This window comes from Bidens hawaiensis, unplaced genomic scaffold, assembly GCF_021521415.1.
Source record: "Bidens hawaiensis isolate Kalapana, Puna unplaced genomic scaffold, B.hawaiensis_p1.1 tig00003356_1, whole genome shotgun sequence".
NCBI lineage: Eukaryota > Viridiplantae > Streptophyta > Magnoliopsida > Asterales > Asteraceae > Bidens > Bidens hawaiensis.
The window spans coordinates 1834860-1906948 of NW_027491185.1; the positions used below are offsets into that span (position 1 = coordinate 1834860).

The 72089-nt window shown below is 37.5% G+C and overlaps 2 protein-coding genes and 3 non-coding genes across 5 annotated transcripts; 3 read left to right on the forward strand and 2 right to left on the reverse strand.

The window, feature by feature from the left end:
• The first annotated feature begins 7783 nt into the window (after window positions 1–7783).
• On the forward strand, window positions 7784–7886 carry LOC143623287 (small nucleolar RNA Z103). The gene has a single exon (XR_013151864.1). It is a non-coding gene; the product is annotated as a small nucleolar RNA Z103 (small nucleolar RNA).
• Window positions 7887–7915: 29 nt separating this feature from the next.
• On the forward strand, window positions 7916–8018 carry LOC143623290 (small nucleolar RNA Z103). The gene has a single exon (XR_013151867.1). It is a non-coding gene; the product is annotated as a small nucleolar RNA Z103 (small nucleolar RNA).
• A 34-nt stretch (window positions 8019–8052) lies between these two features.
• On the forward strand, window positions 8053–8145 carry LOC143623288 (small nucleolar RNA Z159/U59). The gene has a single exon (XR_013151865.1). It is a non-coding gene; the product is annotated as a small nucleolar RNA Z159/U59 (small nucleolar RNA).
• A 2427-nt stretch (window positions 8146–10572) lies between these two features.
• Window positions 10573–12375, reverse strand: LOC143623175 (TMV resistance protein N-like). Its single transcript, XM_077094139.1, has 4 exons — window positions 12324–12375; window positions 11754–12250; window positions 11378–11671; window positions 10573–11273 (listed from the first exon to the last, which is right to left on the reverse strand). Exons 1-4 carry the CDS (start codon window positions 12373–12375, stop codon window positions 10593–10595), a joined length of 1524 nt encoding a protein of 507 aa, XP_076950254.1. The 3' UTR covers window positions 10573–10592.
• Window positions 12376–20597: 8222 nt separating this feature from the next.
• LOC143623176 (disease resistance protein Roq1-like) lies at window positions 20598–22801 on the reverse strand. Its single transcript, XM_077094140.1, has 3 exons — window positions 22380–22801; window positions 21644–22196; window positions 20598–20606 (listed from the first exon to the last, which is right to left on the reverse strand). The coding sequence occupies exons 1-3, from the start codon at window positions 22574–22576 to the stop codon at window positions 20598–20600; spliced, it is 759 nt and encodes a 252-aa protein (XP_076950255.1). The 5' UTR covers window positions 22577–22801.
• Between the last annotated feature and the right edge of the window lie 49288 nt (window positions 22802–72089).

Genomic DNA, 72089 nt, shown 5'->3' on the forward strand with positions numbered 1-72089 from the left:
TATGTCAGGGAATGTTCTGACATTCCCTGACCTAACCCTAGTTCTCTAACGGGAATTTAGCGAATTAAGGGTGATTCGTTAAGTAGATTCGCTGAGGAAAGATAACGAACTAGCCTTAGTTCGTGTCCTGATTCGTTAAGGAAAAGATAACGAATTAACCCCCCCCATTTCGTTATAGCCATTCGTTAAAGGAGATAACGAATTATAAGGTCCAGTTCGTTACTTGAACTGATTCGCTATGTGGACTGGTTCGTACAAGGACGGATTCGTCAGAGGTCCAGTTCGCTAGAGGGTTCAGTTCGTTACAAATGACCAGTTCGCTAAGATAAGTCAATTCGTTAAAGACTGAATAACGAACTAGAAAGTTTAATAAAATGACAGAACAGTCCCTGGACTTAGAAAAAGAATGAATTAATTACAATTCACCCCTTGAACTTTTGAGTTAGTAAATTAATTAATGATTCGAAATTATAATGGAAAATGTGTTACGACGGTTAATGGAAATAAAATTTTTCCAAGCTGACCTGGCAGCTCGACCCCAGCCAAGGGCTCTGCCCCTTGGACCCTGCTAGGAGCTGCCACCCCTAGACCCTGCTGCCAGGGGCGCTGCCCCCGGACCCCCGTTCGTTGTGGGTTATATAAAGATAGAAATACAACATGAGTAGTAGTAGTTAATTGATACATGTAAATATTATACAGTTAGCCGTGCACAGCTCAAGAGGTGAATAACGATTAACGGAGAGCGTAACAGGATTCAGGTGAGTTTCTAGCCCCATTATGTGTTATGTTTTCGGAGCTGTGTGCATACTCAATATGTTTGTTAATACGCTTATCCTAAGAGATAAGTGTATGCCTTATGTGAATAATGTGAATGTATGAATGATTGCTTGATGGTACGTGAACGATCTTCGGATATTGCACGTACTGTCAGGTTGTAACGCTATGTATAAGGTAAGTATGATACGTATGCTTATGTGTATGAACGTGATAAAGTTAATAAAAGAAGGAAAGGATGGTTGTATGGTTGTATGGTTACGAAAAGGGTACCGAGCCCTAATAATACTCGAGGTATGATGTATGGTTGTATGGTAACGAAGAGGGAATCGAACCCTACTAATATTCGAGAAGGAGGGAACCGAACCCTAATAATATTCGAGGAAGGAGGGTACCGAGCCCTAATAATACTCGAGGAAGGAGGGTACCGAGCCCTAATAATACTCGAGGAAGGAGGGTACCGAGCCCTAATAATATTCGAGGAAGGAGGGTACCGAGCCCTAATAATACTCGAGGAATGTAGGGCGTAATGCTCTTTATAACATAAGATATGAAAGCAAGTTCGTACAAAAGAAAGTATGAAAGTATGAAAGTATGATTGAAAGGATATAAGTTTATGTGTATTGTATAATGTATGATTAACTAGAACTCACTAAGCGTAGCTGACTTTTAGTATGCACGCAGGTGAGTAGGATGAGGCAGCTCGCTTGAGGAGACACGTGGCACTGAATAAGAGGCTGGCATCGGAAGACTCAAGACGTTTAAGTTTAATGTTTTGTTTATTTTGAAAGACAAGTTGTTGCTTTAAGACAAGATGTGTTTTGCTATGAAATATTTTACGAAAGCTTTTATATTCCGCGAATGTTTTAATTAACTCTGATATTTAGAACTGTGTTTATGAGTAAATCCAACACGAAAGTAGGGCTACCGGGAACGGGGCCTTACAACTACAGGATATTTGTTATAATGTAACCCGTATTCTCTAGTGTATCTTAGGTACCGAAGCAACCGAATCACACAGTTCCAATGACTTGAACTTGGGTTACTTGCGTATCTACTTAGTTTGCTCACAACATATGCTAGGTCGGGTCTCGTACAACTCATAAGATACATCAAGCTGCCAATAATTCTTGAGTATTCCAACTGGTTAACGGGTTCACCTCTATTCTTATCTAGATGTTGACTTGTGTCAATGGGAGTTCTAGCTACATTAGAGTCATTCGCATTAAAATTCTCAAGAATTTTGCTCACGTAATGGGATTGACTTAAAACAAGTCCATTTTAGGTTCGTGTCACATCTTGCTTTTAGAATGTTCTTTGTGGACGTTATGATTTTGTCATCACTTCCAGCAATGAGCATATCATCTACGTATAGACACAAAATGACATATCCATGAGATGTGTCCTTCACGTATACACATTTGTCACATTCATTGATTTTGAACCCATCATCAAGCATGACATGATCAAACTTTTGGTGCCATTGTTTAGGAGCTTGTTTCAATCCATACATGGATTTCACAAGTTTACATAATTTATTTTCTTGCCCAACAGCTATGAAGCCTTCGGGTTGTTCCATGTAAATCTCTTCCTCTAGATTTCCATTCAAGAAAGCCGTTTTTACATCCATTTGGTGAACTTCCAAGTTTCTAATGGCGGCAATGGCAAGCACCAACCTTATAGATGTTATTCGTGTAACCGGCGAATACGTATCAAAGTAATCTAAACCTTCTCGTTGTTTATATCCTTTGATCACCAACCTTGCCTTATACTTATCGATGGTGCCATCAGGTTTCATCTTCTTCTTAAAGATCCGTCGATATCCTAGTGGTTTACACCCTTGAGGAAGATCAACTAATTCCCACGTATGATTTTGTAAGATAGAATCTATCTCACATTTGATGGCCTCCCTCCACTGAGGTCCTTCAGCAGAGTTCACCGCTTGTTGATACGTTTGAGGTTCCTCTTTTACCATGTAGGTAAGGAAATCAGGGCCGAAGGATTTTCCAGTCCTTTGCCATTTACTTTTTCTGATTTCAACCTCCTCTGTCTCAGATTGTTCCCGAGGTTCATCTCCAGTACTCTCGTTTTGAATACTTTCCTCAACCGGTATAGAATAGCTCGGTTTTCCTTTATCCAAACGTGGGAACATATATTCAAACCATGATGCATCCTTTGATTCTATTATGGTACCATTGTTCATTCCGGGATTCTTGGAATCATACACAAGAAATCGATATGCCCCACCGGAAAGGGTATATCCTATACATACACATTCCACGGTTTTGGGTCCTATTAGTAGGCATTTTGGTGGAGTCACCACTACCTTGGCTAGGCACCCCCACACTCGCAAGTATTTATATGGTGGTTTAATTCTCGTCCATAACTCATATGGAGTTAGATCTTTCTTCTTATTCGGTATCATTTATAAGACATAATTAGCCGATAAGATTGCTTCCATCCACATGTCCGGGCTTACCCCAGAACTTATCATCATGGCATTCATCATTTCTTTCAAGGTTCGGTTCTTACGTTCCTCTATGTCATTTGATTGAGGGGAGTAAGGAGGCGTGACTTCATGTATGATTCCTTCTTTTTCACACAAGTCAATAAAAGGTGAAACATATTCACCTCCTCGGTCACTCCTCACTCTTTTGATTTTTCGATTTAGTTGATTCTCAACTTCGGCTTTAAATACGATAAACTTATCAATAGCCTCGTCCTTACTCTTAAGTAAGTAAACATAGCAATACCTTGTACTATCATCAATGAACGTGATGAAGTACTTGTTCCCACCACGAGTAGGAATTGCTTTTAGATTACACACATCGGTGTGAATCATCTCGAGGGTTGGGTAAATCGTTCAATCTTTTTGAATGACGATCTCGTTTGTTTTGCTTCGACGCAAGTTTCACATTTATTATTTGAGTCGATATCGAATGTTAGTATGCAATTAAGTTTAATCAAACGTCGAATGAAATTAAAATTAACATGACCTAGTCTACCATGCCAAACATTAGAAGACTCGAGCATATAAGCAGAACTAGTAGCATTCTCATTCATTTTATTAAACACGGTTACATTCAACTTGAACATACCATTAAGGGCATAGCCCTTACCAACATACGCACCATTTTTGGTCAACACGACCTTATCAGACTCAATCACCATTTTTAACCCAAACTTGTTCAACTGCCACCCCGACACAAGATTCCTACGTATTTCGGGAACATACAACACATTTGACAAAGTGAGTTCCTTTCCCGAAGTCATCTTCAAAACCACATTTCCCTCACCTTTGACTTCGGCCGTAGCGGAGTTTCCCATAAACACCTTTTCTCCATTAGTCACCTCTTTGAAATTGCTAAAGAGACTTTTGTCAAAAAAGCACACATGACGGGTAGCCCCCGTATCGACCCACCAATATTTGTTATTTTGCCCAACCAAGTTAACTTCGGTGACCATAATCGAGAGATCCGTGACCACCGCAACAAGGTTCTCAACCTCACGAACCATTTTAACTTGTCGAGAATTTTCTTTCTTTGGAAGCTTGCACTCATTGGCCCTATGGCCTTGCTTTCCACAATTATAGCAAGTTTCTTGGAACTTCTTTTTCTTCCCAACTCCCCCCTTAGGACCAAGGTTGAAGGCTTTCCCATGATTTTTCTTTCCACCATTTTTACCATTTGAAGATTGGCCATGTTCAACAACATTGGTCTTTGTTGTTCCGGGACCGTCAATTCTTTTTAGTGCAATTTTGTTATCTTCTTCAATACGAAGATGAACAACAAGATCTTCAATGGTCATCTCCTTTCGCTTATGCTTGAGATAGTTCTTGAAATCGACCCAACTTGGTGGTAGCTTTTCAATAATACAAGCAACTTGGAATGTCTCACTAAGCGACATCCCTTCCACATGAATATCATGAAGAATAACTTGCAAATCTTGGACTTGACTCATAACAGTTTTTGAGTCTATCATTTTAAAGTCCAAGAACTTAGCCACCACGAATTTCTTAGTACCGGCATCTTCGGTTTTGTATTTGCGGTCCAACGACTCCCATAATTCTTTGGCAGTCTTGGCCTTACAACACACGTTATAAAGTGCATCCACCATGCCATTCAAGACATAGTTCCGGCACAAGAAATCCGAATGATTCCAAGCGTGAACCGCACTTACCGACAGCGCATCTGTTGCCCCTTCATCAACTTGGGGAACAGTTTCAGTCAAGAACCTCGCAAGGTTCAAAGTGGTCAAATAAAAGAACATCTTTTGTTGCCACTGTTTGAAATTAACACCGGTGAACTTTTCCGGTTTCTCAGCATGAGACGTGACTGCAGCAGGCAGCGGAGCAACCAAACCGGTTGTGACAGCAACATCGGTAGTCACGATGGCAGAAATGACAGTACTCATGGCTTGGGATTCCATTCTGAAAACGAAAATACAAGACTAATAATAAGTAATCTGTTTAAGTTTGCTGGAAATTTTGTATTAATAATAACCAGAAATAAAGAAACAATCGACACAGTAAACCGGGCTTGTGTTTAACACAATTCCCTTAAACAAATTCGCGGTCTGTTCCCAGGGTACTCCGGTTCGAAACGGAATCGGTGCTCTGCCGGACTCGATCACTTGCCTGAAATCGAAAACGAAATAATATTGCTGTAGTAGAAAGGAAGAAGATGAAGTGTGTTGGTGTGTCTAAACTGAATGGTATTGGTATTTATACTCAAGAATCATAATCACACCTGTTAATGACTATTAAATTGAAATAATATCACTTTAATGATCATTAGTGCAGATTATAAAACAGAAAATAATAATCATTATTATCATAATGATTATTAATAACTGTCTAATGCGAGCTCGGGTTTTTGGAGTTGCATTCGTGTTCGCGGGACGTGCGGGCACACATGAGTTCGATGGATTTCTAGTCTAGAAACCCAAATTTGCACCCCCCTGCGCGCGCGTAGAACTTGTGGTAAAACATGTCATAAAGATTCAAATGAGTGGTAAGGGCTCTACCTTATAAACCACTCATATTTTGTTCCCAATCCGATATGGGACAAACATTTACCACTTCCTTCATTCACACACTTAAAACTTCCAACACCCATTTGGATTTCGGGTTAATAGGGTCGGGCTAGTCGTTTTAAAAAAAAAACTCACCCGTAACCCGACCCTATTAAGGTTCGGGCTTGTCATGTTCATGGTAGTATGGTTTCGGGTTGATAAGATTAGTCGGGTTCCAAAATTCATGATTCACAATTCATCATCAAATAATTATTTTACTTTCTATGATTCTAATATCGGTTGTTTGCTTGCACAAATTATTTTCTACAATAACTAATTACATACAATTTTTAATTAACTTTATATTTACTTTAAGATTTAGTATGCAACATATTATGAATCATCACACCGAGTATTCAAAATTCTTTCAGGTAAATAGAAAACAAACGAAAGACTACAAAGACAGCTCCAAGTATTTGCAATATATTTTTATAACTAAATAAATGAATATCTTATGCTATTTTATACTTTTTACTTTTAAGTATAAACATATACGTAAAATGATTGGTTAATTACATTTGGATAATGAAATCTTTGCTATCCCCTCCCACCCCCTACCCAGTCTAAGGTCTTAGCCTAGATAAATTTACTAAAGCAATAACGGTTGCCTTAACATTGAAAGAGAGCCATATGGCTGGGTTAACTTCGGATGATTGGGTAGAACCTTCGGTTAAGCAAATGCCATGACTCTAGGATTCTTAGTGAAAAGCAACGTTCAGAAGCGGGGAACACAAGTATCAAGAAAGAATCATCGGAAAACAAATGAAGATTACAACTCCTCGTGCCAGCTATTTACAAGTTGTCATCGAGACTCGTAGCAAATTGTTATGCTAAACAATAACGGGCCTTAATGGGTCGTTAGGGTTTCCAACAACAGTGGAGTACCCACTATCGATTAATTAACGCTTAGACGGAATTGTTACAACCTTGCTTAAAAATATTATTAAAATACAAAAATGGGTTTTCTTTTTACACACATTATATATTGCAAGGTGTATATATGGGCACAAAACCAAACAAAGTAAGTTTTGTGGCACAAAACAAACTTATGCTAAGATCATCACATCAACAAACCGACACATTAACGCCACATCAGATTCCAAACATTTTACAAAAACCCCAACTTTCTACCACAACAACAAACCTTTACAAACCTTATTAAAATATTATTATGTATATGTATGTATATGTCCATGTGAGAGGGTGGAAAAATGGACCCACCACCCCTTGTTTGTTGCAAGTTTGCATAAACAAACTTCACAAACAAATTAAGTTCATACTTGTTTGCATAAACAAACTTCACCAATCAAACTATTGTATTCCTACACAAACAAATTAAGTTCATACTTGTTTATCTTTCTTGCCACATCATTTTGAATATTACACCCAATTGTGGATGCTCTAAGTTGTTGGAAAGGGTATTTCAGTAATTAACCCATAACAAATTAAGGGTTTACGTTTACCTGCGCCTACAAATACCACCAACCTCTCTCAAACCGTCACTATCTCTCTTTCATCGCCGCTGCCGTAGGAAATAGGTGTTTTCGATAGCCGGATTTTCAATATTATTATTATTATTATTATTATAATTATAATTGTTATTATAATTAATGTATCTCCAGTATTAAACAGCTCGATGTGTGTATACAATAGCTTCGATGTTACCTGTCTCCTGGCATATTTATTTCTTCCAATTAGGTTTTAATTTGCTGTTTTTGCATCGAAATACTGATTACCGGCACTCTTTAATATCAATAGGTGTTGTGTATGAGCCGATGCAATATTCATTATCCGATTCCTGAATACTTCACTGCAGCTCACATCCATAGAGCTACATTTATTTCAGACCCGGAGAAATATTTTAGTATGTTACTTTTTATGATGTAATTTTTCAGTATACATATTTATATATATCAAATGTTATATATAACCATGGATGGATATGATGATTATTTCCCCAGATGATCGAATCTGAAATAGCTGAGCGATCATTTTATGTTTCTTATTTTTTAGAAACTCAAGCCAGAAATCTGATCCGTCTTTGTAATTTGTTATTTGTGTTTGATAATTGGAGATGATGATTATTTCCCCAGATGATCGAAGTTGATTATACTGAGCGCGATTAATTATATTCTCTATTGTTGAGAATCCAAGCCAGAAATCTGATCCTGTCTCTTTTTATTTAAAAAAATGTATTTGATTAATTTCTCTGATGATGATTCAAATAATACTTTCGTTCTTCTGAGGATGATTTACGTCCATGCGGAAACGATTATTGGAGACCTGAACTGAAGAGGCTAGACTACATTTTGTTCAATAATGATTTGTTGATTGAACTATATTTTGTTGAATTTGTTCATAGTTGTAGAAGACAATGCTGCACAAGAATTCGAAAAAAATGTATATATTCATGATTCTTTTGTTTTAAATTGTGTGCATCTGGAGCGTGTGAGGCGAGATGTGCTGATGAAATCTTATCAGCTGTAATGTATGACTGCGGTTTGCTTACATTTGTGACAAGAAATTGGTTGATTTGGAGTTAATTTTGGCTTTGCTTGGTTTGTTTGGTGGCTCGTTGCAACATTTGCCCATAGAGCTGGTTATGCATATTTTGGCTTCTTTGGTTATGGATGGAGAGTTTCATTATGATCCATTCCATCGACATTGCTTTGCGTAGCTCTGCTTCTGCAGGGACCTATAAGATTTTATGATGTCTTTTCATTACAATAGGTTAGTCTAGCTGCATGCATTCTCTGTTGCTTTTGATAGGCGTTACGTTTGCTAGCTCCCAGCGGACGTGTCAACAAAAGCACAAATCAAATTTTCAAAACCAACGGATTTATCTGTGTTTATTAGCGTCAGCAATGTTTACTTGTGGATTGTTTTTTTCTGGTTCCGAAACATTTTTTACATGTTCGGTTTTGTTGCTACGTAATAGTGAAATCTCTTAAAATTACTTAGAGAAATTAAGTTTTCGCTGCGCAGATTCAATATTTTAAACTTAGGTATTAACTCGTTGATTTTGCATCGAAGTACTGATTACCAGCACTCTTTAATTTTTATAGATATTGCGTATGAGACGATGCAATAGTAATTCGTGTTGATAATAGCTGACATTTTTTACATAACTTATACCACTACGCGGGCAATCAACTGGAGCATACTGACAAGTGCGATTTCTCTCCTTTCACTTTCTCCCCCCTACAAACAACATCGTAATGATCCATTACAAGATTTTTGAATTTACAAATACTATAAATACATTAACCAGTGTGTGTTCTACATAAAAATGCATTGAAGTTGATATTTTCCATTAAAAGCTGATTCAAAATGAAGATATTTTTGTTGGGCTTAGAAAATCTCCAAATCCAATGCAAGGGAAAAAAAGAGGCACTTAGTTGTCCTTGATGATGCGGTTTATGACATGAATGAGAGAGAGATGAGAGAGAGTGGAAAAAGCCTTTTAAAAATAGAGAAGAAAAAGATAGCTTTGTGAGGGGAGATATGAGACCCACATGATAATGGTCTCGAGGAGTTTTGATATTGGTTAGCTTATGTGGCATTGGATAGATGGAAAGAGCACATGGTAAGGGCCACCTTGCATTGTGGATGGTCTTAGAGATGTTTGGCACCCAACAGATATGGGGGCCGGGCTTTGTAAACTAAACCACGAAACCATAAAAAGCAATACCAGTGGTCGCCTTATATAATGGTAGCCACCCGGATTTTAGAAAAATAAGCCCGAGCGCCTGGTTAGTAAAGGTGGACATTTTGATTTAAAGAAAATCACATTCAATGTATAAAAAAAGACAAGCTCACTTTACATATCAACATCTATACATAGAAACACTGGAATAATAGCGTTGGCATCAATTTCCAAAAACTAAATTTGATAAATATGGCTATAGGTCGTACAATCTTCTGACCATGATGTACTATATAGCGTTGTCACAGAAATATACTTAATTTGTATTCTATAGATACAAAATACTAATTTTACGTAATTATATATATATACTAATAGGCAAACTTCATCTTACTCAAACTGCAATTGTTCATGGCATGTACAAGTTTATATGCCCGTGGAACAAATATGCTCAGCTCCTATTGCCCCTGATTTCAATGGTGTTCAGTTTTTTGTCCTCATATGATAATACGTGTAAGTGCTCATGAGGGCGCCTTTGTGTAAGTGCTCATGAGGGCGCGTTGCTATATTCTGTAATTCTCACCCATTATACACAAAAGTAAAATTATCAAATATGAGTTTTATTCATATTCAACCGAAGGCAACATCCACATTCAAATCAAGTTATTTAACATAAAGAACTTTCAGAAAAAAAAAGAGGTTCTTATCTCCTAATTGAAGGAATAAATGACATAAATATTTGCCTATGTGTTGAAAGTGGCATTCATGAACAAAATTTTAAATGTTTTCTAAAGCAAACATGACAAACACAAAATATAAGAAGTTAATTGTTGTGATTGATTCGCGTTACTTTGCATCAAACGTTTCCATGCGATGTCAGTCAAAACTATGTGACATCTACTATGAATTAACAACTTTCGCTCGCCCTTCAAATTAAAAACTTACGCCCCGCCGCGAAGCGCGGGTGATAATACTAGTTATGACTATACATTATTAAATTAGTTTCAAAATTTAAGCCTAAAGTAAAAGAACAAACAGAAAATAAATTACCTTCAATAATGCATTCTTTGGTGTTGAGATAAAAGTGTCTTGAGTAGCATTAATCAATATCTAATTCAAATCCAACAATTTCTAGGCCTTTTAACGAAAAAAGACTCTGTGGAAGATGACTTATGCTTGTGCCACATAAGTCTAACATTTTTAACGATTCTAAATCTCCTAGGTTCTCAGGTAATTTCTCAAGTTCCGAGCATGCACAAAGGTCAAGCTCTTTGAGATAATTTAACTTACAAATGGTGACCGGAATCTCTTTTATCTTGCAACCTCTTAAACTTAGCTTCTTCAAAGATTTTAGTTGGTCGAGAATGCTTTCTGGAAGATTTTTGAGTCTTTTGCAACCACTGAGTTTCAGAGAAACAAGCATGTGAAAGTTCCCAATTGAAGAGGGTAGTTCCGCTACATTATTTGATGAAAAATCAAGCTCTATCAAGCTAGTATTATTGTGTTGTGGAATTATATCTGGGAACTCCCCCAGTGACAAATAACCTAGATTAAGAAACTCAAGCGATTCCAAGTGATTGATAAATGAAAATGATTTTAATCTTCTGCACCAACGCAGGTTTAAGTAGACGAGCCTTTTAAGACATCCAATGGGTACATGTAGTACCGATAGATGATAACATCCTGACAGATCTAACCTCTCAAGATTTGGAATCAAACCAAGGTCCAAGTTCTTCAACTTTGAACGTTGAAGTTCAAGGAATTTGAGCTTCTTCAAAACCTGTCATACGCACAAAAGAAGTAAATAATTTTATAAGAACTAACAAATTGATGCATGTATAAGATTATAAATGTTCATACATATCAATGAAACAATCATCTAACCTTTCCTCCTTCCCAAAGCTGTTCGATTCTACTGTCATGCATTTCAAGTGCAACAAGATTATATCCTTGGAATGTTTTTGGCAAACACCAATGAGGGTAACGAAACCAATTTAGATATCGTAATACATTTGGTAAGTATTGGTTACCCTCATCAATCTTCACCTGGCGTACATAACCATTATTGTAGTTTCTGTGATCTATGATAAGGCATCTAAGTTTCTTCATGTATCCAAAACCTTCTACAACAATCTCAAGGGTGAGTTTCACATCTATACATCTTGTTGATTCAGTACCCTGACATCAATTCAAGAATAGCGAGAATAAAACTTTGTTTCATAACTAGTGAAAAAATGTTTTAGCATCAACAAATTCTTACCAAGTTATTAGCCAACACATCTTCAATTTCCTCTTGAATCCACAAGCGGCTATGTCTATATGGCTCATCCGGATGTAGGCGACACACAATATTCTTACCCATTTCTTCTATATGATGATGCATATCTATGAACTCCGCATGAAATACCTTAGTAGTTACGATTAGATATTTTTGCTCAAGAACTCTTAATCCATTTCTAGCATGGAATCCACAACTTTCAAGTAGTCTAATTGCTTTGTCTTTTTCCCACCCCTTCAAGAAGCATGCAACATCTAGGAATATTTCCTTGTAATCATCCTCCAAGCTGATATAAAAGCTGATATAACTAAATTCTAGTTTTTCTAGGGTTTCATTGAAAGGAATTGTTTTCAATCTTTCTAATGCATCCATCCATTCAAGCTCGTCTTTACCACATAGAAATGAACCCAAAACTTTCACTGTTAAGGGGAGACCAGCAGCATAGTGTACAACTTCAAGTGAGAGTTTTTCATACCTTTCTGTTGTTGATCAGTTCTTCGTGTCAGTAATGGAAAACATGAATATTATGATAAACCTATGACTAAAACATACCCGTCACAGCAGAGAGAGAAGCCACGGCTGATAAGAAAGATCCAGACGACATGATAGTCAGCTTGGTCGAGTTCCCCTTTAGGATGTATATTAGTTAGAGGTGCACAAATCGGTTTTTTTAAAAAAACCGGTTCGGTTATTAACCGGACCGGTTTTTTTCGTCCAGGAAAAAAACCGGTTCGGACCGGTTATTAACCGGTTTTTGTGTATGAAAACCATAACCGGTCAAACCGGTTAGGACCGGTTTAGGAACCGGTTAGAACCGGTTAATAAACCGGTTTTTTTATTAACCGGTTTTTTAATAACCGGTCTAACCGGTTAACCGGTTTTTTTTTTTTTTTTTTTTTTTTTTAAATAACCATTATTTTTTCACAGTATAAACAAACCGGTATCTACATGGCAAACCGGTAACTACAAGGCAAAACGGACTGACTCCATTCTTTGCTTTCGTTGTTAGGGTTCTTTGCTTGGAAGATTAAAAACACATAACTTTCATTTATAGCTTTTACATTAAAAATACAAACATTAAATCGTTATCGCATATTCGTAACTCAAAAATACAAACATTAAAGAATGCTTAGACACGATTACATTAACAACTTGCTGTTTCTTACTCATTATTTTCCTCGCTACCCGATCCCGAGCTATTCCTTAGGTAATCGTCGTACGCGGCTTCTTCATCGGTCATTGGTTGAGTGTGTCCTTAATTGACCTCGTCTTCATACAAGCCCGCCTCATAGTCCATTTCCCCCTCGAGTGAGCGTTGATGTTGTGCCCTATCTAAAGAGTCCAAGTAATCCTTGTAGCAAATAGACATCTCTACAGCTGGTGGAGTGAGTCGAGTCCTCCTAATCGATATAACCCTGCCAGAAACAGAAAAAGCAGACTCCGAAGCTACCGTGAAAGCTTGGACCGTTAGTAAATCTTTGGCCATGGCGGCGAGGATCGGAAACTCATCCTCCTTACCTCTCCACCAAGCCAGCAAATCAAGACTTCTAAATTCATCTGGAGTCATGTGTTTCACAAAGTTGGTACCACCATACCTTCCAAGTTCACTGCTTGGGGTGTTTACCTTTTGACGTTTACCGGCGTCTTCCCAAATCATGTAGTACATCCCCATTTCAAGGTCGGTTTGGGATTGGGATTGGGCAACAGCTCTTAACGAGTCATGAATTTGGGAAGACGACCCGTATTTTGTAAGGTAAACATCATACATGTTAGACAAGGTGGTGTTGAAAGCATTCTTTAAAGTTTGGTTATAATAGGGGTTTTGATCGTCGTTTAACTCTAGCTCATCACAAATTTTTTCTATTAAAGCTTCAACACCACCAACATTTATGCAAGGGTTTAACGCAGCAGCACATGTCAAAACAGCGGGTAGTTGTTGAAAATATTTTCTAAATTTTTCTTTCATTTTTACACCCATATCAAAATAAGGTGCACCCCTACAATGAAGTTCATTCAACTTTGTGCACATGACAGCAATTTTTGGTAAAGCAATGGGGCTTGTTGGATAGTAAACCCCTGATAAACTAGTTGTGCAAGATTTAAAAATTTGAAGGACCTCCGTAACGATCTCAATCAATAACCAGTTTCTAGGATCGTACGGTGCACATTTACCCCTACTTGACATTATTTGATGAAACGCAATTAGTGATTCTTTTTGTTGGATGGCTTTCTCAAACATATCACAAGTCGAGTTCCATCTTGTTGGACAATCCCAATTGGGCCCCAACCATTGACAATTAGCTTCATCACAAAATTTTTTGTATCTTGAAAATGTTTTATTGTTGCTAAAAACATCTCGTAACATTCTTTTAAAATTGTTTCTTTGCGTTTCGATCACGTTTAACCCATCTTGCACGGCCAAGTTGATAATATGTGCAATGCATCGGCTATGAAAAAACGCTCCATCACAAATAGGTTTATACTTTAATTTTAAATGGCCAACCGCGGCCGTATTGTTGGACGCGTTATCAAACGAAATTGAAAAGATTTTATCTTCAATCTTGTATTGTCGAATGACTTTATCCAAGAGTTTAAAAATATTTCTACCCGTGTGCGGGTAATCAAACAATTGAAACGCAACGGTTCGTTTCATCATTTGCCACGACCCGGGGTCAACCCAATGAGCCGTCACACAAATGTATGAGTCGGGCGAACCATTAGGTACCGACCACACATCCGTTGTTAAGTTTACACCAGTTTGTAAGTTTGAAAAGTATGAAATTAGTTCGGATTTAGCGTTTTTCCAAGCTTTAAGACAATCTCTTCTAAGGGTCGAACGACTTACGTGTTGGTAGCGTGGTTGAACATACTTTTGCATCATCTCCGTGAATTGAGGGTTGTCGAAGTGGTTGAAAGGAAGTGTATTTTGAATCACAAAGTTTAAAAACTGTTGACGTACCGCTTCAAGGTCGTACGTAAACACCGTTCCTTGATTCGTCATCTCCGGCTGCGAACTACTTCCCGATTCGTCCTTCAAGGCCTTGCAAAAGGGCCTTTGTACATGCGCTCTTAAAGTGGAGTTTGCATCTTTGCCATAAAACTTCAAACAATGTTTGCATCGAGCTTTTTGGGTACCGTTAGACATTTCGCATAGGTCGAAATGTTGCCAAACATCTTGGTTTCGTTTCGTGGGGATGACCCGAACGACCGTTTCTCCCGTGTTCGAGGCACCCATGTTGACGGATGAAGCAGCACTTTGGGAGGCCATGATAATCGACTACGAAATAAGAGCGTATGGAGTGGTAATGTGGTATAATTGAGCGTGAGATAACAAAATAATCGCGTATGTAATAAACGTTTAGAGCGTTTGGAGTTGTATAATCGAGTGTGATCTAACCAATACCCAACCTAAGCTATATATAGATGTTTGTGGGGGTAAAATGGGGAAAAAAAAAACGGTCAAAAATTATAAAAAACGGCTATATGGCCGTTACTCAACGGGAAAAAACCGGTTTTTAACCGGTTAACCGGTTTTTTTTATAACGGTCAAAAACCGGTTTATAAAAAAACCGGTTAACCGGTTTTTTTAATAACCGGTTATTAAAAAAACCGGTTTTTTAATAACCGGTTATTAAAAAAACCGGTTTTTTATAACCGGTTATAAAACCGGTTTTGGCTCCAAATTGTGTAACCGATATATAAACCGCCGGTTTGTAAACCGGTCAAACCGGTTTACAAAAAACCGGTTTTTTTAAAAACCGGTTTCCCGTTTAAACCGGCAAACCGGTTCGAGGACCGGTTTTTTTGACCACCTCTAATATTAGTGACGGGGATTAGGGTTCTTGAGAAACCGAATAATATATGAAGAGAGGGTCACAAATTATTATTTGAGGTTTATGTTATGTTGTATGATGTTAATTAGTCTCTCCATATATTTATATACACCCCAAGGGAAAACCCTTGATTAGCAAGAAAGGGTAATTTGGTCCATCAACAATTACCTAGCTAATATAATTATAAGGTATAATTTTATATTTTGATCTAATTATTATTTAAATGATAATGATGGCCATATATAAATATACATATCCATATATTTATTCTTATATTCTCCCACTTGGCCGAGTAATCATTTATTATGAACATTAGATTAGTCTGCAGATTTTAACACTCATTTTAGCTTTAAACTTAAACTGGAGCAGAGAAATACAGTTATTGAATTGAACATCAGCTCAAGACCCCCATTAATCATACTGCAGTCCTTATTTAAAACCTAAGTAGTTATGATCAAAATTTATAAGTAAGCCCTTCAAATATTTGATTTGTATACTAATTTGTCTATATGTCATTACGCATGCAGAACATATTAAGAGACATACAAAATCAAAATTGACGAGGAAAGTTAATAATTAGTCATTCATTTAACGATATACAGTTACATGGTCATTAATAGTCACGTCTTTATTATAAGCGCTTTCATAAGACTTATGGGTGACAAACCTTTGGTTATAGGATCCTTAAGCATATCATGAATGTATTCGATATGAATATGTAGTTTCCTTAATTCGTTCATAAACGATTAATGTATTTCAAATCGAAATTTAATGCAGCACCTCTCGAACTGTTACTGTTTGAGAAAACAGGGTAGCTGACTTTATCACAATAATTCTTCAATATATAATTTATATGGAGTTAATAACTTGTGAGTCCAATGATAAATTTTCAACAAAATTTATTGGCAATTGCGTTGTGATTTAACCAACATATTATGCCATTAAAATTTAGATTGTTGTTATCAGTTCATTATGACTCCTCCATGAGATAAATTTATCTGCTGACATAAGAATATATCCCGAAAATTACATTATGTTATATTTGAATATAACAAATTTTAGAGTAATCAACCGGTTTGATTTCTCACTTCTTCTTCTAAATTATAGTCTTTCGTTTCTTTTAAAGATATACTCTTTTAAATGCTTCACATTAATCTAGACATATCTAGTGTGTTGCAATTTGAGTAATATCTAAACGAGTATAGACTTGAACTTATATAAGGCTTCTACTTGATGAAGCATAAGGAAATAATCTGTGTGATCCAAGTATCCTCTAAAGTAGAGCAATACTGTTTGTTACATGTGTATGGAATATCTCTGAGATCTATAATATCAAAGTATGTGTGAAAAATGCTTTGACTCATGTAACATATACTTGTCAGAAGAATGTCATCTATATAAGGACAAGTTTTGTTTTTAGTTGCTCCCACTCATCTTGAGGTAGGTACATTAATCCACTTTTTTTTATGAAAATAATTGTATAAAGATTTCATCATATTTTGATGTTTGCATTAACTCATATATGGATTTTATTGACTTATAGACTAAATGTTCTTTGACATTCAGTTTATAACTTTTAGGTTATTTTATGAACATATAAATATGTAAGCTGATTGTTAGGGAAAGTTTTAATGTTCATCTAATGTAGCTCGTAACTATTATAAGCTACTAGAACAATAATATTCCTTAAAGAAATCTTTTGTAATATATGTAAGAAGATTCTTTGATAATTGGTTTATCCTTGAATATAACATTTAGCAATCAATCATGCTTCTTATTGTCTTAACGTTTCGTATTGGGATTTAGTTTAGTTATGAACACTCTTGGGTGATTCAACCAAATCTCAAAACGTTAGCTTGACTTATGGAGTCAATTATGATTGACGCTAATGGTTTAATTATAAGGGGTAGGATCATTAACCTTTCCAACATCTATTTCAACTTTAGTTAGGGAGGTTACATAATCATCAGTGTTAGTAGGTTTTAAAACTTAGATGGCCTCCTGAGTTGATTATTGGGTAATTTTAAAAGTCTCCGTTTTATGGATTAGCTCTTGGTTAGGCTGCTATCATTTTTAGGATTCTAAGTATATAAGAGTTGGTGCAGTATGGTGTACAAGAGGTGCAATTGGAGTTTAAATATAGAGTAATGACTCTCTTCCCACCGCCTCTTGTACTTCTTACAAGTCATTTTAAGGACTTTTGTTGCTCCCACTGACCTTAGAAGCCTTTAGGAAAATTTGCATGCTTAGGGTCAATATTTAAAGACCAATAGAAAAACGAGTTAATGATGTAAGTCGTCATAGTTTCTCTTGTGAGGATTATTTCAGTATGAAATCGGATTATGCCCACATTTAAGAAACACCGAAACTTTTGTAAGAGTAGTAGTAAATTCTACAGAGATAAGTTTTGATGGAATAGTGTTGTGATGGATCAGTGTCTTGTACAAGAGGTGTAATTAATATAATATCAAGTTTTCACTCCCCCACCTCTTGCAAATCTTGTAAGTTATGATTGAGACACTTAAGGCTCCCACTAATATTCGATATCTCTAGGAAAACTACATGAGAAGTTTCAATGATGTACATGATGTGGGAATTTTTTCATACATACGTTAGACTTATTTTGATTTCCTTTATGTGTCATAAGAAACTTAGGGACATATTTAGAAGAAATCATATTAAGTATATATGAATGGATCTCTTTAAGATCATGAATGATAGAAGACAGATTAGATACAAGTAAATAGTCTTTTAAATGATAAATAATTACGTCTGAATATTCCATTTGAATAAGTTCCACTAATTTAAGTGAAATATAACTTCTGGTGGACCCATACTTATTTCTTAAGCCAAACATTAGGGCATCTAACACATGATTTAAAATTATATGAAAAATCACCATCATTAACCATGTCATGATTTCTCATGAAATATGGTTTTAATGGATGAATTTTATATGTCTCATTTGTCTTTTGTTAAATTTTTATTTGCACGATAACAAAAGTTGTGAAAGTATATAGTATCATCTAGTTGTATTTTATAAATGTTTCAATCCAAATATTGATAACAAATCATATGAGAGTTTAAGGAATAGTGACTTTATGTTATCTATGCAAACCTTATAACCGTCATAATGTAGCTTAAGTATTGATACTGAATTCTGAATAATCTCCAGATTTTGTAAGGTATCATAAAGCGTACCTAAATGACAGTTAATTATGATTCTAATGCCTTAGCATTTAATTTTGTCCTCTCAAGTTAGTTATTTGTTGAATTTTGGTAAGGAAACGTATAAAACTAGATTCAACCTATCATGTGTTAGTTGGAATATTAGAATTAGCAGACTTAAATATCATGAGTATGTGACTACATATTTTAGCAATTTCTTTTAAATTATGGATAGTCTCGTTGCTTATGCCTAGTATAATGACATATATTTGTGGTGAGACTTTTCCTTAGAGAACTTAAAGCTAAAAAATATTTGTATTTTGTCCATGAACTTTAGTATTATCCTCTTTTAGGTTTTATTTAATGGAAGTGAGTTGAATAACATCTTACTTTCTAGTACCATACATTTCTTTTCTTGTACATATGTCGCTGATCAACACACTCATTTTCTTTTGATACTTTTGAGTGTTATAGTTGATTCTTAAGGCATCAACTTGTACTATTGAAAATTTGAAAAATTGTACTTATTTTCATGTGTGAGCCCTTAATTTTATGGGTCATGAAACTGTGTATTATGACGTATTCAATAATGCCATTTAACCTTATAGTTAGAATTTAGAAAGAATGCACGCATCTTATGAGTTATTTTAATTATTTAATAGATATTAGATTAGTTTTAGGAAAAACTAAATCCAGAATAACTCTATTTGATAGCATGAGTTTATTGATTATCATAAGAGACATTATGTTTGACTCAATCCCATTTTTCATGCTCTAGGTTTCTTCTTTATTACTATTATTAGAAGGAGCAATGAGATGGTCATGTCTTGAGGATAATCAAAAAACGAGAAGAGCTAAAAGTTAATGAAACTCTTTATGAAGCAAAACATATTTGGGTTTGAGATTGGAGTGGATTATTTGAATGAGATAATTATTTATAGAAGAAAATTATAGTGAGTAATGTTATGGGATACTAAAAAAATACATATTAAAATTTTTGATCATTAGATTAATGAAGAATCATTAATGTGAGGATCATTATATTTTATTGAAGATGTGATATGTCTATTATTAACATCAAACTAATAGACTATATAATTGATAAAATTCTACTTAAATAAAAGATAAATCACCTTTGGGCAGAATTAAATTTTACTTAAGTATATGTGCAAAACAATTGCAACACATCACCTTTGGGCAGAAGTGAGACAACCACTTTAATCATGCACGAGTTAGTTTTGCTTGATATAGATGTATCGCATAACCTTTGGGCAGAAGTGATACATTTAAATCATGTTAGGCAAAACTAACAAAAGCTTAAGTTAGACTTGAATGATAGATTGATGTAACACATCACCTTTGGGCAGTGATACATTAAAAATTCATTCAAGTTAAGCCTTTTGTGTTTTGTAAAAAGTTATAATATTTAAGGTTTACAAAACATTTAATTAGTTATTAGCAAAAAAAAAATGTCTAGGGGTAAGGATTTTTAAGTTTCCGGTAAAACCTTAGTTCTCGGAATTAGCTCTCGGGAATTTTGGGTTCCCGGGAATGATCAGTTTTCGATTTTTAGCGGGTTTTCGGTATTTAAGAGTTTTCGGGTTTATGGGGATATGGGTTACGACCCCAAACCATTATAGAAAACCCATTAACACCTAGTACCCATAAAACGCTTTAAGCCCTTAACTCTTGATCTTTACCAACTAAATTAATAGTGATATGATTTGGTCAAATATTTTAGTGATTAACAAATATCCGTTTACTATTTTAAGGGGATTCAAATCTTTTAATTAAATAATAAAACTTTTAAGTTAGATTTGAAAAATTATTTCTCCTAAATAATCATAACAGATTTTAATCTTTATTTGAATAAAAAAAATATGTAATATTCAAGAATTATGATGAACACGAGATCATCAAAAATTCTAATAGTTTTGTTTTACTTACAAGACATTCAAACTGCATATACACATCTATAATTGACTTTCTTGTGATAAATTCTCTGTTCTTATAAATAATTATATATGATAAACATAATAAACAAAATAAGAATATTCATGAAACAAAGAATTAATCATATACGTATTAATAAGTACGCAAAGAAAGATACAATTCTTATGACGATGCCATAAGTAAAACAGCAACCATCAATATAAGGTTTTGAACACAAATAATTATCATCTAAATAGTATTATATACTTTTTTTTTCGTGATAAAAAAAAGTTTCAGAATAATGAAAATTGAAAAGGAAAAAAAATAGGGTTTAAATTTTAGTCCATGTCTTTCGGTTTTAGATCCTGAGTTAATGGAAGACATGAAGAACTGATTAATCAACATCGCTCTGATACCGCATGTTGATCAGTTCTTCGTGTCAGTAATGGAAAACATGAATATTATGATAAACCTATGACTAAAACATACCTGTCACAGCAGAGAGAAGCCACGGCTAATAAGAAAAATCCAGACGACATGATAGTCAGCTTGGTCGAGTTCCCTTTTAGGATGTATATTAGTGATGGGGATTAGGGTTCTTGAGAAACCGAATAATATATGAAGAGAGGGTCACAAATTATTATGTGAGGTTTATGTTATATTGTATGATGTTAATTAGTCTCTCCATATATTTATATACACCTAAGGGGAAACCCTTGATTAGCAAGAAAGGGTAATTTGGTCCATCAACAATTACCTAACTAATATAATTATAAGGTATAATTTTATATTTTTGATCTAATTATTATATAAATGATAATGATTACCATATATAAATATACATATCCATATATTTATTCTTATATCTGTTGGAACATCTTTCCCAAATGCATGCATGTTAAAGAGTTGAATCACTTCCCCATTTGATAATAGACTAACATCTCGAATTAATTTCACTCTATGCCCTATGAGCACTTGCTCATCTCTCGTTGTAATAATAATTCTACTTCCTATCTTAAACCAAGCGGGTTCACCAACTAATGCCTCAAGCTGGTCTTTATGATCCACATCGTCTAGAACAACAAGAACCTTTGTAGTGCACATCATCCTTTTCATCATGTTTCTTCCATCATGAACACTATTTATGGTTTTGCATTGATCCTTTAGCAAGTCTGAAATGACTTGTCTTTGCAGCGACAACAAACCAGTCAAAGATGCTTTTGAAACTTCCCTAACATTCTCTATAAAGCTTTTAGCTTCAAAGTTAGCAGACAATTTATCAACAATAGCTCTTGCCAAAGTTGTCTTTCCAGCACCTCCCATCCCTTTGATCCCTATCATGCGAACATCATTTGAACTCATATCTAAAAATGACTCTAGATCTTGCACCCTTTGTTCCATGCCTATTAAACTTTCATAAATATTTAGACTTATAAAACGTAACTCTAGTGAAACACATTCAACAATTAACTTGATGACTTTGGCTTCATGCCTGCAATTCAAATAAAATCCTTAGGCTCAAGAACATACATGAACGGTAGTTTTCATGTTTATAACATATATAAGCAAGCACAAAAGTTAACATAACACACACATATATGATATATATTATATTGTATCTTTTCAAAAAATAATCAGAAGGAAACAAAATTGCAGTATTTGATGAAGAAATTACCCATCGGCGGTCTTCCGCAAATCCCAACCGGATAGGTTGGCTGCTTCTTTCAGAGCCTCTTTCCATTTCTCAGTTTTTTCATTATTATGTATGGAAAGACCTTTACCAACTTCTCCATGCAGATTACGGACTTCAGATGGATCCACATCATAAAACACGGGGTAAGCAATTTGCTCATCAGTCCTCTGACACTCCATAATCTTAACAAGCTCGTTCAAGCACCAAGACGAAGATGCATAGTTCTTAGAAAATACAATTATGTAGATTCTCGAGTTTTCAATGGATTCTAGGATCTACTGATTGATACTTTCCCTTTTTGGAGTTTCTCGTCATCTTTAAAAGTGTGAATGCCTTGTTGTTGAAGAGCAACATAAAGATGATCAATGAAGGTTCTACGGGTGTCTTCACCACTAAAGCTTAAAAAGACATCATACTTATAGCTCTTACGAGGGATCGATGTTAGAGAAGATGCCATTGAAGTTATGCTTGAGAGTTTGTATGAAATCAAATCTATGTGGCCATGAAAATAGCTGCAAAGGAGAAACATATAAGGAGTTTAACACTAAAGTGTGTATATTTTAGATGTTTAGCACACAACCATTGATAATAAAATATAGATGTTAATTACACAGATAAATGGTGAAGATTTGCAAAAGCATGTTTAAAGCTCGATCTATACTTTACTAGGATAGATCAACAGTACTTCTTGGAAATCTATAGATTACAAGTCAATAGAACTGCCTGACAAGTAAGTTAATTAATATCGATCTGATTTTTGAAGCCTGGTGAGGGTTTTAGTCTTTAGATATGATTTGATCTCATGTTCCTTTCAGGGAAAAAGTGTTAAGTGTTGGTCGTCTAGTCAAACTAATCACCCTGTACAATCTTATCCTTGCTTTGTGTTTGTGGTCTCTAGTATTTTGTTTAAAAATCTACACACGTAACACTCTCTAGCCATATTTGGGATTCCTTATTTACATCTCCTTTTGACTTAAATAAGAAATTTCTGATAAGTTACATTTTTCTAACTTATCAAAACTCCTTTTTTCTTCTTTAAAAACTTAAAAAAGTCATACTACCCAAACACCTTTTTAACTTACAAAAGTTTATAAGTTATAAGGAGGTAAAAATAAGGAATCTCTAACACCCCCTCTATTTAAATATTTACAGCTACTATCGTATGATAAGTGATCGAATCAAATGTATTAATTAATTAACATTTTTTTACAAAATATAAAAAAACAAGTAAAAGAATAAAAATCTTTCTATGTAAAATAACTATGAACATTTGCCATCTTTTGGTTAATTCTAACAATTCTTTTCACTTCAAAATTAATATCTTAATTGACCATAATATATGTAATAGATCAATAATTATTCACTTTCATTTTACACTTTATTTATATTAGAGAAAAGTTAACGTACAAATGAAATTGACGTGTTAATCGTGAGAAATAGGTAGAGTAATTATATATACAAGTAGAGTAATTATGTAATTACATCAAACAAGATGTAATTACATAATTACTCTACTTGTATATATAATTACTCTACTTGATTTTCACAATTAGCACGTTAATTTTATTTGTACGTTAACTTTCTCTCATTAATGTTTACTAGTTTTTAAGAAAACTGATAGAAAATCAATGGTAACGGATATGAAACTCTTATAATTTAAATTAAATGGTAGGAAAGGATAGATCTAAGGTCCGATTGTGATACAAACACACCACACAAATGAACAATAAGGTAGCGAATTTCCAACCAAGGATAAAGATTTGTGTTAGAGGCTCAGGTCTAAGAACACCATTCAACTTGTCAAGATCAGATAAAAATTAACCACAAAACACCTTTTCATCATAAACTCATCTGCCTTCTTTATTGAATACGAATACTTACATAGGAGAAAAACCAATAAAATAGGAAATGCTTCTGAACATGGGTAACCAACTAATAGCACTACTTAATAACTAATTAAAAAAAATAAAATACATAAAAATAAACGTGAATATTTAATTGCATAAATTAAAAATAAAGATTAAAATGTGGCTCCATTAGTTGTTGATGGGTCGGATCATGGCGGGTTTTCAAGTTCGCATGCGGGTAAACATGCGATCTAGTTAACTTATTTCATAAACCAAACCTGATGTATATCAGAAACAATGATGAAAAAACGGTTGATATGAACATAGGATGGCACACAAAATCATCGTCATAATTTAGCTTTGAGATGAAGCCAACAAAGAATTAGCTAGTTTTCCAATTGAATGACAATAGGCCATGGGTACTCAATTACATGCATTGATTCCCCTCAATTATAGGGTTGTCACTTTTACCCAAAATCCGAAACATAACCCGAGAAAACTCGTACCTGAATCCGAACTAACTCGACCTGTAAAACTCGAACTCAAGAAAAGACTAACTCGAACCCGAACCGAAGTAATTCCGGTTGGTTCTCGGGTTTGATTTATAAGTTTCGGGTCAACCCGAATTAACTTTTAGTTTTGAAATTAAATATATTTTTAAGTATGATTGGTTAAGTCTTAGCCACTTAAGTTATTATAATTTGGCCCTAATCGACTGTTGTTATTCCAACTATTATGGATCGACTATTTATTGTTAATTTTTGTTTTCCGTTTGTTGCTAATAGCAACCGTAATCGAACAACCAATCACGCCTGATTGAAGACGATTATGGTTCGAGTTATTTTTACTTTTCTTTTGAAATTGTTTTGTCAAGTTATTTTGGTTTATTATTTGATTATTTGCATTACGAGCAAATAAAAATATGTTTTAATTTTAGCATTGCAGTTTTTATTTTTTATTTATTTATTTTTTGGTTTGTTAGGATACTCAAAACCCGATTCCCCAATAACTCTTGATTTTAGCCATCAAGTCATGTAAATGAACGGTTTAATGATAAAATATTTACTCTTTTATCGGATCACACAAACATTAAACTCCAATATAGATGGTAGAAGACAACTTTGACCGTAAGAAAAGGAGTAAAGTGATGACCAAGTTTCACTAGTATCTCATTGTTTACAGTATTATCTTCATGTTATAGACGAGTTGTTTTGCTTTGTCTCAAAATCTATAAAACACTCCTTTTAGTAATAAGGTAGGGTTAGTGTTTTTTATGTGTGTACAAAGCCAAAAACACTCTTTATAAGTTAGGTATATTATTTAGATTGCTTACCAAGTAACTAAGCAAGCATCCCAAGTTTGAATTCAACAATGAGATGAGTTGATTTAGTTAGCACCATCATGATTTCATGTCATCGATTACAAAAGACTAAAATCGATGACAAAAGACTAAAATGAAACCCCTCATCATGATTACTCATGGTAACTAAAGAACAAAAAGGGAAGGTTTTAGAATCCAAATCATGAATAAAGGTTAAAGAAAAAAAAGTATATTATTGGGTCATTTGGGGATAGTCTTACTTTTACTTTGCTAAAATTGACAATTTTATAACAATGAACTTCTTTTAGTGCATGAAGTACATGTTACAACAACACTGTTGTTCTAGATTCAGAAATCAACTAGGAAAGTGTATATCTTTATTTGGGCCCCACTACATGCTTTTTAGTCTTTGGATTGAAAACTTGGATCAAGAGATTGTAAAAGTACAAATGGGAAGTCTACATTGTGTGTGACCGAGTTTTGCAATGGAGGGAGGGATATTGATTCTCTTTCATTTTGGTCCTTGTAATTATGAGTTCTCTTTTCATCATTATGTTTTAGGTTGGTCCAAGAGAAGTGGTGGTCAAACATGTAAATTTGTGATAGAGAGATTTAGAAATTTGTTTGTTATAAAATTCCCTTTGTACCCCTTGTACACACAATGAAATAAGTAATGACCATTGCCCAATTGGCCTATATATATGAAACCACTTGTTCTCTGGCTTTCACTATTTGATCAAAATATATCATTCCCTTCTAACACGTATTAGAATTAAGAGTTGCATAGAAGATGTGTCGTGAAACTTCCAAAGAAAACCTATCTCATCCTTCATACCTCACTCCTCACCGAGAAATCCAAAAATCAAGCTTTGACTTTAATCATTTACAAAGGTTAGTTTCCTCACTCTCGTTATTTAAAGCTATTGTAACTAGAATTATGCTTGATATGCGTTATTATTATGCATATGGATCATGATCCTAGTTCCATTTTCAACACACATGAACTACGTGTATTGTCACGACTCGTAAACCATGTTCTCAAACCTAATAGTTTGTTGAATGTAACAGGAAAAGAGTTATGGGTAGGAGAATTCCAAGAAACAAAACAAGGGTCTCATTTGTGATGTTGAAAAGAAAGATGGCAATGAAGAACTTGAAGTTGTACATGCAAAATCAATGCATGATTGAAGAGAATGAAAAACTTAGAAGAAAAGCATTTGTTCTTCATCAAGAAAACCAAGTCTTATTTTCTCAACTCCAAAATGTCAACAAATAAGAACAACATTGCTTGTTATGTATTCTCAGGATTCCACTGATTAAGTATTTAAATCATTCAACAACTTATTACTTAGTATTTAAATCGTAAACATTGCTTGTTATGTTTCAATCATTCCACTGATTAAGTATTTAAATGATTATAATAGTTATCCAAATTATTACTTAGCATATGATTAAATGTTAAATGATAACATTGTTGGATTTTGTGGTCGATTCGGGTCAAGTCAACGCGGACCGACCCGAATATGACCCGGTAAGACTTACACCGGGGATAACGAATATAAACCCACTTAAACGTTAACTGGGCCCGACACAACAAGATAGTGGTTTAGGCTTTGGTTGGTATTTGGGCTTAAGCCCAATAGGTTTAAGGTTGATTAAACCCTAAAATATTTTCGATATATAGCATACTATATATTAATAATATTAACCTAATCATCTTTAACCAACAAAACCCTAGCTGCCCACATTACAGCCGCCGCTGCCGGCCGTTTTCTGGCCACCGGAAAACCGCCGCCACCTCCTGCCGGCCACAACAACTCACCGGAACACCACCATAGCTTCCAGTTGCTGTTGTTTCTGTTATTGTTGCTGTTTGCCACTGCCGCGAGCTGCTGCCTGTTTTTCCGGCCACCGGAAAAACGCCGCCACCACCTCCAGCCTCCACACCTCACCGGACTACCACCATAGTCAGTTGTTACTGCCCGTGTTGCTGTTTCCGGCCACTGTAGCTGCTCCATTTGCTACTGTAGCCGCTGTGAGCTGTCACTACTTGCTGCCGCCACCGACTGCCGTCGCCGGAGCTGCTGCGCCGCCGCCATCTGCCGCGCCGCCGTCCTCCGCCGCTGTACTAGTTGCCGGATTGTTTGTGTCAACGTCTAGTGTCATTCGTTAACTCTCGGTGTCTCACCCTGTTTCGATAACCGAGGTATAAACGCTTTAAACTTTATCTATGGTTGTGATTTAATTAATCGTGCTCGTGTAACGTTGTAATCGGATCCGAGTTTTGGGTTTCGATTTATGGTTCGTTTAATCGTTTATTTATCCGCTGCGTTTTATAGTTCGTTTATATATAAATTATTAATATTGATTAATGATTACTTAAACGGAATACTTAACTAAAACGGGTTAAAAAGTTTGACCGTTTACGTTCCGAACAACCGTTGAAACCCAACAGTGATATCAGAGCCGCGGTTACAACGTACGAGTCGATCCCGTTTCGTTTAAAACCAGATCTACATCTTAAACTTTAAATCGTTTAATGTTTTTAATCTGGATTTATTTTCGGGTGATTTTAGATTTGGTCAAAGTTTTGTTTATTTTATTTGACCAAGTCAAAACGACCCGAAATTTTATTTATTTTGAATATGTAAATCCGGCCCCGACCTATGTTTGTTTGGTTGTCTTTGGTTGTTGAGCTTGTTTTTGGCCATATGGATGGTTCAAAAGTTGTAAACGGTTATTATTTATTTTTCGGTTTTCTTTTGGCCATAAAGATGGTTCAATTTTGTAATAGGGCAAATTATTATTAGTTTATATATTTGTAATAAAGAAGACGCGAAGATAACCGAGGACGAGCTCAAGGATTTCTTGGAGTTAGTGGGAGTTCGGACAAGATGACGGGATGCACGAAGAAGTTCATCCTTGTGGTTGTTTTGTGTTGTGAACCCCTTGACCCGATCGGTCTCCCTAATTGGCTCTAGCGAGACCGATCACCTTTTGGCCATAAGGATTTACATATTATTATTTGCTATTGTGGTTGCTTGGATTGTTTATAATAGGATTATAATATCACCAACATAATACCAAATAAATTTGAAAATAAACATTTTATTAATCAATTATGTTTTGCAAATTAAAAGCATTTTGATTTTCAAAACTAATAACTTAATTGATTTCTATTAACTTAAAATTGGTTAGTCGTATCGCGACAAACTTAGTTTTTAATAGGTTATTTAAAACTAAGTGTCATGAGAGATGAAAGGGTTCATCAATTCGTCCCGATAATAAATACAGTAAAATTTGACTTTTACTCTATTTGGTAATTTTAATATTAATCTCAATTTAAAACCAATAGTTTATGCCAATCCTACTACAAGTCACACTTGAAGCATACTGCGAAATTTCGAGTGTTTGGAGCTACAACACCGCACTTGTTTTCTAGCCTATCCCATCAAGGTGAAAGCGTTTCGTTGACACATCCGGCCCTTTCACACGTCACTATACTAGGAAAACTATTACTTTACTCTCCTGTTACGTGCTAAAGCTGTCTGGAGACTTAAAGTGGGCAAAGATGAGGCTAAACGTATCTATACAGACAATCGTTGTCTCTATAGGTCTCATAAACCGAGAGTTGTGCTCTATTCATAATTGGCAATCGTTGTCAGTCTGCCTAACCACTTATTAATGTTGTGTGCTACAGCTGCCTTTAATAACTGGAAGCCGGATTCTCATGCTCCTACTTCATTAATGCTATTGGGTCATTAATAATGGGACTACAACGTTGAAAATACTAATTAAATTTACTTTTGCTTAATTAATCAGATGTCGTTAAACGAAAACTCACCCTACGCCCTTAAGACTATCCTTGAGAAGGATAAACTGAACGGTACCAACTTCATCGAATGGCATCGCAACTTGAGACTTGTTCTCACCATGGCAAAGCGCCTGTATGTTCTCGATGGACCTGTTCCAACAGAGCCTGAAAACAATACAGCCGCTGCTCGAAAAGTTCTTGAGAAGCATAAGGATGACTCGGCTGATGTCTCCTGCATTATGCTAGCCACCATGACTTATGAGCTTGCTAAAGGCTTAGAAGACTTTGGTGCCTATGAGATGCTTGAGCAACTCAAGGGCATGTTCCAGAAACAAGCCCGTCAAGAACGATTCGACACCATGAAATAACTCATTAGTTGCAAGATGGCAGAAGGGTCTCCCGTCAGTGCGCATGTTCTTAAGATGAAGGGGCACATCGATCAGCTCAAGAAACTTGATTATCCCCTGCCTGATGAGATGGCAGCTGATTTCATCCTCAACTCTCTCCCCAGCTCATACGACCAGTTCGTAATGAATTTCAACATGAATGGCTGGGTGAAGACAGTGTCGGAGCCTCATAACATGCTCAAGATAGCTGAGATGAACATTCCTTCTAGGACCAATCAAGTTATGATGATTTGATCTGCTGGTGTTAAGAAGCCTAATCCCAAGAACCGGGGTTATAAGGGTAAAGGAAAGAAGAATGTTACCATTGCTGCCCCTCGTGCCACCAATGCTAACAAAGGGGTTCCAAAGATACCACCGCCGCCCCCTGAGGAGCACCAGTGCCACCGATGCAACCAAATGGGACACTTGATGCGAAACTATCCCGAATACCTTTCTGAGATCAAGATGAAGAGAGCCAATGGTGAAGGCTCTTCTCGAGGTATTTCCATATACATCATTAAACTTTTCACTGTCTCTAGCAACACATGGGTATTTGATACCGGATGTGGTTTCCACATTGTTAATGTCTTGCAGGAGCCTGAGATGTGGAAGAAACTGAATAAAGGCAGCATGGAACTCATCGTTGGAGATGAGAAGAGAGTACCAGTTTTGGCAACTGGAGTATTTCATTTTACTTGTCCATCTGACCTAGTTTTTCATTTGAATAATTGTTTGTATGCTACTGGTTTGACCAGAAACATCGTTTCAATTTCGTTGTTGTTTGAACAAGGTTTTAAGTATGTTTTCAATGGCATGGCTATTTCTACTTACTTAAATGATATCTTTTATTTTGAGGCTAAACCTCGAAATGGTATTTATGAGATATATGTTCAAACTAATAATAACGTATATAATCTTTCAAAAACGTATCAGATCTGGCATCAACGATACATTTCTTGCATTGCCGACTTGGCCACATAAGCAAGGAAAGAGTTAAAGACTCCAATCCGAAGGGATTCTTGAATCCACAGGACCGGACTCTTTTGACGATTGTGAATCTTGATTAGCTGGCAAACTCGCCAAAAACTCCTTCACTCATAAAAGTGAACGAGCAAGAGATCTGTTAGGACTCATACATACTGATGTATGTGGACCTTTCAGAACCGTGTCTAGAAACCATGAAAGATACTTCGTTTCTTTTATCGACGATTATAATCAATATGCTTATGTGTATCTTATGAAACACAAGCATGAAACTTTTGAAATGTTCAAAGAGTTTCAAAACGAAGTGGAAAACCAACTTGGTAAAATCATTAAGATACTTCGATCAGATCGAGGTGGAAACTATCTCAGCTCAGAGTTCATCAGTCATCTAAAAGAGTGTGTAATTATTTCACAGCTCACTCCACCTGGCACACCCCAACATAATGGCCTGAGCGAGAGGAGGAATAGAACTTTTCTAAACATGGTTCGATCGATGATGTGTAGAACTAGCTTGCCTCACTCCCTTTGGAGTTTCGCCCTTATGACCGCCTCCTGCATTCGTCGAATACTACAACCAAAGCGGTTATTACTTCTTTCATCCTGATACAAATGTGATTTCTATCAAGAGGGAAGATCACTTCCTCGAGAAAGAATTTCTCGATCGTGGAACTGGAGATTATTTTGTCGATCTTGAAGAAATTCAAGAACCACAAACAACCCCTTAGAAGCTAGAGTGCCTGATCAACAAGTTGTTGTTGCTGATACATCAGACATGAACACGAGCGTTTGCAGACTCTCGCACCCAATCCTAGATACCTATGGCATCTAGATGGTCCAGAAGTCTTATTAGTAGCCGAGCCTGGCGACGAAGCTACTAACTACATATCTGCAATCTTGGATCCGGAATATGAGAAACAGCGAGATGCCATGAACGCCGAGATGCAATCTAATCATGACAATCAAGTCTAGAACTTGATTGAGCTACCCCCGAAGGTCGGGCAATAGGGAGCAAGTGGATTTTCAAACAAGCATCTCGTAGCTGGAATCTACATTTTGATCAAAGAATTTGATTTTGTCAAAAAATGAAGATGAGCCTTGATGTACATAAAAATATACATCTTTTCGGCATCAAATAATCTCTAAAAAATGCAATTTCTATCTAATAACATAGCATAAAAGGCTACTTATCATAATAAAACATAATTTCAGGTGAAACCAAGCCCCAAACGAAGAAACAAGCAAAAAGATGAAGAAAAACAAAAGAAAACAAAGAAACATGCCCCCATGCCTCAAGAAACACGCCCCCATGCTTCTGACTCTAGAAAAGACAAAATCTGGAAGCAAATGCACGGGGCCGTGCTCAACATGCACGGGGCCGTGGTCGAGAATGCAGATAAGACAAAGAAGAATTGAGCACATGTCACTAAAAAGCACGGGGCCGTGCCTACCAACCACGGGGCCGTTGCCACCTCACACAAAAGACAAAACAAATCTGGCACATGTCATAAAAATGCACGGGGGCGCGCTCATCAAGCACGGGGCCGTGCCTCACCATCCAGATTGCCTATAAATAGTGGCTCATGTTGCACTCATTTGGTGTGCCTTGAAAAGAATTCTATCCGGTTTTCACTTATAAAAACACACATTAACACTCACTTTGAAGATCTAGTGAAGAGTTTGAAGGTTTGGAGGTCATCACCACTAATCATCATCATCAACCATCATGACCATCATTAAGAAGAAAGATTCATCTACATTTGGTTAGATTGTTCCAAGTTTAATCATGTATTTGTTATTATCAATCATCTTAATGTTTATCACTATGCTCATTATGAGCTAAACTCCTTTTACCATCTAAAATCTATGAAGAAGCTTTGTTTTACTTGATAATTAATCAAGACATGTGATGTAGTCTAGTAAAGTACATGGTTATATTACAATTATCTTTTGATGAGAAATGTTTCACCATCTTAATTCACTAATTCAAAGTTGGTGGTTGTCAATTTCATTGGCAATTGTTCATGATCGATTCATGTTCTTGAAAGATAGAAACACTTTGATACATTATCGAAACATGGATCCTTATATTGTACTTAGAAATGATGAGATATAAGTTATGGTGTATTTTTCTAAACCTTGGTAATCCGAAAATGGCTTTGCTTAGGATATCAAATTAGTTAAAGAAACCATATGTTAACGGAATGTGTAATTATAACCTACATAAATCAACCAAGGGGAGGTTGTGTGATGAACTACAACCACCCGAAGTTGTTAGAATTGGTATTTGAGAAATCGAAGTCAATCCTAATCTTTCTACTTTACGAAACTACTTGCCAACTTAAATTGACATCATTGAGATGGTATGACATTAGGAAAGGGTGGACTTTAAAATGTGCATACCATCTCCTTAGTGCCAAAGATGCTCACTTAAGGCTTAAGGAGCTATCTATCATATATTGCTACGGTAAGTTTATCACATGTCCAAATATTAATTATCAATGTTATAATGGAGTGGATTCTTGATCTTAGATGGTAATCTTCGCATAATTGAACAAATCGTTTAGAATCTCTTCTCTTGGTCACCTATATATTATATATATATATATATATATATATATATATATATATATATATATATTTTATAAAAAGTTAAAAATTAACCCCAAAAATGATTAAAACCTCCGATTAAAGTAAAACAACGATTTATTATCAGAAACCTTTGTGTCCACGGATCGATACTTGGTTCTTACCAATGCTATTCTACATATACGATAGGTACACTTGCTTATTTTGTGTGTGTTTAGTCTTTGTAGAAATCACTTTTATAAATTTAAAACACGATCTTGTGCAAAAGCTAAATCACTCCATCTTATATTTTATAAGACACACACGCACGCATCAAGCCTTGTGTTTACATAAAGGCTAGTGGGAGCACTATATCATTCCTCATCTTGTATGTGGATGATATACTGATCATTGGAAACAACATTCCTACGCTTAAGGGAGTTAAGCACTGGTTGGAATCTTGTTTTGCAATGAAAGATCTTGGAGAAGCCGCATATATTCTGGGAATAGAAGATCTACCGAGATAGATCTAAGTGACTTCTAGGGCTAAGTCATAGTACATACATAAGCAAAGTCATGACACGCTTCTCAATGGACAACTCCAAGATAGGAGCTGTTCCATTGCTAAAAGAACCGTTTTAGCAAATCGCAATCTCCGGCAACGGACATTGAAACAAAGCACATGCAAGCAATTCCATATGCTTCAGCGATTGGCTCTGTCATGTACGCTATATTATGCACTAGACCTGACGTCTCGTAAGCGTGTTTGGAGGAGTGGAAAAAGGAGCTCACTGTAAGGTGTTACACTGACGCTAACTTCCAGAATGACCGAGATGTATCTCGCTCATAATCTGCTTGGATGAAGAAATTCATAGCCAACCTCGATCTGGTTCCATGTTTAGGAAAAGGATCGACGTAATATGTGATAACACAGGTGCTATTGCTCAAGCCAAATAGCCCAATTATCATTACATGGCCAAGCACATTTTTAGTTCCACTATGTACGAGTAATACTGGAACGAGGTGACATCATGATAAGCAAAGTAGACACAGATCAAAATCTGGTTGACTCGTTCACTAAGCCAATAACTCAGGACAAGCATGATCAACATAGAGATACTATCGGGCTTAGACTTGCTAGTGATTTATTTTGATTTAGTATTTGGATGTATGAATGTTTAATCAGTTGTGCTACTTTGTTCACTTTTGATTTAATGGTTAAATGCAAACGTCGAATAATACAATTGTGTTCATTTTAATACGTTTAATCCGTGAATATTGTATTCTAAATTATTCGTAGTCGGTCAGACTCGTGGGAACGATTCTGAATTAATACTATTCTGACTTTGGACTCAAGCAGTTGACTTCCAAACTCACAGACCTCATTATGAATGACGTTGGATGTAACTCGCATCAAATCATCTTCATGGATCTTGATCATAAGATGTTTTGATAATAGTATGCTCATTTAGTATCCTAAGACCTGAGATACATATTAAAACTTTCGTTACCATGGACTATTCATTGATCATGTCAACCGCTGTTGCGTAACTGCTAGCCATAAAGGCGTTGATTAGGAATGTTCTGGAGTTCAGTGGGAGTTGTATGTAGTCAAGATGGGATTCTGTACTTTTACATTAAAATGTAACAGTTAGACATATTGGCGCCCTCGTTGATTCAAACTGGTAAAGTGTGAGGCCTCACCCAAACCTACTGTGTGTTTGATTGGACCACTTTGACTCTATATCGAGAACTACAATAATTGAACACTATATGAGATTGATTTGATCCATGTCTCATTGTTCAATTGATGTCTTATACAGAAAGGATAGATGACAACGATTACTATAAATTCATTATCTTGCAATAAGGTATTCCAAGGTATTTTGGTTATGGATTTAAAATTGTCATATTTGGTTGGGGACAGCTATGTGTAACTAGAACGCCTCTAGCTGTTAGCGTTGTGATACTTGACCCAAATCCGTCCAAGTGGGAGACTGTTGGATTTTGTGGTCGGTTCGGGTCAAGTCAACGCGGACCGACCCGAATATGACCCGGTAAGAGTTACACCGGGGGTAACGAATATAAACCCACTTAAACGTTAACTGGGCCCGACACAACAAGATAGTGGTTTAGGCTTTGGTTGGTATTTAGGCTTAAGCCCAATGGGTTTAAGGTTGATTAAACCCTAAAATATTTTCTATATATAGCATACTATATATTTAATAATATTAACCTAATCATCTTTAACCAACAAAACCCTAGCTGCCCACATTACAGCCGCAGCCGCCGGCCGTTTCCCGGCCACCGGAAAACCGCCGCCACCTCCCGCCGGCCACAACAACTCACCGGAACACCACCATAGCCTCCAGTTGCTGTTGTTTCTGTTATTATTGTTGTTTGCCACTGCCGCGAGCTGCTGCCCGTTTTTACGGCCACCGGAAAAACGCCGCCACCACCTCCGGCCTCCACACCTCACCGAAGGAGTACCACCATAGTCAGTTGTTACTGTCCGTGTTGCTGTTTCCGGCCACTGTAGCTGCTCCATTTGCTACTGTAGCCGCTGTGAGCTGTCACTACTTGCTGCCGCCACCGACTGCCGTCGCCAGAGCTTCTGCGCCGCCGCCATCTGCCGCGCCGCCGTCCTCCGCCGCTGTACCAGTTGCCGGATTGTTTGTGTCAACGTCTAGTGTCATTCGTTAACTCTCGGTGTCTCACCTGGTTTCGATAACCGAGGTATAAACGCTTTAAACTTTATCTATGGTTGTGATTTAATTAATCGTGCTCGTGTAACGTTGTAATCGGATCCGGGTTGGGTTTCGGTTTATGGTTCGTTTAATCGTTTATTTATCCGTTGCGTTTTATAGTTCGTTTATATATAAATTATTAATATTGATTAATGATTACTTAAACGGAATACTTAACTAAAACGGGTTAAAAAGTTTGACCGTTTACGTTCCGAACCACCGTTGAAACCCAACAAACATTGTGTATAAGTAAAAGTAAAAATAGTTTACAGTTTATCCTTTCCATGGTAACAATATTTGGAACCACTTGTTGGTTTCACAAAATCGATATAGTTATCATTATCAAAGAGGTGATATAATTGTTTAAATACATTTAACAAGGTACAAGCTAGGATTATTGGAACCGGCTTTCTCAAACTGGAATATCTTGAAAGTGAAACCAAACCAAACCGATTAGAATTTAGAGTTAGAAAAACCAATTCGAATTCGGGTTGATTCGGACAGACCGGAATAGGAAAAAAAAAGTAACTTCATAACGTAACTTGGGTTGATTTATAGCATACCTGAAAAGTTATAAGAGAATAATAAAATATGTTTAAAATAAAATAATAAAAAAATAATGTTTAAATAAATATAATAATAATAATAATAATAATAATAATAATATTTTTTTTGAATGACCAACCAAGCAACCAAACGTGGTACTGGCCAAATTCCCACAATCGGGACTGCCATGGTCGGCCCACCCAGATGCGTGGAAACCCGGTGGAATAGATAAAACCGCCCCCCCCCCCTCAGTCTCGAACCCGGGATGACCAAGCCCTCACCGAGATAGGTTTCACCACTGCGATGCAGTGGATCACCTATAATAATAATAATAGTAGTAGTAGTAGTAAGGTAGCGTTTGATATGCAATAATGAATGATGGAATGGAATGACCCATTATGAAGGAATGGAGAAAATTGTGTTTGGTTGATCAAATGAATGAAATGACCCATTACCTAATCCATTCCATTCCCTCTAAAATACCCGAATTTCATTTCCTCCATACCCCTATGTTTTTTTTTCATTCCATTCCCTCTTTCACCCTACATCACCTCCATCACCTTCCACCACCACCCACCATCAACACCCACCACCACCTACCATCGCCGCCACCGGCCACCACCCACCTCCACCAACCATCGCCATCAGTGCCAACCAGCACCGCCAGCCGCCCACCGTCACCGTTGTCCACCACCGCCGCCACTGCCACCAACCACCACCATCACTGTCCACCACCATCGCCATCAGTGCTAACCACCAGCCGCATCCATCAACCATCCCCCCACCATCACACCCGTCGCCCACCACAACCATCACTGTTACCGCCACCACCCACCCCACCTCCACCCCACTACCACCACCCACCTCTAACCACCATTATCTTATTGCCCACCACCACCTGCTACCGCCAACCACCATCACCGTCCACCAATGCACGACTGCCACCTACCTTCCACCACCACCACTCACTACCATTTTAATTTTATTTTTTCTTTTTTTCCTACCTACCAAACAATATAAAGTAATGATTCGTTTCATTCCCATGTGGTAACCAAACATTTCATTGGAATGGTAATAACTTATTCCATTTCTTTGTCCATTTCATTACCATGTTCATTCAATTCCGTCGTCCATTCCATTACTTCATACCAAACAGACACTAATAGTAATAACTAAATATTGGAATTCAAAGTGCATGACTGTAACTTGTCACGGACTCACGTACTTGGTCTCATGGGCTTGGGCTCGGGCCTACAGTGTGATGAAAGCTACGGCAAGTCTAATGGATTGTCACGTCCTTGGTTTGACAGCATTACAAACCTATAGACGTGTACAAAAAAACCGGTTCCGGAACCTAACCGGTGGAACCGAACCGGAACCGGTTCCAGTTCCAACCCGGTTGGAACAATACCCGGTTTGGGTATTTTTGTACCCGAAAATCGGGACCGGTTCTACTATATATATTTCAGTACCGGTTCCAACCTAGGTTCCTACCCGGTTCTTATTTGGAACCGGTTCGGGTCGTACCCGGAAAAACCGGTTCCACCGGGTTTTTTTCAAGGGTCAAACAAAAAGTCAAACTAGCCGTTGGAACCGGTTCCAACGGTAATATAGCCGTTGGAACCGGTTTTTTAGACACCAAGTAGCCGTTGGAACCGGTTCCAACGGTAATATAGCCGTTGGAACCGGTTTTTGAGGCAATATATCCGTTGGAACCGGTTCCAACGGTAATATAGCCGTTGGAACCGGTTTTTGGGCCAAACCTATATATAACTTGTTTCCATTACTTGTTTTACCACCAAACTCAAAAACAAACTAAAATACTACTCCTTTAGCAAACCCGTTCCTTTACCCGACCATCCAACAAAATATTATTATGGCACCCATCAAAAAAACTAACAACAAGGCTAAGAAGGGTGGTTTTGTTGCCCCCGTTCCTGTTACGGAGGACCCAAGGGTTGTTACGGTAGTCAACCATAACCGCAACCAAGACATATGGAAGAATTGGGATTTGATTGTGGATGACGAAGGTTATCAAAAGGCTCGTTGCAAACTATGTGGTTCAATATTAAAGCAGGATTCCAACTCTACTTTGAGAAAGCACATCGAGAAGCCATATTGCAAGGCGTTGAAAGGGATTGGCACGACCGAGAAGAATTGTACTATTGTCTGTCAGTCACGTGTTTGAACGGTCAAACGGTCAAAAACGGTTAAAAAACCCTATTTATAGTTAAAAAACCGGTTCCAACGGTCAAAAACGGCTATATAGCCGTTGGAACCGGTTCCTAACGGCTCTAATTTATAAATTTCAAAAAAAACCGGTGGAACCGGTTTTTACGTAAAAACCGGTTCCGGTTCATACCCTACCCGGTTCTTAAAAGTTCGCATATCTGGGCACCGGTTCGGGTCGGGAACCGAACCGGTTCCTGACTGGAACCGGTGTCATTCTCTACCCGGGTTGAAAAAAACCGGTTCCGAACCGGTTCGGGTTTTCAAGGTGTACCCGATTTGTGCAGCTCTACAAACCTATGCATCAAACCCATTAACATTAAAATTATAAAGTTTGACACGCTGTTTAGTTGTTATAACTTATTTAACACAACGTTATAAACTTATGCATATAATCCTTATTCTATTTAATGGATTATGCTAAAGTACGTGTAATTAACACAACTTTCGATAAATGAAGTTCAATGTGGTGTGTATACATACACACATAACACATTTACATATACACACAAGCATATGTGGGAGGGATGGAAACTCCTCTTATAGAGAAAATTTTAAGAACTTTTCTAAGTGGATGATCGTACTTGATCGATGGTTAAATTAAATGATTGCATATATGTAACTAAAACAAAATTAAGATGTATCAAATAAAGACTCAAGCGTATTTAGGGAAGAAAAATAGAAACCCCAATTGCCAACAGTGACAACCATCAATTAAGACTACCTTCATGTAACCTGCACATCAACGCTCGTCAATCAGAACTCCAGCTCTGTGTTGTACATGACCATACCCACCAAGATCCTCTTACCCAACAAAAACCCCCAAAATGGTTAACCGATGTCACTCCTAGAGATAACGACGAACCACCCACTACCACCAAGCTTTGTAAGTACTGGGTGGTGAAAAAGTAGTCTCTATCACACATGATGAGTTAATTTGGAATAAGGATTTCAATATTCATGCTTCATATGAAACGATTAATTGGGGATCCTAAGGATTCATTCACCGATTTGTCCCATGTCCAGGTATTAAATTTCCAATTCAATAGACTTATTGTTGACTGGTTTGATCTAAAATCTTTGTCATAAGATTTAATTGTCATGATTTGTATATGTAGTTCAACAAGTTTGCCTTCTCACGCATGATCCTCTTTAGCCTGTTTTAATGAAGCGAAACATATTCTGTGATCTATTGTTGTGCCATTGACCACAATCTTTATATTGCTAGTTCTTATGTTGGTTGGCTACTTACATATGCCAATGTGCATTGGGTTCGTCTCATCAATACTCTTCAGTATACGTATGGATCTCTTGTATATCAGTATATGTTGATAAGTGAGTTTGACCTAATTGTATAATGTAGTCAACATTATTACTCAACCAGACCCAGTAATACAAAATGCTTCAATGGGCTCAACATATTAGGATATATATAAATGTTTTAAATATAAATGAAAATGCTAATTGGTACACTTATAAGTTATCCAAATGTTATGTAAGCTATCAATAAAATATGGTGTGTTAGTGTTAGTAGACATCGGATAAGTGTGGGAAATATTTTGTATTGCAATTGGATGAAGCATTACTTATTATAATGAGAATACAAGTTTTGGCTGGAAAAAGACATGTTCCTAATATAGCACATAATGACAAATTGTCTTTTGGGTTGAAAATGAATGACATTATTAAAAGGTTGGCCATGGAAAATGACTTCATGACATGTTCTTTACCCCACCATCACCATCACCATCACCATCACCATCACCATCACCATCACCATCACCATCACCATCTAAGAGTATCATGGTGCATTCACAGAACTGTCACGTAGTTAGCGAGCGTTTATCCATTTAAGGGTGTAATGTAATGGTTTCATTTATTACTTCACTTAGTTATTAACTATTTATCATAATTTAATATTTTTATTTCATTAGATACTAATACTAATATGTAATAAGACAAAAAAGAAATAAAAACAAATGTTATTTTAAAAACTACTATAAAGATAAAAAAGAAAGATACAAAATTCTATTTTTTATGTGACTGATGCCTTCAAATATGCAAAACAATTTAGTTTTTTATATGAAAATGAAAGGTGCTTATCTTATATTTGTAGAATGTTTATGAAGAAACACTAATTGACCCCGGGCAGATTACAGATAATCTGGGGGTTAAATAGATGTTTCCCACGAGGGGTTAGATCCGGCGAAGATGGTTTTTCTGATAACCTGCAAAACAGACACCGTGAGCTCGTCACTGAGAAGGGGGGGGGGTACCTCCTTGTGACCACCCTCCGGCGTGAGAATCAGACTAGATTGCTCTTGAATATAAGTGTATATTAAGAGAATGACTAGAGCAGATATCAGGTAATATATCAAGATATGAGATATGAGATAAGATATAAGATGAGAGATGAGATAATACCATTCCAAGGTGTTGGAGTATTTATAGCCGAAGGTAGGTTTCCAAGAAGGTACAGCCGGCTGAATAGTGTTCCTGTTCTGCCAACTGTGGGCTACGCACATGCCATGCTGGTGGTTGGTGGGTAGGCAGTGGCTGATAGTGACCAGGCCGGCTGTGTACTATTCCTGTTCCACCAACTGCAGGCTATGCACGTCCTCCGACAGGTTGGTGAGTAGGCAGCGGCTAATAGTGACATACAGTACAAGAGCGTGCTGCTCGTCATACTGTTGTCAGTGAGCTGTCGTATCTTTGGCCAGATCTTTTGTCCATACCTCGTCAGGTACAGTACAAAAGATCCTCCAGTATCGTACGGACTGGCTCATTTGGGCGGGAGTATTCCCGGCTTTGCTCATTCCTTCTTCAGGTGACATTACTGAATTATTATGAGAGTTAAGTGCCTTGTGCGTGTAGCTTTGCTTCGCGGGTAGCCTTCCCTGATGGCTTGTATCCGCAGCTGCGGGAACAGGCGGAGTACTTCACCATTGGGAGGCTTTTCCTGCGGGAACAGCTTGCGTACTGCGCGTAAGGACGTCACGTCTCTGAGCATGGTGGGTCATGCGGGCCCAGTTGGTTTCTACGCAGACGTCCCTCTTCAAGGGGTTGCGAGTTTAGCCTTTGCGCAGACGTCCCTGTTGAAGGTGAGTCTTGCGGGTTCAACTGCGCAGACGTCCCTCTTTGAGGTGAGTCTTGCGGGTCCAACTGGGCTCTGCTGGGACCTACCTCTTCAGTTTAAAATTAAAATATTTTATTAAGATTGAGCCAATGACTCTTAATTGTCAAATTTCACCAACACCCGGCCTACATCGTTTCTAAATCAGATGTCGTAAAAATCAATTGAAAACGACTCATGTTGTTTCAGTGTGCTAGACATTTTAACCTTATTTGGACGTTGCGTTAGTCCACTACATATGCCCTAAGTTTTTAAGTGTAGTAATCTTATTGAATTTTATTTTGAAAGGCATAAATATATTAAGAAACAAATCTCGAAAAGATGCTATGACAAGAACATAATTACATGTACAATAATGGGTTCTTAAGCCGCTTGATTCTAGAATTTTTGTATTTCCGATTCCTACTACCATACCAAAGAAAAGCAAAATGTAAATATCATCGAAGATCGTTTGTTTATTGTGACGATTTTTCTTGTATATAAAATCATCCTGAATCTCCATAAAACCCATCAAGAATAAAAAATTATCAACCCGATCAAATTATTCTTATGATTTTGAACCTTCAAAGCTTTCAACCACGCCATCATCTCGCCCGGAGTAGAACACTAACCAACAGAAGGCCAAGCCTCTACACAACGAGATCCTAAATCCACTTAGCAAGAAACCATGTACCAAGAACATGATCATTAGACTCTTTTATATTAAGCCATTATACACTGGACATATATTTGCTCGTGTGGGAAGCCTATTTAACAAAACACGGCAAGCGCTTATGTTAAATTTCTAGGAAGAAATTTAAACAAAATGTTTTTTCGAATCCCCGTCAGAAGAATATAGTCATTAATAATCTTTATAACGCCTATAACCAAGAATTCCGGCATTACTCCAAGCATCCAAACCCACCTATCTTGATGTCCACCGAAACTAACTTGTTTTAGAGAATGTATGATCTTTCTTTCTTTATAGGTAAAGGGTTTTTACTAAAACAACCCTAAGTATCTGTTGTGGTTTAACCAATGAATGAGTTAACATCATTTTTACAAAAAATTAAAATTTCCTAAAAGTACCCAAAACTACACAAAGCACGCACAACACAAAGCAATCATTATTCATTTGTAAATCTTGAACCCAAATTTCCTTTTCGATTCTAGTACCCGATTTATTTACGTCAGTGTTTCCAAAGTACCCAAATTATTTCTCGCAACACCAGTGACACCCATTCAACCACCATACAACAATTGAAGAGACCCAAACATTCTTCACCACGGTAAAAGTTAATTAGTGATGGTGGTGTGAAAAATGTGTAAGCTGACTTGACTAGGTATGTTTAATCACCACAAATACTTAAGACACGGTTATAAAGTAATAATTCCATAGATTATATCAAGTAAAATACTACAAAAGAACATATAAAAAAACATTGACCAGTTTTTCCTACACAGATTGTGAAAACTGAGGGTTGAAAATAAGGTTTAAAAAAAATTATATTGTGATGATAAAGGCTAAAGGAGCATGTGGGGGTTCCGTTGGAAATTGAACCGGACCCATAACCCAATCAATGAGGCCTGGAACGGTCAGACTGTGTCTTAAGGGCGAGCTCAACCCCCCACCCACCACACTCCCACTTTATCCAGGTTGTTCCATTTTTGTCATCACCCTCCACCTGCTCATTCTGTCTCTCTATGTGACATGCATCAAACATTACATTACCTTGTTTTGTTTTTAACAGGTGGTGTTAAAGTTCTATAATTTTAAAGTTGTGAATAAGCAGGGGTTTTGTAGAGATAATAACCAGTTAACCACTAAGCGTCTGGTAATTAGAGTATTTTTCGATGTGATGAACATATACAAACAAAGAAAAAGAACATGATATTTTTGGCTAACTCCTAATGTTTATTAATCAAGAAAATCAGACTAAAAAAACTTGATTGTAATTTGTCACATACCCTAAACACGATATTTATAGCTAACCTAACATGTTATACTATAACCGAGTTTTAGTTAAATAATTCCATAATAATTATCTTTCTATTATGTATCAAAATAGGAGACTATATAATCATTCACAAATTGATTAATATTATTTAATCGTTAACTTGCACACCAAGTTATATCTTAGACGTCCCCATGCACCAAGCCACGGGCCGACTCGGGAATTCCCAACAATCATCCCTTGAATTTCTGAGTCGTACATAGGAGATCTTCCAACTTTAGCAAAGCTTGCATCTCCTTAAATTTAATCCGCGCAAGAGCAACTAAAAACCCTATCTTCTCGATAAGTGCTTCCTGGACGAACACTTCGTCATAGTCAATCCCGGGTTGTTGCACGTATCCTTCCACCACAAGCCTCACATTGTGTTTGTTTATTGACCCGCTAGGATTCCGTTTTACTTTGAATACCCGTTTTAAACCGAATGGTTTAACTCTTTTTGGTAACCCCGTTAAACTCCATGTCTTGTTTTTCTCGATTGAATCAATCTCGGCCCGCATCCCTTTCATCCACTCGGGTTTTGATTTCGCTTCATCAAAACTAGTTCATCATTCAATAACAGCAGTAGTTCTTCGAGTTGTTCATTGGAATTTAACTCGTAATCACCAATACTATCGGGTAGAATCAATGGCAAGTAAAACGCTTAACCAGCATTTGTCTAGCATCATTCACTGCTGTATTATTGTTGTTACAGACAAAATCACTGCTGTTAGCAACAATTTTGTCGTTGTTGCATCTGTTTGCAACTAAATTGCTACCGCTTGCGACATGGTTGTTGCAATTTGCAACAGGATTATCGATGTTGCTACTGTTAGCTACAGTTTCGTCGTCGCTAACAACAATAATACAATAGGGAATGACGCTAGACAAACCCCGGTCAAGTGTTCTACTTGCCCTTATATATCAAAGTTTCTGAAACATTAAGGAAATGACTAAAATATTTTGGTAACTCAGGACCATATTTACAAGTTGTTGAATATAGAAGGATATGCATTGACAAGTCGATCAGGTTGGGATAGTTTCATAATTGCAATTGGATTATTATGGTAATGTATAGGTCACCTAGTCAAGGTTAGATTAATTTATTTAAACGACATATGGAACTACACCCAATACCGGAGAAAGAAGATTTTTTAGATGCGATGTCAACCGTCCATATTAGCTTTGATGTACCAGACCTGACTCATCCATGAACACCATCAAGGACGAAACTAGGGACGAGTAAATGACACCAAGTATCGATACGGAACTAGGTACTTTCTGTACCGATTCGGTACTCATGACTTTTAGTTACAAAGAATCAAAGTGTCGTCGCCGCTAATAACACCAATTATCACCGCTAAAAGTAATAGCGGCAACATGTCGCCTCTAAATCCGCATCGCCATTGGTCTAAAATTGCCGCTAAATAAAGTTGTCGCCGCTAATGTAATCAGAGTCATCGCTATTAAGTTGCCGCTAAAGGTGTCGGAATCTGGTTCAACGGCGACATGTCACCACTAATGCTCCCAAGGTCGCCGCAATTACTCGTTGACCTTTATCGCATATTTTTCTTGTATTTCCGGCATCTCCAGCTTTTAGTAGCTAAAACTAATATATGCAGATCTTTTCCAAGTTTAAACCACAGCCATTGGATGTATATAAACATACAAAAGTATATAACCATTAACTAGTTCAAATATTTTGTTTAAGTCAAACATAAAACAAATAATTAAAACCTCAAAATAAATAGTCCATATCATCATCATTTGTTTAAGAAAATATTTTGTTTGGTTTGGTTCGGTTAAATTCTGTTTAAAAGTTCTACGATTTGGTTTCGGTTTACAGTTTTAAAAAACATCGCTAACGGTTTTTATTCATGGTTTGACCTAAATCCGTAAAATTTGGACAATGAATAGCCCTACAGACACATACATGCATGCATGCACGCACGCACGCGCATACACACACAGACATACATACATACCTAAAGTAACATGTATTACCTAAAATTGCTAAATTTAACATGCACGTATTATACCTAAATATATATGTATTACCTAAAATCCCAAATTTTGGACTTACTCGTAGTTTGGTGACATAAGAAGTAGTGATTGGAATTAAGTATCAGTGTTGACATGTGGTTTCCGTGCAAGTAGCGGTGGTGTTCGGTAGTGGCGATGTGTTTAATAACAATGGTGGTTGATTAGCGAGGTGTGGTGGTGGCCGGTAGCAAGGTGTGTCGTGGTGGTGATTTGGGGAGGTGGAGTGGCGACTCAGAGAGTGTAGTGATGATCGTTCGTAGGTTTGTTGCGATGGTGTAGTGATTGTTGGTTGCAAGTGGTCGTCGCAATGAGGAGTTTTTCAGGTTGTGGGGGGGATGATTATGTTTGGGGGTAGAACTAGGGTTGAAATGATGAGGATTTTTGGGAAGAAAGAGAGAATTGGCAGGGAGAGAGTGACCAATGAAGGGAAGATACGCCGCCCTTAGGTCATTAGCGGCGGCATTTCATGGTTGTCGCTAATGAGGTCGTCACTAATCGTCAAGTGTCTTGTAGTGTTTCGAGGTTTCCAAATCGGTACGTACGTTACCATTATTTTACCGACCTTTTGCCTTCAGTATCGGTACCACCGTAATGAGCATTTCCAATACGGGTACCAGTATCCATTTTTGGTATTCATTTTCGGTATCGGTACTTTCACCGGTACTCAGCTCATCCCTAGAGGAAACCCACCACTATTGGCACCATTGAGTCATGTTTCACACCTCGACCAAAGGCGGCAGAACATGCCGGGGTGCAACGGATTGCCCAAAACACAAGACACTATTAAAGTGACAATATTTAATCAACTCATTTATTTCATAAAATCTAGTAAACAACACATCTTGTTCGTACAAAACAAATTGAATACAAGTAAACAAATATATTGTTCGTTTTGCTAATATCCTAATAGTCTTGATAACATTTTCGTCAAGTTCTTGAGTCAACCAAAGTCAAACCTATAACATTGCATAAAATAGAATTTTGTCAACACAAAGGTTGGTGAGCAATTTCATAGTTTTGAACGATAATTATGTAATAGGAAATTCCACAACTTGTATGCATCACAATAAATAATAGCAACCATTTAGATAATAAAATCATTAATAAAAATACATTAACGACACCGTCTATAAGAGAATACCAAATAGATTCGGATTTTATATGAGATCGTTAACAAGAATACATTAACCACACCGTTTATAAGAGAATACCAAATTGATTCGGATTTATATGAGATCGTTAATAAGAATACATTAACGACACCGTCTATAAAAGAATACCAAATAGATTCGGATGTATATGAGATCGCTAATAAAAACACATTAACGACACATTGCTATTAGAGAATACCAAATAGCTAAGGATTTATGAATCAGCCAATCAAAAGCGGTAAACACATTAGCATGTAAGCATGTAAGCATAGAACACCAAATCGAGCATTTATTTAAGTAAGGTATACAATAACGTTTGTGGTTTAAGACTCAAGTATAAATAATTTAGTTTGAATAAGTATGCAATATCACCCCCAAAACGAAAGATGAAAACGGGGTATGAAAGTACTCACGTTCAAGTAATAAACTTGATCGGTAAAATGACGAGTAACCGGAAGGATGAGGTTTAACGAGCAAAGTCTAGATGAAAGGAAGTATTGTATTAGAATGGTTGTCTAGGCGGTCTTCAAATAAAATAAATGATAAGAAATGCAAACAATTTAAAGTTTAAGGTTTAAAATGTAAATATTTAAGAAAAACCTAATAATAGTCATTTAAAAATATAAGTTTGCACGAAACCGGGTTAAAGTATCTAGCCCTTAATATTTACTCAACCTATGTTAAGTAATAAGGTGGGTATAAATGCAAGAATGCAAGCCTCTTTATAATATAGATACTAAAACGGGTTTTAACGTGTGTTTCGGGTTGTTGGTTCGGGTCTTGATAATTGGTCAAACCCAAAGTCAACTTTTTAAAATAATGGATGTTATGAGATAACTCAATAAAATTTAATAAGAGTTAACCAAGTATGTAGTTCTATCGTTTTAGAACTAACAACGTCCGTTAAGCGAGTGTTCGGTTTTGTCGGTCCAAACTTTGTTATAAGATCAAGTTGGATTCAACATTTAAATTACTTTGAGGAAATATTTAAAATCAGTTTATAAACTATTTTTAAAGAAATATACAAGCCTTGATAGCTAGAAACACACTTGTGTGTCTTAAGCGAGTGAAAATCGGTTTAGTTCAGTTTCCATCTCACAATAAGTTCATGGATGGTTGCCACTTGCCCAAATATCTAAGAACTTGTATAATAATTTATAAATGATGATACTTAAGTTTTACAACCAAAAAGTTAACAATAAAGTCTTTAAACGAAAGTTCGGTTTTCGGTTCGGATCTTGTTTCGAGTTAAGACCGAGGTAAGATTCTACAAACCCATAACCATAGAACTTATAAAAATGATTTTAGAAACTCAAAGCTAACAATAAGCATGTTTAAACAATTATTTAACAAAACTAGTAAACAAAGTTTTGTTTACGGTTTAGAGCTATTTACGGTTAAACCGAAGCTAGTCTCTACAACCCATAACCATGGAACTTCATAAATATGATATACAAACTAAAATGAACAGAAGTTCAGCATGATTAATATATATAAACAAGTTATATAAGTATATATATATATATCAAGGACTAAGAAAGTCCTCCATGAAGCCTTGCCTTACGAGGCCCGAAACTCCACCGACCGAGACCGGGGAAGTGACCACCAATGGTAACAAGGGATGTATATTATATATGTTGTGCCATAAGCTTCAAGTATTAATTAAGACTAAGTAAACTAATTAAAATGCAAAACTTGATCAGTTTGACTTTTGAAAGTCAAACCTTCAAGAACAATGAAAAACAACCTTAAAGAACCTTGGATTTGGGTGAGAAAATGAAATGTATAACATCCGTTACTTTTCAAACCCGAAAACCCGACCCATTTTAAATTTTCGGTTTTGTTCTATTTAAATATATATATATTCAAAATTCGTTTATGTATTTTTATATTTAATTCGTTAAACCGACCCTTTTTAGTCGTTACAATTTGTTTTTATGAGATTTATCAAGTTATATCAAGTTCAATAATTTCAAGTTCCTTTATGTTCACTTCCTACTCGTATTTTTCAATTAACGAATCTCCGAGCCTTAAAAGGTTATAAAATAATCAAATTTTAAAACTATACGAGTATAAAACGTAAACAAATCAAAAATATTAAAGTATAAAAAGTTTTATCAAGTTTATTTTATTTACGAAGTTCAGGATGCATAGTGTAATTAAAGTTTAATAACAAACTATCAAGTTATTAAAAGCCTAGGGTCTAAAATGTAAATATTATTTAAATAATAATAAAAATATATAAATTAAAACCCAGCCCACATCCCGTCCCCCTTCCTCTTTGATTTTCCGGCGTCCCTTTCCGGCGACGGCGAATGTTGTCCAGCGAACTCTAAAACGACCGTTTAACATTTGTTTTAATCCGTTAATGTCACACCCCGACCTAAGGCGGCGGAACATGCCGGGGTGCAACGATTGCTCATAAGCGCATGACACTATTTAAAACGACAATATTTAACAACTCATTTCATTTCACAACATCGAAAATGTCACATAACCAAATATTCTTAAGTCAAATACAACAAAATATAGCAAATCAAATATTGTTCATTTTTGCTAATATCGTAACGGTATTTGTGACGTTTTCTTCACTGAACTCCATAATCAACCTAGATGCAAACCTGTAACATTTCATAAAATAAAGTTTGTCATCACAAAGGTTGGTGAGCAATTCATAAGTTTGAGCAACAATAGTTATAGTAAGAAAGATCCACAAACTAGTATACGAAACAATAAATAAAAGCCATAATTTGGATAAAATCTCTAATAGAATTACGTTAGCGACACCTAACTATAAGAGGATACCAAATAGTCTAGGATTTAATAGATTATCGTTAATTGCATTACGTTAACGACACCTTGCTACAATGGGATGCCAAGTAGTCTAGGATTTATAGATTCAACCAACCGAAAGCGATAAACACATAGGCATATAAGCATAGAACACCAAATCGAGCAAGTATTTAAGTAAAGTATACAACAACGTTTGTGGTTTAAGACCCAAGTATAAAACATTTAGTTTAGATAAGATGAAATGTCACCCCCAAACAAAAGATAGAAAACGAGGTATGAAGTTACTCACGTTCAAGTAATAAACTTGAAAGTTTGATTATTTGGAGATTTGTCGGAACGACGAGTTAACGTATGAAGCCTAAAATAAAAAAAGTCTTGGATTTAGAAATGTTGCCTTGAAGATCTTTAAATAAAATAATTGTTGCAAAAAGTAAACAATTTAAAGTTCGAGGTTTAAAATGTAACTATTTAAGAATTTATAATAATAACCCTTTAAAAATGTGAGTTTGCTCAAAACCGGGTTAAAGTATCTAACCTTAAAATTTACTTAGCCAATGTTAAGTAATAAGGTGGGAAAAATGCTAAAATGCAAGTTCCATTGGGACAAAGATACTAAAACGGGTTTTTAACGAGTGTTCGGGTTGTCGTTTCGGGTCTTGACAAATGGTCAAACCCAAAGTCAACTTTCCAAAATATTATTTTTGTGAGATAACTCATTAAAACATAATAACACTTAACAAAGTATGTAGATATATTGTTTTAGAACTAACAACGTACGTTAAGCGAGTGTTCGGCTTTGTTGGTCCAACTATGTTATGAGACCAAGTTGGATCCAACATTTCCAAGTACTTAAGAAAATAATTAAAATCAGTTTGTAAATGTTGGATAGCTAAAAACACACTTGTGTGTCTTAAGCGAGTAAAAATCGGATTGGTTCAGTTTCCATCTTACAATATGTTCCTCGATGGTCTCCACATGCCCAAATATCATAGATCTTGTATAATAATTCATAAATGATAAATATTTAAGTTTTACAACTAAAAAGTTAACGACAAGTCTTTTAAGCAAAAGTTTCGGTTTGGTTCGGTTTCCATCTCCCAACGAGTTCATAGATGGATTCCACATGCTTAATATCAAAGAACTTGTAAAAATGATTTTAGAAACTCAAATATAACATTAAACATGTTTAAACAACTACTTTTAACCAAACTAGTAAGCAAAAGTTCGGTTTTCGGTTTAGAGCTATCTGCGGTCGAACCAAAGCATAGACTCTTAAACCCATAACCATGAAACTTGTAAATAAGGTAAATAAACTAAAATGAGCAGAAATTAAGCATAAATAATATGTATAAACAAGTTATATAAGTTTTTATATATCAAGAACACGAAGTCCTCCATGAAACCTTGCCTTACAAGGCTCGAAACCTCACCGACCAGAACTGGAGAAGTAACCACCAAAGGGAACAAGGGGCGTGATATTATATATATGTTGTACCACCATATTCAAGTGTTAGTAATGTTAGACTAAGAAGTAAGAATTAAAGATTAAACTCAGTTTGACTTTTGAAGGTCAAACCTTCAAGAACACAATGAAAATAACCTTAAGATCTTGATATTTGAGAAAGAATTTGGTGTTGTAGCAGGTGTAAAAGAAGGGAAGTAGTAGTGTATATATAGGGGAAGGAGTTGGGTCAAATATGGATGATAATATCAAGAGCTTGCATGCAAATGGGTCAAAAACAAACACAAAACAACAAACCAAACGTGCAGTTAGCTGCAGGTCTTGCCTTCGCGCTACGCGACCAAGAGAGGTCTCCCCCGTCGCGCGGCGCGACAGGGTGCATGCCAGAGTTTCCAAACTTTGAAAATTAACAGTTTTGACCCCCGGAGTTTGTTTTAAGCGATTTTTACGCGTTTTAAAGACCGAAATGTATGTTTTCAAGACCCAAAAAGTGTAAAATAATATTGTAACATAAAAATCCATCATTTTGATTATATCCAAGGTTTAGGTTTACAAAACGGGTCGGTTTACATCAATAAAGTTTACAAAACGGATACGAATCGAGACCCGAAATTGACGAATGTCACAATTAATCACCCCAAACGTCGTCTCCACTAATTCTAAACGTTATTACTTGATTAATTTCATCATTTACACACTAATAAACTCGCATTAATTACCGCGACCATCTGATTATAATCAAATCCAATTAACGTGAAATAAACACTAAATGATCCAATTGTTATTACGAATAGAGTCTAAACCATCATCTAAACTTGCACTAATTATCAAATCTCTCTAATATACTCTTTATAATTCTGCAATAATTCTTCAAAGTTCGTTTCCGTCCAACCCATGGTTCTCCGTCAATTCGTAACGATACAAGGTAATTTTTTATATCAATCGTTATAGTTTTACCCGATTAACAAAACCCCTAACAAATACTGAACGAACAATAAGCGTATTTGGAGAATTGAAATTCTAGGGTTTCTTAGGATGAGAATGAACAAGATAATATGTTTTTAAATAATGATTTCCATCTTATAACAACAAAGTTGGTTTGGTCCAGTGGTTGTGTATATTCACTGTTGTCATGAAGACCCGGGTTCAAACCCGGGTCACTACAGATATATTTTGTTTATTTTACAAACCATTATTAATAGTTTTAATAAATCAATTATATGTTTATAATTTTTTATAAAATAAATAAAATCATTTTTATAGTTAAATAAAAGGTGTTGTAGGTTTCTTTAGCATTTTGATCCGAGAATCCAACTTTTACAAACCCGAACCTTTTAGTAAAACTCGTAAATTATATATAAATATGTATATATATATAGTATAAAATTGTTTTAACTTTATATAAACTAAACCTCCAAATGATCTAGTAAACAATACCTATAACGCTAAAACCCCGTAAACATTATATACAACTTAATAGTAAACTCATAAATAATATTATAATAACACATCGTTAAATCCGTTAACCTTAAACATTATTATACGTTAAAAGGTGTAAAAGTATATAACTAGATATACGAACAACAATACATGAACTTTAAGGCCGACATGTTATTTCAATTATATAGTTGGTGATTATCGTGTTTATTATTTTAGCTCGCGAGATTCGATCGTTCGGTTTCATATAATGCGCTTACCGTTTTATTTTCAAGTTATCATTCAATTGCAAAGGTGAGTTTCTCACACCCCTTTTTTTTTTTTTTTACCTTTTTTAACTATTTTGGGGGTAGCATATATATCCTATCAACAATTCAATTTCGTTTATTAATTATTTACAAACTACAATTTGCTACATGGACTTGTGTGTTTACTTGTTACTTGCTATAAATTACTTGCTCATGGATTACTTCAAGATAGTATGATCATACGCCCCCCTTTGCGCTCAATACATTTGTTGTTATGAGTGGAAAAGGGCCTCATTATCCGAGTATGTTGGTGCACTTGCGCTTATCTGAGTACGCTGGTGCACAATCCCAGTTGGAAAGGACCTTATTTGCTCATTTACACTTGTTCATGGAATTGTATGATTTTTATGTACGTATATCAAAACTTGTGTGAACTCACAAACTATTCATTTAGTTGACTTTATTTTTTATATATGTTACAGGTACAATTATTAGAGGATGAAACAGAGAAGACACTAGAACTTAGGTTATATTAATAAATGGACAAGTTGTTAATTGTTCTTGTATTTTCCTTGTATTTCTTGTTACAAACTTGTGTACTGGATGTTTAAATTAATTAATGATAATATTGTCACTTAATAGTGTCACATGTGTTTTGGGCAATCTGTATGTCACACTCGAGCGTATTCCACTTTAGCTGGGGTGTTACAAAATGTGAGCAGGGATGGATGTAGGAGAGGGTCTTGTATTTATAGGACAAGGTTTGGAGGGTTAAACAAGAGTTTTAGTGTGTAAAAACCGAGTTTTGGATAAAGGAACCAACAAGAAAACTTGTTATGCAGCTGCTGGTCTGCTAGCCATCGCTATACGCGACGCCAGGAGAGCTCCCTCATCGCATATCGCGATGGGGTGGGTGGCCAGACAGTCCAAACTTTTCAAATTGGCAGTTTTGGCCCCCGTAGTTCGTTTTAAGCATTTTTAAGGCGTTTTAAGGACCGAAAATGATGTTTTCGAGACCCAACAAGTGTAAAACAAATATGAAACATAAAATCCACCATTTTGGATATATAGAGGGTTTCGGTTTACAAAACGGGTCGGTTTACGTAATTAACAAATACGAAACGAAAATACGATTGACCCGAAATTGACGAATGTCACAGTAGAACTAGGGTTATAATGGTGAGGATTTTTGGGGAGAAAGAGAGAATTTGTAGGGAGAAAGAGTGACCAACGAAGGGAAGATACACCGCCCAAACTTTTTAGGTCATTAGCGGCGTCATTTCATGGTTGTCGCTAATAAGGTCATCACTAATCTTCAAGTTTCTTGTAGTGTTTCGAGGTTTCCAAATCGGTACATACGTTACCGTTATTTTACCGACCTTTTGCCTTCAGTATTGATACCAGCATAATGAGAATTTCCAGTACGGGTACCGGTATCCATTTTTGGTATTCATTTTCGGTATCGGTACTTTCACCGATACTCAACTCATCCCTAGAGGAAACCCACCACTATTGGCACAATTGAGTCATGTTTCGAACCTGAGACCATTAAGCCTAAGTACCATCACCTCCATTTCATTAGAACAGAAGGCCAATTGCGGTTAGATATAAATATAAGGTTTGGGTAGAGGCTTTGGATAAATGATCAATGGAGAATTATTGTAACAAATTTTTTTGAGTAAGTTGTCTTTGAAATAATTATGGTAGCATTTGGTATGCATGAATGACATGGGGAATGAAATGATTCATTATTTGAGAATGAAAAAAGTGGTGTTTGTTTGCTCAATGAAATGGAATCATCAATTCCATCAAAACCATTCATTCTCACCCTTCTTTTTTTTCATTCCACTCCTCCAACACCCTATTTTCTCAACAACACCACCACCACCTAACAACCACCACTATCGGCGCCACCACCACCACCTGACCACCACCGTCGTTGCCACCACCACCTTATCACCAACGCTACCACCGCCACCGCCACCACCTGACCATAACCACCACTACCATTGTCGCTTCTTGACTGCCACCACGTCGTCGCCACCCTAACATCTCCATCACTACCAATTCTACCACCGCCAACCCCACCACCGTCCCTGTCGCCTAACCGACAACACCACCATTTTCGTCGTTGTATCTACCACCACATCACCATTTCATTTTATTTTTTTTTGTAAAAAAATATGTTTTGTGATAGGAATGTTTTTATTATTTCTATTTCATTTATACAATTTTTTTGATACCAAACAAAATAAAGTAATTATTCATTTCATTATTATAGGTTAACTAAACCAGACAAGAAAATAGTAATGATTCATTTCATTTCCTTGTTTTTTATTTTGAAAGTTAACTTTATATAAACAGCCCGACGGGGCAAAAAAAACAAGCAGGATTACATCAACTTAAACGAGCACCAGTCCTCCCAAAGGATCGGTTTAAATCTCGGCCTATTACAATACCAAAGAAAGCTAAGATATTTAATGTCTCCCAATATCTCTTCAATCCTTACCACTTTATTGGAGAACACTTTTTCATTCCTTGCTTTCCAAATCTTCCAACAAGCAATAATAACAATCCCGTGAATTACATCTTTCTTAGCCGTAGGCACCGAAGGGGAATTATGAAAGTCCATCACATCTTCAAACTTAGACCCACTGAATCTGTGTATTTTGCACCAAGAAGCTAAGCCATCCCAAACCACAGTCGTATAACCACAAGAAATGAAAAGGTGGTCAACGGTCTCAATTCCACCTCCACAACACGAGCAATGGGCCGAGCTTAAAGGGATATTTCTGCTTTGGAGAGCATCCAAAGTGGGGATGTTGTTCATCTCCGCCCTCAAAAAAAAAAATCTGACATTTCCTCGGCACCCACTTCGACCACTCAAGGATACGCCAGTTACAAACCTCATAATCTCTCTCCAACAACTCCCTAACAGTAGCCACCGAGAATTTATTTGCACTTGCATCAGCCCAAACCCAATTATCAGGCCTGTTTGGCCCAACAGCCGTTGAAATAAAGGGCATGGTCTTCTCCCATTCATGCATTTCCTCGCCTTCAGCTGGGGTTCTAGACCATTCCCAAAACCAATCTATCCAAACACCATTCCGTCCCACTCTTTCGAACACCAAACAGCGTTTATTTTTTTCAAGTTTAAAAAGATTCGGGAACAAATCTTTCATCCTTCCTTGATCATGCCAATAATCGAGCCAAAACTTGATAATTTTACCGTCGCCAATGCGTCCTTTGATGAGAGAAGTAAAGGCCCGGCCCCCCGCACTTTAAATTGTTAATTATAGACCCAATATTTTTCCAAACCCCGGTCACTTTTTTATTAACCGGAACGGGATCCCAACTCCTACGAGAACAATGAATTGACTCAATAACTTTTTTCCAACCACTATCCTGTTCATTCTTTAACCTCCAAAACCATTTGGATAATAAAGTTTGATTCAAAGTTTTAAGACGGGAGAGACCAAGCCCCCTTTTATTTTTAGGGAGCGCCACTCTATCCCAAGCCACCCAATGTATTTTCCTATCTTCCTCCGAACCACCCCATAGAAACCTACTAATCTTTCCTTCCAACAACTTAATTACTCCTTCTGGCATCTTGAAAAGAGACATGAAATAAGTGGGAAGGCTTTCGAGAACCGCCTTGATAAGAATCACCCTTCCACCAATAGAGAGGGTGGAAGCCTTCCATCTAGATAATCTAGAATTAAAGACCTCCAAAATAGGAGACCAACTATTTCTCTATTCATGTTAGCCCCGACTTTGAGACCTAAATACGTAAAGGGAAAAGAAACCGAAGAGCACCCCATCAATCCCGCAAAGTGGGAAACTTCCTCAGCATCCACACCACACCCGAAAAATTTCATTATTTCTCTCATTCCATTCTCTCTTTATTCCATTACTTTTAACCAAATCTACCCAGGGCTGGCTCAACGAATGTGGAGGCCTAAATCAAAACAAGATTTTGAGGTTTTTTCATAACAATTGAAGAGAAAAAAAATTTGATTATTATAAGTTTTGAACTCATAATCTATACTTTGGTAACAATTAAGCCTACCACCACACCAATATACTACTTTGTGTTTACTATACCCATTATAATATATCTATATACAATGTTTTTTTTTGGATTTGGAGGCCTTAACTGAGTGGGGGCCTAAAGCCTTAATTTGTTTTCGCTGTCCCACGAGCCATCCCTGAATCTAGCTTAATTAGTGTCCATCGATTCTCCTCGCCTGTGCCTTAAAAATACCATTGATTGAACTTGATTGGTGGTCAAAGTTTATTAAAAGGTCATATATTCTGGAGAAAATGCAATGACAGTAGATCTTTGGAAGCTTTTGGTCCTGCAACATTGAAACAAAATGACAGCAACTTAAGTTACATTTTATTCCAAAGTAATTTACCATTTCAAGATTTAAATTCAAATATCACCATAAAAAGACAATATTAAGTCGTATAAAACAAATGTGTTTTAACGTATATACATATATATTTATTGACGGATTTTGTAGGAGTTCGATGTCTCATTAACCTGTGCTTGGAGCTGTGAGTTAAATAGTACGTTTTCTATTTCCTTTTTACTTGTTTTTCGTAAGGAGTTAGTCACTGCCAACTTCACCTCATATTTTTTTTTTCCTTTTTTAAGATAATGTAATTTTATTAAAACAAAAAGTCTAGCAAGCTAGATGCGAATGTAAAATTAAGTCACCATCACACCTGAAATTGAAGTCACACCACTTTAACCACTCATAAGGATCTTGGCATCGTTTTATCCTCGCATGTATTATTTATTAATACGGGATGATTGTTGAAAACCTTCTTGTTCCGAGTTCACCAAATGCAATAGCATACCGTCACGAGGATTGCATATATAGTATGTTTACGCACCTTGGCTAGGTAGATGGTGGGGAATGTTCGAAGCAGTGTTGAATTGGTAATTTGCACCTCATAGGGTCATAGTTGATGAGGTGATTAACATGCATTTGGTCGACACATGACACGTTTCCACATGTGTACAAGATGATACATCCAAGGTTGACTAACGTGATGATTAAGTAAAAAGATTGATAGGTGCCACAACTATATCAATCACAATTATTTAGTGTTGTCTTTGGTTTTAATGCTTTGCATTTTTGTTTGCATTATAATTTTTTTAAGCAAGGAATGATCGGTCAAACTACTAAGTACTAGTTACTATCGCTCGTATTATGGTGATTGTTTTACATTATTTGTTTTTAGTATTTATATATATTTTTGGATTTTTAATTTTATTTATTATAATGAAGTTAATAATATACTTAGGGTATTTTTGATGAATAAGTTTAACAAATAAATGAGATGATATAACTCGGTTTAAAAGCTATGGATTTGATGAGACTCATAACCCGTTTATTTTTTTACTATAAAATTGTTTCTTAATTATAAATAATATCTTTTTTATATATGGATATTAATTTTTAGTAAATCTATGTTTTACAAGATTTTTAAATCAAATATTTGGTGAGATTAATTTTTAATGTAATGGGATGTTATAACCTATTTAAGGGCAATATAGGTTTGGTGAGACCCATACCCGTGAATTAGGGACAAATGCATGAAAATTCTCCATTTAAAAATAAAGCAATTTGTTGTCTTGAGAGAATCTAGAGATGTTTCGTTTTTATATATTTAATATTACTTCCGTATAGGATTGTTTATTAAGGTGATAAAGTAATAACAAGGAAAAAACTTGATTTTAGATCATAAAAGTTTTACCGGGCACGCCAAGCCAAACTCAGATGCCAGCGTGGATCCCAATCATGTCAACATAGTTGGCCTGAGTGGGGTGGCGGTGCGCGACGTTTTTGCGCTGTGAGATAGCTTAACTGTAAAAGTCATCGTTTGAAAAAAAATATCATAAAAGTTTTCTTCAACTTGTGTAACAGCCCAGCTACCACCGCACCATAATATTGTCCGCTTTGGCCGTGACGTACGACCATCGCCTCACGGACTTGCTTTTGGTTGCCTAGGTGGTCACCCATCCTTATACTACTCCTACCTGAGCACGCTTAACTGTGGAATTCTTCTCTCAACCACTACCATTAAGCTCACAAAACGCGTTATGATGGGGAACATATCCACCTCCTTATAAAGAAGGCTTAGTTCTCATTCCCAACCGATGTGGGATGTCACAACCCCCCCCCCCCCCTTAGGGGTCCAGCGTCCTCTCAGTACCTGGAACCACCGGTCCGGCCCTGGCTTTGATACCATCTGTAACAGCCCAGCTACCACCGCACCTTAATATTGTCTGCTTTGGCCGGGACGTACCACATTGGCTCACGCATTTGCTTTTGGTTGCCCAGGTGGTCACCCATCCTCATAATACTCCCACATGAGCACGCTTAACTGCGGAATTCTTCTCTCATCCACTACCATTAAGCACCCAAAACGCGTTATGATGAGAAAAGTATCTACCTCCTTATAAAGAAGGCTTAGTTCTCCTTCCCAACTGATGTGGGATGCACAATCCACCCCCTTAATATATTTAATATATTATTTAATTATGATGGAAAAGTTACTTGAGTTAGTAGACGAAATAATAAAATAATAAAGATGGAAGGCTAAGTAGGCTTTAAATGTAACATCCGGCCCCTCGCACCACCAATATTGTCCGCTCTGCCCACAAAGAGCTCACGGATTTGTTTTTGGTTGCCCAGATGGAGACTTCCCAGGAGGTCACCCATCCTAATACTACTTCCACCTAAGCACGCTTAACCGTGGAGTTTTCATGTGCTCCACAGCCAACTAAGCCCAAAACGTGTTGGTTTAACAAAATATTATTCGTTTTATATTGTATAATAATATGGATTAATTAACTAGGAATACTTGTTGGTGTATCCTGAAGGGTTCATCATTCTCACATCATCATTTTAGTTTCGTTCCTCTTATCAGGTGAGTAATCACTCCCCTTTTTACTTATTTTTAACCTTTTTGGGGACATATGTGTATCGTATCATATTTATCTATTATCTAGTATTCAAAACTGCAACTGTTTAATCCTTGTGTGTATATCAGTTTATGCTTAACTTACTATTTGCTTACTTGCTTTATTTGAACCGCATTCGGAGAGGTCCAACATATTCTCAGTCTAGTATGATCATACGACCGTCGTAGTGGCCGGCGTATGATGCATTGACAATGGTTTCACCGACACCTCATTTTTGGTAACCAATGCCCATTCACATGGCAACGATTTAGCCTTTTCTTTATGTTTGATTGTTTGTGTTTGTGCTATGGTTTAACTGTTTATCTCACAGGAACAGTTTGCATCTTTCTCTATATATAATATATACTATTACAGTTGTGTCTTAAACTGGTGTTTTACTCACTCAACATGTGTTGTTGAAAAAAATATATTTTATACGCATTTGCAGGTTGTTAGCTTTGTTGTTTAGCAAGATGAAGATCACGTAGAGATGCTTTTTAGGATGCAAACTTAATTAATAATTGTTGTAATTTCGTTATACCTGATGTACTTAACTGTAATTGTTTTATTTGAAATCATTAATTAGATATTGAAACTTATAATGTTGCAAGATAGTAACCTTGTGAACTATGGCAATCAGTTCACGCCCCGACATTTCCGCCGTAGGTTGGGGTGCGACATTAAATATGGAATTAAATATGTACTAAAAAGGAAAGATGGGCCTAATGTCCATGGGCATAAGTGAATATAAATACCCCTTAAACCCTGATCCTTTCTATTTTTATCGATCTCTACACCATAGCCTACACCTTAAAAAACATGCACTTCTCCAAATCCCGTGTTTGAGAAAATAACCCACAAAGATATAATGATTCTCAGAGATCTAACCGTCGGGTCGGTCTCAAATTTTAACTGAGTGTTCATGGAATATAAATGAAATTTTCCACCGATCACATCTTTGATCAGAGGTTTTTATCAGCAAAACCGTAACAGCAAAAATGGAGTTTTCAGGAACTGATTCAGTTTCCCGATAACTGTAGCGTCAGCCTCCAGTGGCGGAAGTAGGCAGCACTGGTAGATATCGGTGAGACGGTTCCGTGGCCGCTTGAATCACTCAATTCCAAGTTCGTTTGATATGGTTTTGGTCTATTCGAGTGAATTCGAACATAAACCTCAAAGGTACGTTTTCGTTATAAAGGTTTACTTTTTGTGTACGGATTTGCATGAAAATTGGTAGGATGATATAACGGGCCACGATTATCGATAAAGTAATGAACTTGCGAGTAAACGGGTTAGTTAGTTCGTTTCGGGTAAAACGAGTAGCGTTCGGTTTGTGAAAATGACGTGTAAACGAAATCCGTTTTACATGAAACTTGGTGGGATAGTAAATCGGACCTTATTATGTGAGAAAAATGTAAATTTGAACATAAACAAGTTGTTTGGAACAGAACGGGTTATACGGGCGCATATGTTTGGACGCATATGATGTGAGCGTATAAGTGTGTGTATCCGTATAAGTCTAAGCAGCGCGTAAGTAAAAATAGACCGTATAAGTATATAAACGTATATGTATGCATGCACCGTGTATGTATATAAACATATATGTGTAGCGTATATGTATGCATGCGGCGTGTATGTATATAAACGTATATGTATATATGTAGCGTATGTGTATGCATGCGCCGTGTATGTATATAAACGTATATGTATATATGTAGCGAATATGTGTGCATGCACAGTGTATTTATATAAACGTATATGTATATATGTAGCGTATATGTATGCATGCACCGTGTATGTATATAAACTTATATGTATATATGCAGCGTGTATGTATATAAATGTATATGTATGCAAGTACCGTGTATATATATATATATACGTATATGTATGTATGAACGTATATGTATGTGGGCGTATATTTACGTATGGCCGTATATGTATATAAAACGTATATGTAAGACTTACACGCTGGACGACTTATACGCTGGATGACTCACACGCAAATAAGGACTTACACGTTAAAATGATTTTCCAAATAAACGAAAGATAAACAGAGTATACGTACGTAAACGATAAATATGGACTTACATGATATATGAAGATAAGTAATTAATTAATATGGAAAGGTAACATTATAAAACGGGAAGTATAATATAATTAGGAGTAGTTAAGTGATACTTTTTAATTGATACACAGTTAGACGTGCACAATTCAAGAAGGGCATAACCAAAATTCAGAAAGGAATCACTTATAGGTGAGTTTCTAGCTCCACTTCCTTGTTATGTTTTCGGTTTTGTGTGCATACTCAATGTGAATAGTTAATACACTTACATTAAGTAGTAAGTGTATGCCATGTATGATTATGTGATAGTTAGTGTAAGAATGAATGTTTGTCGGTGCGTGAACGATCTTCGGATATTGCGCGTACCGCCAGGGAAGATAATTGTATAAGATGAGATTGTGTGTGTGTGTGTGTGTATATATATGATGCATGAATGATGTATGTTTGTTGAAAGATTGAGAGTATGCTTGAAAGTTTATAAAAATAAATGTAAAGAAAGAAATGGTAGGGTTACAGGTAGAAAGGGACCGAGCCTTAATAATACTCGAGGAAGCAGGGACCGGACCCTAATAATGTATGAGGAAGAAAGGGACCGAGCCCTAATAATACTCGAAGAAGAAGGGACCGGACCCTAATAATATCCGAGGAAAAAAAGGGACCGAGCCCTAATAATACTCGAGGAAGTAGGGCGTAATGCTCTTTACAACGTATGAGTATGTAGAGTAAAATTAAATATAAAAGTATGAAAGAAAGAAAGAATAAAGGAAATGAAGAAGGTATGTACTTATTTATGTACGAAAGAAAGATTAGCAGGTTAAGTAACATGTATCTATGGATACATACGAGTAAGTAAAACGTATCTACGGATATGTATATATATAAGTATGTGAATGTATTGTATGTTACCTGCATTACCTAGAATTCACTCATCGTAGCTGACTTTTAGTATGCACGCAGGTAAATAGGTTGAAGTAGATGGCTTAAAGGAGACATGACATGATTTGAAGGGACTGGCATCCTATGAAGATTTTTCATGATGTTATAATAAGATATTTTATATTATGATTTTAAAGACAAGTTTGAATGTTTGTAATGAATGATTGAAGATTTATTTATTCCGCGAAAGTATTAACTAACTCTGATATTTAGAATTGTATTTATGAGCAAATCCAACGCCAATGTAGGACAACGAGACTGGGGCCTTATAACTTGCGGACTTTATTTCCTTTTTTGGCTATCTAGTATCCCTTTGGTTATGCTAAATAAATATCTTTATCAAAATGGAGAAATATTATCTTAGTAAAGTGGATACTAAAATCTTGGTTACTGTTATGTGACTTCCCTTATTAAAATAATATTCATGTTTAGGTTTACGAGTTGAGTCCAATATACTATGAAGCTCCAGTTCATTCATTATACTATGAACGTGCTTTTAAACTTGAGTTCGTTTAAATGCAATTCAGTTTAAGTTTTTAATGAGTCGATCTGAAGTAACGTATAAACAGATTGATTCATTCATAACATTTTCCTTTGGTTAATAAAGGTTTCTCAACTAGGGCTGTCTTTGAGGATTTAAATACCTCGGCCGAGCCTAAATAATGATACCTCGACTAGCGATGGTGGTCGGCTAGGCCAGTCGTTGTTCGGTGCTCAGCGTCTGTTCGCTAAGAAGGAAGGAACGAAGGTGGAATTCAATCGGCCACTGTTTCTTTTCTTTTTTTTTTTTAATTTTTATTTTTTTTAGTTTGAGCCAACATCTTAAACTTTATTATATGGATTATGATAAAAAAAATGGTTTGAGACTCAATATATGTAAGATGATCAATATCCAATCTCACACACACACACACATATATATATAAATTTGGCCTCCAAAAATTATTGGTCTTGACCGATGATTCGTTCGCACACCCCGTGATGGCCATGTTCTCAACCACTGTATTATTACCCTAGAAAACTAATTTGGCGGGGATTACCTTTTTAGTGCGGTTTATGAAGCAATATAATTAATAAATTCTTGACGCGTCCTAACAATTTTATAGCGATTTAAGAACCTCTTTAAATGAAATTCTTAATTTTAACAACATATAATATGTCATTCTCACTTTGATAGAGTGGTAAGATGGTTAGGTGTGAAATTGAAGGAAGTGAGTTCAAATCCTATAGAGTGCAAAAATTTCGTTCAAAAGAAAAAAACAACACACATATATATATATATATATATATATTACGTGCTCTAAACAGTGGTATTTAGTTTATAACAATAGTTTTGAAAGATTAGGTTTTAGGCCCAAATGTATATTTTAACGCACGTGATGTTAAAGCTGAGTTGACAAAGATTAATGAGTGATATGTCATTTTCTTCATAGGTTAAGATGCGTTAAATGCATAATAAGTTTAAATATTAATAGACTTTAAAATACTCCATATAAAAATAATGAGCATATATGTATAACCCATAATCTTATACCAACTGTGTCATGATGCTTTAGAGAAATTTGACTGAAGACATAAGACTGAGAAAAAATAGAATTAAATAATGCGTGAAAGTTGTTATTAATAAAATGATTAGTTATTGAATGTTATAATGTCATTATTTTTAGTATTAAACTTTTGCGTGATGACTTCTTTTTACTAATTATATAACTTTTAGCCTAGATAATATATTGAGAAGTGATTATATATTCCGCCGTTATATGTTTGATATTATCAATCAAATTGATGCACTTCTAATACATGTATATTATGAGTTTGGATCAAATATTAATAAAATTAACATGCTAACATAATTACTCTACTTGATTCTCTTTAATACGTTAATTTCATTTATACATTAACTTTTCCCTGCATATTATAATTATAATTTGTTTTAGAACGGTGATTTTCTTATACTTAGACTAGCACACTCTCTAATTTTGGAAAGCCTCATTGCCCCACACTGTCAGACTATTTAGGTTACCGCACTCTCTAATTTTGAAGAGCCCCGTTGCCCCCACTCTGTCAGACTATGTTGTCTTAATCGGACTCACGCTGGCTTTCAGAGTTTGACTTGGGCGTTCTCCCGGGAAACCATACCGTCGGCTGCCACTTGACAATCGTTGTACCACCACAAGAGCAGAACTCTCTGACGTAACACACGATGGGACGAAAACCCGGGTGCGCTCGGGGTTCAAACTGACAACTTTCACATAAGGTATAACTCAAATCCTTCATTACCAATACCTACCCAAAGTGATACAAGTGAGATTCGAATTTAAGTTTTTATTGGAAAACCAAGCCTCCTACCAATATGCCACAAGTGGGGATATTATAATTCTAATTATAATTGAGAAATAGTCGAACACACATTGAAGAAACACTAACCAGACCCCTTTCTTCATTACTGGTAACCTGGGGGTTAGATAGATGTTTCCCACGAGGGGTTAGACCCTGAGAAGATGGTTCTTCTGATAACCTGCAAAACAGACACCGTGAGCTTGTCACTGAGAAGGGGGGGGGTTCCTCCTTGTGACCACCCTCCGGCGTGAGAATCAGACTAGATTGCTCTTTAACTATAAATGTATATTAAGAGATTGCTAGAGCAGATATCAGGTATAATATGATGATATGAGATAATATATGATGGTCATACCATTTGTGGTATTTATAGCCGAAGGTAGGTTTCCAAGGAGGTGTGGCCGGCTGCAACAGTGTTCCTGTTCCACCAACAGTCGCCTACGCACGTGCCCTGCTAGTAGTTGGTGGGTAGGCAGCGGCTGATAGTGACCAGGCCTGCTGTGTACTATTCCTTTTCCACCAACTGCCGGCTACGCACGTGGTATGGCAATAGTTGGTGAGTAGGCAGCGGCTAATAGTGACACAGTACAGGAGCATGCTGCTCGCCATACTGTGTCAGTAAGCTGTCGTCTCTTTAGTCAGATTTTTTCCCATACCTCGTCAGGTACAGTACAGAAGATCTTCCCGTATCGTACGGACTGGCTTATTTGGGCGGGAGTATTCCCCCTCCCGCCCCTGTGCGGGATTGTTCCCGGCTTTGCTCATTCCTTCAGGTGACACTGAGTGATTGAGAGCTAAGTGCCTTGTGCGTGTAGCCTTGCTGCGCGGGTGGCCTTCCCTGATGGCTTGTATCCGAGGCTGCGGGGACAGGCGGAGTCCTTCACCATTGGGAGGCATTTCCTGCGGGACCAGCTTGCGTACTGCGCGTAAGGACGTCACGTCTCTGAGCATGGTTGGTCCTGCGGATCCAGTTGGTTTCTGCGCAGACGTTCCTCTTCAAGGTGAGTCTTGCGGGTCCAACTGGGCTCTGCTGGGACCTACCTCTTCAAGTCCCCCCAGTCCAATGTTCTTCTCACGAGTGTTTAATAAAGTGAGGTGAACTTTTGGACTTAAGCAAAGGGTTTTGAAAAGGGTTTTTTTAAGGTTTTCCATGGGGATTCCTCCCGCGGAAGTCCTTGTCACTTGCAGAAATGCCCGAGTTTCCTGCTTGGTCTTTGGATATGATGTGGGTAGGCTGTAACCTCCTCGCAAGTCAGGAGCGTTGAGTCCCACTTGTGTGGATTCTCCATGAGGTTTTGGTAGTTTTGAACATAGTGATCAATTATGTTAAAACCACCAATTCCATCCTGGAGCTTCAAACAACGTAGTACTCGACGTTCCCGCTATGCGGGGATGTTATTTCCGTTTCCGCAAGCATTGCCCAGAAGATCCTTCTTGGTTTCAATTCCCAGCGGAGCGCTAGGTATGTGAAGGGTTTTGCCTTAACACTGTACCTGCGCTCGTCTTACGGTTACTTTACTTCCAAGGTTTAGTTGGCTTCAATTCCCTGCGGGTGCTAGGTATGTGAAGGGTTTTGCCTTAACACTGTACCCGCATCCGTCTTATGGTTACTTGTTTGCCAAGGTAAGGGTTATTTTCCCGCCTACTTTTTGATTTTTTTTTGAATTTTGAATTTTGAAATTCGAAGAGTTGGTGGAAAGATAAGGACGGTCCAAATCTCTGAAACATCGTGCGACGGTTTCTTCTGACTGTGTCAGATCGTGCAGGAAGTTATGGTGACGTGACAGTACATGGTCATTCCAGACGCTTTTTCAGGCGCGTGGGCGCGATTTTTCGGGCGCGTGGCCGCGAAATTAATGGTACGCATCCTGTCAACAGCTGTTGCCAGCTTGCTTTTTGCCACGTGTCATAGTTTCATTGCACCTTCGTTTTCTCTCTCTTCCGCATTAATTTCATCGCATTAATTGCGATTAGTATATAAAGGGGGAGAGGGTTCTTTGTAATCCACACTTTCACTCTTCTCTTCATCTTTTAAGCGATTTCCGGCGAATACTCCCCTTTTCAGGCAAGCATTCTCCCGAAATCGTTTTTCTTCTTTCCTTCACAAGATGTCGTCTCGTGATGTTGAATCCACAGCCGATGACAAGAGTACTGCTGGTGAGTGCCAGTGTGTTCTGCCTGGCGATCTGTACCGGTATGTCGTCAGAAAGTTCATGCTCGAGTCTCTCGAGCCTGAGTTTCCTGAACCCCATCATACTGTGTACGATGCCCCCAGAGGCAAGATCGGGGTTTATGCAGCATTCTTTGTTTATGGGAATCTTAGGTTCCCATTGACAAAGTTTGTTTACCGTGTCCTTGAGAGGCACGGTGTTCATTTGACCGAGTTGCACCCCATGGCGATCGCCAAGATTCGCCACTTTGAGTGGGTGTGCCGGATACTGGGCGTTGAGCCCCATGTTGACCGCCTGATGACCTTCTACACTTGGAGGTGCATCCAGGGGTGGTACACGTTGACAACCCGGATTAAGGGTTTAAAGATCTGTGCGACCGAGCGCAGTCTTCGCGCGTGGAAGCGAGAGTTCTTCTTCATCTCCGCTCGCGCCATCCCCCTTGCCATGAAGTTTAAGAACGGGCAAGCTCTCCCAAGCATTCACGCCTCCAACTACCAGGAGGCGGAATGGTTCTCGAAGATATCTCGGGTCCAATCTCCGGTTTACCGGTTTGCGGAGTCCGGGATGGTCATGTTGGGGATGAGCCGGGTGTGGAAGGCGGCGGATGCGCAAAAGGTCCCAATCGTCCTCGAATACGGTTCGAACTTTCTTCCTTACGGTATGCTTTGATTCTTTTTGTTGATTCTGAATTGCTTCTAACTTTTTCCTTGTTTGTTTCAGAGGGGAACGACCTGCAGTCGCTCCTTAATCCGCGGGAGGCTGACGGTCCCGCCAAGATGGGCACTCGCGCTCTGGACGAGAACGAGTTGCCCATCCTCGAACAAACGGCGGATCGGTTCGTGGAGGTCTATCCGCAAGGTCATGAGATCCTGAGCGCCAGCGGTAAGGCGCTCTTCAACCCTCGACCCCTCAATGTTGAAACCTCTGCTGGAATTCCTTTAATCGTATGCTCTGATGAGGAATCCGCAGATGGTCCTCCGTTGGTGCGGAAGAAGAAGGCTGCCGGCGGGAAGGGGAAGGAGAAGGCCTCCACTGCCGATCAAGCGCCTCGGTCTGATTCGGAGACCGAGAGCGAAGAGGTGGCGGGGAATCCCGGTGGTGATAAGACCACTGCTCCGGAGGTTGCGACTGTTACCTCCGGAGAGCCCAAGAAGACGACGGTGACCTGCGCAAAAGAGGCCGGCTCCATCGGGTTCGTCCCCGCCTCTCCGTACCTTCAGGCTCAAGAAAACCCGTAAGTACAAATTTCCTTTTATCTTCATAGTTTAATATCATTTTAACACTTATCATCTTTACGCAGGCGTGGATGTTGACGCATTCCAGGGTGGAGCGCAGAGGAGTACCTCTCCGCCAATGACGGTAGGCCCTGTCAGCCTACCTGAGGCGACGACCCAGGCGGCTGCGCCTGCGCCCGCTGGTTCAGTTGCTCACTCCTTTGAGCCGACTGTTCCAGCCGAGATGACGTCACCGCCGACCGTGAGTGCGATTTTTACAGCATCCTTCACCGAGCCGGCGGTTACTATTGCTGCGGATTCCGCGGCGTCCACCGCGGCGGCTGCCACCATGCCCCCGCCACCGGCAACGACGGCCGGTCCATCAGGTACACATGGGGCTTCTCGCCAATCTTTGCCACCTTCCCATCTGCCTGACCTCTTGGATGGATTTCCTTTGGGTTCAGGTGATGGGTTCGGCGGCTATCGGCCTGTTATTGACCCTACAGGTGCGTAGGGTTCTTTTGGCCCATTTTTTTACATTTATTTTTTATCATCTTTTCCTAACTGCTTTTTGTTTTTTGCAGTGTCGGATTCCAATGAAGTGTATGTTACACGATGGAACATTCGCCGAGGAACAACCCTTCGCACCCCTGTGGAGTGCGTGGAATGGGCTCGTCACGCTGCTCCCAGTGGTGCGTTGGGGGAAGCCATGGCTAGCTACCAGGAGGGTAGGCTAACCAATGAGCTTCGGGTTCTCCTCGCCCGGATGCAGCCGCGCGTCGAGCTGCTTTGTCGTGAAAACGACAAGTTAAAAGCAGCTCGCGCTAAAGAACAAGCTCAGGCGCGGGCTGTCCGGGAGGAGAACCAAAAACTTACCGCAGTAGCTGCGGAGAAGGAGAAGGCCTTCAAGGCCCTCGAGGTTGAAGTTCAGGCTCGACTCGAGGCCCGTTCCAAGGCTGCCCAAGCTGTTAATGAACAGCTTCGGCTGGCTAAGGAAACTGCGAGGAACGCAACCGAGAGGGCCACCAAGGCTGAAGCTGTTGCTGAGCCTCTACGCGTGGAGAATGAAGAACTTAAAGCCAAATTAGAGGCTCTCCAGCAGGCTCATGATGCCTTGGCGATGGAGGACGCTAAGAAGCTTCAAGAAATCCTGGACCAGAGGGGGGTGCTTGACCATACCGAGCGTAAGCTAAAGGGCGTCGAAGAGGGTGCGGCTAAAGAAGTGTTGCTTGCCAACCTCAACAAGAGTGAAGCCGAACATGCCCGTAACGAAGCTCAAGCTGCCCTCCAAGAAGCTCTGGTTGCCAAGGAATGGCTTCTTCGAGAAGCGTTGTCTCAGGTATGTCTTCCTGTCTTTACGCGTTTCTTTGTAAATAGAAAAGGTTTTGACACTTGTATTTTTCTTTGTAGGTTGTGCATCGGGTCTTCTCAGAGACATCTTACGACGATGCTATGAGCGCAGCCCTCAACGCTTCTCACGAGGATGGGGAAAAGGCCGGCTTCCTGCTTGGTCTAGGGTTCGTTGAGAAAGGCATCCCGCCTTCCAACTTCCCTTTATTTGATGTAGATACTGAAGCCATATATGACCAAGCAGTAAATCAATACGCCGCCTTCCCGCATCCGGTGGTGGAGAAGGTAAACGAAGTTGCTGCTGCTGATGATGGGCTAGCTATCCTCAAAGCTTTCCTTGAACTGCCACGCTCTACTGATGGGGCTGGTCCAAGTGGGAGTGGCCCTGAAGCCTGATCCTGAAGATCCCTTCCCGCTGCTATGATAGATTTAGCTTGTATAGATTTATTTTCATGTAGGCGGGTAGTTACCCGGCCATTCTTGTAATCAACCATTGTGAAATATAAATCTTTTTGCGGTTAAGACCGCTACTTTCTTTGGGTTCCTTGCTTTGTAAACGTTGTATGACTTGCATACTTTAATTTAAATTAGCAATTTTCCAAGTGTTTTAGAATAAGTTAACCTTTGAACGTGGTAGATAAGTGTGAAGTTTTGCTTCCTCTTCCGTGATTGTGCGGGTAGGACCGTCACTTGCACGTAGTAGGATGGCTAAACTTTACCATCTGACCTGCGTGTAGGTCTTCCTCATCTTTTTCTGAGGATAAGTTAACCTTTGAACGTGGTAGATAATAGGTGTGAAGTTTTGCTTCCTCTTTCGTGATTGTGCGGGTAGGACCGTCACTTGCACGTAGTAGGATGGCTAAACTTTACCCATATCTGACCTGCGTGTAGGTTTTCCTCATCCTTTTCTGAGGATAAGTTAACCTTTGAACGTGGTAGATAATAGGTTTGAAGTTTTGCTTCCTCTTTCGTGATTGTGCGGGTAGGACCGTCACTTGCACGTAGTAGGATGGCTAAACTTTACCCATATCTGACCTGCGTGTAGGTTTGTCGTTTTTTGGGTTCATGCGGGTTTTGCCGCCTTCCCCACGCAACGACTTCACGTAATTATGCGGTGAAAACCGACATATCCGTGTTGAATAAATTAACCGTTCGACGCGCGGTTGTCAATAGGTTAGTGTTCAGTTCCCTTTTTCATGATTCATGCGGATAGACCGGCACTTTCATTTAATGGGATAACTGAATTTTTCCCCTTCAACTGCCCTGCGTGAAGGTTTGTCGTTTTTTGGGTTTATGCGGGTTATGCCGCCTTCCCCATGCAACGACTTTTCACGTAATTATGCGGTGAAAACCGGCATATTCGTGTTGATAGTTAAAAGCATAAATGTAAAATTATCAGCATCGATGTTTTAAGGAGAATCATTTCCATTAGAAGTGGCTCTTGGCCTTTTCTTTACAAATTTGGAATTGATTTACATGCAAACTGTGTAAATGAGCTCCCTTCCATGTTGTTGGGATGGGAGTGCCATCGAGCCGATACGCACCTGGTTCGGGATCTCGTTCTTTACGCAGCATGTAGTCTCCACATTGAAGCTGGAATTTTATTCGTGTTTTCCCCAGCTGGGGTTCTACACGCATCATCCTGCTCAGCGTTCATTGCGCCACGAGGTGCGCGAGCGTCCCATCTCTGACGAATGCTTCGATCATGTCCTTTACGTCTATGCATTCTTCGGTGTTGTGGCCTTTTGTCCTGTGAAAGTCACAGTATTTGCTCCGATCAGCATTGTGACGATGTCGGATTATTTGAGGCTTTGGCCATGGGAGCTCCTCGGTGGCAAATATTTCGGTGACGCTTTTGGTGAGCGGCGTCCATCTGGAGTTCTTGTTGGACTGTACATTATCTCTTCCGCCTAACCGATGCTGCAAGCCGGATGAGGTGTCAAAGTTAACCCTTGACTGCC

Excerpts from the sequence above, each read along its gene's own strand:
- LOC143623175 (XM_077094139.1), bottom strand. The coding sequence starts at position 12,375 with ATGTCGTCTGGATCTTTCTTATCAGCCGTGGCTTCTCTCTCTGCTGTG. Across the intron at positions 12,251-12,323 it reads TTCTCTCTCTGCTGTGACGG|AAAGGTATGAAAAACTCTCA; the intron begins GTATGTTTTAGT and ends GATCAACAACAG. Across the intron at positions 11,672-11,753 it reads ATGTGTTGGCTAATAACTTG|GGTACTGAATCAACAAGATG; the intron begins GTAAGAATTTGT and ends AATTGATGTCAG.
- LOC143623176 (XM_077094140.1), bottom strand. The coding sequence starts at position 22,576 with ATGGAGTGTCAGAGGACTGATGAGCAAATTGCTTACCCCGTGTTTTAT. Across the intron at positions 22,197-22,379 it reads TTGCGGAAGACCGCCGATGG|GCATGAAGCCAAAGTCATCA; the intron begins GTAATTTCTTCA and ends TTTGAATTGCAG.